The sequence below is a fragment of the Grammomys surdaster genome, unplaced genomic scaffold, assembly GCF_004785775.1.
Source record: "Grammomys surdaster isolate TR1022 unplaced genomic scaffold, NIH_TR_1.0 62, whole genome shotgun sequence".
NCBI lineage: Eukaryota > Metazoa > Chordata > Mammalia > Rodentia > Muridae > Grammomys > Grammomys surdaster.
Genome location: NW_021604564.1, coordinates 17,040,936 through 17,111,894, shown reverse-complemented (window position 1 = coordinate 17,111,894; position 70,959 = coordinate 17,040,936). Strand labels below are relative to the sequence as shown.

The following is a 70,959-nucleotide window of genomic DNA, read 5'->3' as shown; positions in this document are numbered from 1 at the left end:
ATTGGTGCACCTGTGAGTTGCTTCTCTGTAGCTGTCCTGGATGCAGATTTTGAGTAAACACCTGAACTTGGCAAGATGCTGAAGCATACATACCTTTTAGAAAATAAAGTTAAGTAGATTAAGCAGAAAAACATTTTTTTTCTTAGGTGTACATTTGGAACCTTTAGGCCCATGGTATTGGTAGGTGGGGGAAAGGAGTTCCAAAACCAGGGAGTGGGGAGGAATCCCACCCTCTGAAATAGGCGACTGGTGGGAAACTATGGCTGTTGATTGACACCGGTGTCTATCCAGATAGAGTCTGTTTGACCCATGAGAATGATTCTGAATGGGTTTCCTGAGGTTTACAAGAATCTTTTTAAGTTTACAATAATAATTTGTTAAAAGCATGAACACTCTTTAAGGTGAGCTCAGCGAAGACAAAAGCCTTCTGGGAAGTACGAGGGGTAAGAAGGACTTCTACCTTCTATTCTGAAGATTGGATGTACATAAATTTAGCATAATGAGAAACATCTTTAAGTCTATACTTAAAAGATAACCAAAGGAAACTTAAAATCTTGAACTTGTGGCTATGATAGCTAATTGTACAGTTTTACCAGTGTTAGACTAATAATTTATAAAAACCATTCATCAACGTTAGACCTCTGAACTTTCAAAGTCCTAATGTAACCATAGCATATCAAGGAGAGGAAATCCGAAACACTTTTGCTCCTTTTATAGATCTTAAATCACTGTCTTATCATCATTTAACCTTTCGTGTGCATCTGCCAACCTTAAAACACCTTCCTAGACCCTACGAGCCTTTCTTAGGAGAGAGGTGGGGCTAGGGAAGAAAGTGGTCCTTTTACATTCTGCTGTACCCATTCTGCTATACCTGGCTCATATCTGGTAGAAGTCAGCAATGGCAACAGATGATGAAGCAGGCTGTTTCCAGGTCCCTGGGAAGAGTATGGCAGAATCGCCTGTGAGCCAACAGAAACCTTTCCCAGCCTTGATATCAGGGTGTGTACCTAATCTTATGTTATGCTGTATTCAGTTAATATCCCTGGAAGGCCTTTTTTTTTTTTTAATAAATAAGGGAAATGGAGAGAGGAGTGGAGAATTGGGATTTGTAGACAGAGGAGAAACTGTGGTTGGGATGTAATGCATGTAAAAACTTAAAATTAATTTTTTCACACAATATGTTTTGATTATATTCTTTTCCCTCTCCTAACTCCTCCCAGGTTTTTACCACCTCCCTACCCACCCCTGTGGGTCCCCTGTTCCAGAGGGTATCCCACGACGATCTCCCGGCTGGGGACAGGGTGAGAGCCGGGAGGGTCCGCTACTGGCCTGGTGTAGGAGGTCCAGGCCAAAGGGCACAGAGTACTAGCAAGGAGGGGAGATTGCCTGCCTCCGCTGCTGCCTCTGCTCTGGCCTCTGCTCGCCGCCCGGTCACCCCCAGGTGCTGCACCTGTCTCTCTGTGCTGAATGGCCCCTGGCCGGGCCGATAAGAAGTTGGCTAGCTGGCAAGGAGGCAGCTTGGTGTCCCAGGCAGGTTCCAGGAGAGCAGATCTCTCACCAAATGTTAAAGCTCTTGTGACAGAAACTCTCGGACACCAGGATGGTTCTTGCACACCTTTTACTTCCCCTGAATAGAGCCCTTATATACAGTTTCGGGGTGGGCTAGGGTCTGGCAGCAGATAACACCTATTGGCTTGGTCTGAGAGCTTGGAGGCACCTCATCTACATGTGGGAGACCTTGAGGCACTGTTCCTCATGACTGATGGCCACAGACTTCTCTGTTGGAGGGTCTGTGGAGGGCTGAAGCTAAATGAAAAGAACCAGGGCCCGGGAGCAGAGCCAAACAACTGCTATCCAATAAAGATCTGGGGTTCAAGATCTATGCTCAACCAAGCACCAAGCTGCTTCTCACACCCCACCGCCCCACAACTCCAACATGGAGCTCTCACTCTCTCTGCAAAACAACAAAACAAAAAACCCAAAAAAACAAACACAAACAAACAAAAACAGTAAGACAAAAAAAATAGCCAAACAAAATGAAACAAAGACCCACAAATAAACAGGGAGTCTGTTCTGGGTTTGCCAAGTACTCCTGGGCGTGAGGCCTGCCTTGGAGTGTGTTTCATATACATTTCATTGGAGAAAACAGATCTCCCCTTTCCTGCAGGCATCGACTGCAGAGGGCTTCTAGGTCAGCTGTTGGGATAATATTTTTGTGCATTGTGTAAAGGTTGTCTTTCAAACATTGATTTCTGCACTAGCAGAGGGTTGAGTGCTGCTGGCCTTTGGTATTGTTATATTTATGGATCAACACCTGCCTCGGTATTTTGTAAACATACACCTCTCTCACTTTCTGATTAGTTTAATAAAGATCTGACTGACAATAGCAGAAGAGGAAAGGTGGGACTTTCAGGCAGAGGAAGGATCTCTGGGGAAGAATCAGAGGCAGGAATCACCAGGTGACATGATGAGAGAGCAGGTACCCAGAAAGAAGGTGGCTCATGTCTTTAATCCCAGCACTTGGGAGGCAGAGGCAGGTGGATTTCTGAGTTCGAGGCCAGCCTGGTCTACAGAGTGAGTTCCAGGACAGCAAGGGCTACACAGAGAAACCCTGTCTTGAAAAAAAAAAAAAAGAAAGAAAGAAAGAAAAAAGAAAAAAAAAGACTGTGTTCCTGTAGCAGAGTAATAACAGTGGGTTTTTTGGTTTTTTATATATTTTAGATACTAACACTTTAGCAGATTTATAATTGGTAAACATTTTTTTCCACTTTGTAAGCTACTTCTTTGTTATTGATGGTGTTCTTTTCTGTGTAGAAGTTCTTTAGCTTCATAAGGCCCTCTTTATTAATTGTTGATCTTAGTGTTATACTCAAGTCACAGGGACTCCAAAGACCACCGAGGAGTCAATTCCCAAGCAAACACATAAGAGCTTTTATTATGAGCTTGAAGTGAGATCCTTGAGTCTCAGGGTTGCAGGGTATTCATTGTAGTTATAGCAAGCTTGGGGAATTTCCATACTGGCTAGCAAGTTAATATTTTAAAAACTGCATTTCTGACATAATCTACAAGAACCAAAGATGGGGTCAAAATCACCTGACAAACCAGGATGGTTAGGTTATCTACTTTCTGCAGGATGTCTTAAGTTAGCTATATGTACCTTGACCCTGCTGTTGTAGTCTGACTGGCTGTTGCTAGGGGCTGGGAGGTTGCCATACAATGTTTGCTCAAGTGGACTTTGTGGTTTTCCTGCCCCTGGGGCTTCTCAAAAACAGAGTTGGTTGGGCCTTATATAAGCACCTGTGCTAACTGTTCCATTCAGAAAGTCCTCTCCTGTGCCAATGAGTTCAAACCTATCCCCTGCTTTCTTGATATTTTGGACCTTTTTTGAGGTCTTTGATCTCTCTGGAGTTGAGTTTTGTGCAAGGATCTGTTTGCATTCTTCTCCATGCAGCTATCCAGTTTGTTGACGATACTGTCTTTTCTCTCATGTGTACTTTTGCTTCTGTTAAAAATTAGATGTCCAGGCCGGGCAGTGGTGGCGCACGCCTTTAACCCCAGCACTTGGGAGGCAGAGGCAGGCGAATTTCTGAGTTCGAGGCCAGCCTGGTCTACAGAGTGAGTTCCAGGACAGCCAGGACTACACAGAGAAACCCTGTCTTGAAAAACCAAAAAGAAAAAAGAAAAATTAGATGTCCATAGGTGTGTGGACTTTTATCTGTGTCTTCAATTCAATTCCATTGATCACTGTGTCCATTTTTATCCCAACAGCATGCCATTGTTATTACTATAACTCTGATACAACTTGAGACTGGGGGTGATGATACCTCTAGCAGTTCTTTTATTGTTCAGTGTTGTTCTAGCTATCCTGGGTGTTCTGTGCCTTCATATGAAGCTGAAAATTATCTTTTTCAATTTGTCTGAAGAATTGTGTTAGAATTTTTGATGGGGATTGCATCAAATCTGTAGCTTGCTTGTGGTAGAATGGAAATGTTTTCACAGTATAACCGCTATGTTGATCCACGAGTGTGGTATATTTTTTTTTTGATGTCTTCTTCAATTTTTGTTTCTTCACTGTCTTCAAGTTTTTACTATACTACTCTTTCTTTTACTTAGAGTTACTTCAAGATCTTTTCACTGTTTGAGGCTATTGTGAAAGGTGCTGTTTCCCTGATCTCTTTTTCAGTCTGTTTGCCATTTGTACATAAGCAAGCTGATTTTTTAATATTACTGTAGGCTGTTACTTTACTGACCGTGTTTATTATCAGCAATAGATGTTTCCTGGTGGAATTCTTAGGGTCTTTCATGTATAAAATCATATTATTTGTAAATTAAAATACTTTGACATCTTCCTTTCCTATTTGCTTCCCCATAATCTCCTCCAGTTGTCTTATTGATCTAGCTAAGCTTTCAAACAGTATACTAAGTAGGTATAGAGAAAGCAGACATCCTTATCTTAGTCCTAACGTTAGTGGAAATACTTGTGTTTCTTGCCATTTGGGTTGATGTTGTCTGTGAGCTTGCTGTAAATTGCCTTTATTATGGTGAAGTATGTCCCTTTGTATACCTAATCTCTCCAGGGCTTTTTATCGTGAATGGATGTTGGATTGTAACAACGTCTTTTCTAAATCTAATGATATGACCCTGTGCTTTTGTCATTCAGGTTGCTTATGTGGGGCATGTCATTTATTGATATTCATATGTTGAGCCATCCCTGCATCTCTAAGATGAAGCCTACTTGATCATGGTGGATTATCTTTTTGATGTGTTCTTTGATTTGGTTTTCAAGTATTTATTAAGAATTTTTGCATCTATGTCCATAATGTTAAACTGATCTGTAATTTCTTTTATCTTTGTTGGGTCTCTGTGTGGTATACAGGGTAATTGTGGCCTCTTGAAAAGATTTAGGCAATATTTTTTCAGTTTCTACTTTGTGGGATAATTTAAGAAGTATTAGTATTAAATCTTCTTTGAAGGTCTGGAAGAATTCAATACTGAATTCAGTGGCCAGGGGTCTTATCTTTTCTTTTGATTGGGAGCTTTTTAATTAATACTTTTATTTCAATAGGAGATTATAGGTCTGTTTAAATTGTTTATTTCATCCTCACTTAATTTCGGTAAGTTGTATATATGAAGAAATTCAGCCATTTCTTTTAGGCTTTCCAATTTAGTGGAATACAGATTTCTTATGTATATCCTTATATATCTCTAAATTTCCTTGGTATTTTTCATAATGTCTCCCCTTTTATCTGTAATTTTATTAACATGGGTCTTCTCTCTGTGTCTTTTGATTAATTTGTCTAAAGCTTTACTGATTTTTTTTCTTACATTCTCAAAGAATCAACTTTCCATTGCATTGTTTTTTGTATTGTTCTTTGTTTCTATTTCTTTCATTAATTTCAGCCCCAAGTTTGATTATTACTTCCCATCTTTTTTTTTTTTTTGGCCATTATTTCTTGTCTTTCTAGATCTTTCAAGTATGCTGTTAAGTTATTAATATGCGATTTCTCCAGGTTTTAGTGGTGATGGTGGTGGTTTGGGTTTTTTGGTTTGGTTTGGTTTTGTAGTTGGTGGTGGTGGTGATGGTAGTTTGGGGTTTGGGCGGTTGAGGGTTTTTTTGTTTGTTTGGGGGATTTTTTGGTTGTTTTGTTTTGTTTTGTTTTGTTTTGTTTTGTTTTGTTTTAAGACAGAGCTTAGCTGTCCTGGAACTATCTATATAGACTAGGCTGGAACTCACAGAGATGCACCTGCCTCTACCTCTCAAACACTGGAATTAAAGTCATGCATGCACTGTCACCATCTGGCTTTTTTTTAATGTAAGTAGATGATGCTAATAACTTGCCTCTTAGAACTGCTTTCATTGTATCCCACAAGTTTGAGTTTGGTATGTTTTTGTTTCCATTCAGTTCTAAAAAGTTGTCAATTTCCTACTTGACCCAATTTTCTTTCAGTAGTGAGTTGCTCAGTTTCCATAATTTTGTATACTTTCTGTTGTTTATAACTAGCTTCACTCTATGGTGGTCAAATAGGATGCAGGGTGTTTTTCCAATTTTCTTAAATCTGTTAAGATTTGCTTTGTGTCCTCATATGTGGTCAAATTCATAGAAAGTCTCATGAGTTGCTGAGAAGGAAGTGTGTTCTTTAGTGTTTGTGTGAAATGTTCTGTACAGGCTGGCAAGTCAAGAATAGGTAAGATTCTGCACAGAGCTTTACCAAACTAAGACATAAGTGCATTGCTTTGGATAATGCATATTCCATGATGGGTAAAGAAGGCATTCTTGTCAGACCGACCTACGAAAGGCTCAAGTCTTGTCAATGAAATAAAAAAGGGGGAGAGGTGGAGAGTCTTTAGGGCTACTTGGCATGATTCTGAAATGGGCCAAGCACAAGGAAATGGGCTGATTGGCAGGAATATGACATTGGCCAAGGACAAGGAAGTAAGCTTCAGGCAGGAATCTGACATTAGGCTAAAACAAAGAAGTAATTTCAGGTAGGAATCTAAATCTTAGGCTAGAACAAAGAAGTAATTTCAGACAGGAATCTAAATTTTAGGCTAGAACAAGGAAGTAGGCTTCAGACATGAAAATGACTGTGGGCTAGGACAGGGAAGTAGGCTCAGGTATATTGGTCATCCCAATAAGCCCTTAGAAACAGTGATCATGGAAGTGTTCGAGTAATTGTGTTTTATGCCTTGCTTGTTCTTTGACTATTTGAGTTTATTGTCTTGCTTGTTCCTTGACTATTTGCATCTATTGTATTGCTAGTCCCTCAACCTAGAACTGACCTTAAGACCTACATGTAATTAAAATAATATAAAAGCAAAAGGGGGGTGGGATGGGGGTTCTAGGAAGGGGAAATGGGAAAAGGAGATGACATTTGAAATGTAAATAAATAAAATATCCAATAAAACAAAAACTAAAACTAAAACAAAAAGAAAGAAATGTTCTGTACATGTATGCTAGAGCCATTTGAGTTATGACATTTAACTCCAGCATTTCTCTGTTCGTCTAGATGACCTGTCTATTGGCAAGAGTAGAGTATTGAAGTCATCCACTATGAATGGTTCCCAGTTGGTGGCACTGTTTAGAAGGGATTAGGAGAGTTCCTCTCTGGTTGGAGAAGTTGTGTCACTGAGGGTAAGATTGAGGATTCCTTCTCCTTCTCTCCCTCTCCCTCTCCCTCTCCCTCTCCCTCTCCCTCTCCCTCTCCCTCTCCCTCTCCCTCTCCTCTTTCTCCCTCTCCTTCCTCCTCCCCCCACTCTCTCCCTCCTCTCCAACCCCCATCATCAGATGTAAACTCTCCAGTCTACCTGTCTGCCTGCTACCACATTCCCTGCCATGATGGTCATGAACACACCCTCTGAAACTGTAAACTCCCATTAAATGTTACTTTCTATGAGTTTTCTTGGTCATGATGTCTTTTCATGGAAACAGAAAAATAACTGAGACACTTTCCTTGAGTCAATGTATGATTTTAGCAGTAGCAGGGTTTCTTTTATGAATTTGTGTTTGTTGTTTTGTGTATGGTACATAAATGTTTAAAATTATAACATCTTCTTGGATTTTTTTCTTTAATGAATGTGTAATGTCCTTTCCTATCTCTTCTGATTAGTTTTGGTTTAAAGTCCATTTTGTCATACATTAAAAACTGCTCAATTCTTGGGTCCATTTGCTTGGAATATCTTTTACATCTTTTTACCCTGAAATGGTGTCTGTCCTTGATGGTGAGATGTGTTTACTGGATGTCACAGAAAGATGAATTCTGTTTTCTAATCCAATCTGTTAGTCTTTGTCATCTTATTGGGGAATTGATGTCATTGAGTTATTAATGAGCACTGTTTATTGATTTCTATTATTTAGTTGTGGTTGTGTGGAGTTTCCCCCCCTCTTTTGCTTAATTGTTCTGGGATTTTTATTCATTGCATCCTCTTGGGTGTAGATAGCCTTTTTAGACTGAAGTTTCTAGTATCTTCTATAGAGCTGTATTGGTGGATAGAAATTGCTTAAATTCCCTGTGACATGTGTTTCTTTTTCCATTCATTGTAATTGATGGTTTTGCTGGATATAGTAGTCTGGGTTGGCAACTGTTTAGAAGAAATTAGGAGAGTTTCTCTAATCTTTTAAAGTTTATAGAACATCACCCCTGGCCCTTTTGTATTGCAGAGTTGTTGAGGTCTGTTCTATTGCTATGTATTGTAATGCTAAATTCTGTACTTAAGACCTAGGAAATATGAGTGAATTCTTATGTTTAAAAGCTTTTGTTGTGCAAACTTTGTTCCTTATTTTTAAAGTATTGGTTAAATAAAATTGGCTACAGTCAATTACTGGAGGGATTAGAGGTAGGTGGGGTTTGAGTTACCTGGTTGGGAATGGAGGAGAGAGGGAGAGACCACAAGGAGAGGAGAAGGCACTGTGAGAGAAGATGTACCATGAGCACATAACCAGGGGAAACAGCAAGTATTTGGGAAATGCTGCTGGGAAGGTAGTCAGACCAGCAGTTAGAAAAGTAGATTAATAGTTACCACCCAGTAATTGTCAAAGACAAATAAAATAACCATAGTCAGAGTCTTGGTTATTTGTAAGTTAGTCTGGGATAAGCTTAAATTTGTTATATTACACAGAGTCTCCCCTAAAAAGTCAGACATTGCTCTAATGGCCCCACTTTTTATATATGACTAGTACTATTTCCCTTGCAGTTTTAAATATTCTTTCTACGTTCTGTACATTTAGTGTTTTGTTAATTATATGTTTGTCTTAGTTAGGGTCCTATTGCTTTGAAGAGATACCATGACCAAGGCAACTCTTATAAGGACAACATTTAATTGAGGCTCACTTACAGGTTCAGAGGTTCAGTCCATTATCATCAAGGTAGGAGCATGGCAGTGTCCAGACAGGAGATGCTGAGAGTTCCACATCTTCATCTAAAGGCCTCTAGGAGAAGGCTGACTTCCAAGCAGCTAGGATGAAGGTTTTAAAGCTCACACCCACAGTGGCATATCTACTGCAACAAGGCCACACCTCCATATAGTGCCTCTCCCTGGGCTAGGCATACTCAAACCATCATACCCTCTAACTTCTTAAATGGCACATTTTTATCACTGAAAAGTGTATTGTTGCTAGGAATAGTGGAGCACCACTCTTAGGAGGCACAGTTGGGCAGATCTCTGTGAATTCAAGGCCAGCCTGGTCTACAGAGTGGGTTCTAGGAGAGACAGAGCTACATAGTGGGACTCTGTCTCAAAACAACAACAAAAAGTATACTGTTCAATCTCCATATTTCTAATTTATTTCATTATTACCCGATAAGATACAAGAAATTATTTCATTTTTTATTTGTTAAGACTTTTATATAAAATACAATCTATTTTAGGGAAAGTTCTATCAGCTGTTAAGAAGACTATGTATTTCCAAGTGTTTGGTGGTATCTTTTGATAAATAATAATGTTTTTAACTGTTTTCAGGAATTCTCTTGAAAAATATGAAATGTGTATATGCGTGTGTGTGTGTGTGTGTGTGTGTGTGCATGCATGTACACACATGTCATGGCTCATATGTGAAGGTGAGAGGACCACTTGGGAAGCCAGTTCTCTCAAACCATGTTGGGTATGGGGACTGAACTCAGGCATTAGGCTTCTCAGTGCCTTCATACACCAAGACTTCTTGGTATCCCCTCTTTGTTAATGCTTTTCAATGTATGATCTATCTATGAAGAGAATAAGATGAAGTCACTCATTATTTTTATAATCAGACCTACCTATCCCCGTTTTTAAATTAAAGCTTTATTTTAATTATATGTATAACATGGTGCCCAGGGCCCATCCCTGGTGGTTCTTTCTTCTTGGCTCTCTCTTGAGGTAAGCTAAGGGGTAAGAGCATTGGTTGGGGCAAGCCTTGGTCTAGTGAGATATTTAGGATGGCCCCATGAACAAAGGTCACTTAGCTGGTCACTTAGCTGGCTGTCGAGTATATGAGCGATAGTCATTACCTTGATCATCTTTTTCTCATAGATTTAACCCCATTAATAAATCTACCAGTTCAAAACATGTTCATCACTTTTGATCAGCTCCCCCCATCCTCTGGGTCATGAGCCATGGAGGGATGTTACTTACTTGCTTACTTTCCCTGGCATGCTCAGCTTGCTTTCTTATAGAACCCAGGACCATCAGCCCAGGGATGGCGCCACTCACAAGGGACTGGGCCCTCCCCTCTTGATCACTAATTGAGAAAATGCCTTACAGCTGGATCTCATGGAGGCATTTTCTCAACTGCAGCTCCTTTCTCTGTGATAACTCCAGCGTGTTAGACGCTGATGTGGATGTCAGAAAGTCCATGCTGACAGGAGCCTGACATAGCTGTCTCCTTAGAGGTCTGCAAGAGCCTGACATATTCAGAGGCAGATGCTCACAGCTAACAATTTAACTGATCATGGGGTTCCCAGTGGAGGAGTTAGAGTGAAGACTGAAGGAGTTGAAAGGGTTTGCGACCCCATGAGGAGATCAACAATACCAACCAACCAGAGCTCCCAGGGTCTAAACCACCAGCCTGGGAGCACTTAGGGAGGGATCCACGGCTCCAGCTGTATATGCAAGGGAGGATGGTCCTATTTTCACTCATGATAAGAGATGTGGGGGTCTCTGCAGTCTCATGACACAGAGTGGTCTCTTCCTTCCTTCCTTCCTGTTTTATTTTGTTTTGTTTTTTGTTTTTTGAGACAGGCTATCTCTATGTAGCCCTGGTTGTTCTGCAACTCACTCTGTAGAGCAGGCTAGCCTCAACGATCAGCCTATCTTGTTTCACAGCTTTTGTAGGATCTGAAAGTGTCTTGTACTACTATTTATTTGCTTAGCTTCTCGTCCTTTATGTAAGCACTATGTTGGTTTGAATCCAAGTTGGTCTTGGTCATTGTTAGCTGTGGGATTGCGAAAGGGTATTCTGGTTCATGGCTGGGCAGGTGCCTAGAACCCTGAGACTCTGTGTGAGTACTAGCAGGAGTTCGGCGTACTCCCAGAATCCAGGGTCCTGAAAAGCAGTCTAGTCCCCAGAGATTTATAGCCCCTTCCAAAGTAAGCAGGAAGAGGGTGTGACTAGAGGCCTCAGGGCCTAGGGATTTACATACTAATGAAGGCCAGAGGGCAGAGCAAATTAAGCAAGCTTCCCCAGATCCTCCCCAGATCCTCCCCCAATCCTCCCCCTTTCTCCCTTCCTATTTAACTCAGGACTGGCCATCCAAATCCATCCACCATCCACCATGACAATAAACCCTTTTGGAACCAAGGACTTCCTCATGTTATTGGGGCCTGCCCCCACCAAAGCCTCCAGGCCACTGGAACCATAGACGTTCCTCCTGCATGTGGGACCAAGCCCCAGCAAGGAAACCCACTGGGACTCCACAGCTGCTGCCTGTAATTTTCCCCACAGTTAGCCAGTATTCCATTACGATAACGAAGTACCTAAGATAATCAATTTTAAAAGACAGATTTATTTTCACTCATGATAAGAGATGTGGGGTCTCTGCAGCCTTCACAGCAGACCGATAATTTGAGGAGGCAAGAAGGCAGTTCAGCACAACATGACTTAGCAGGCAGTATTGCTTTAAACTTCAGAAGTCTGACCCAGAGTGGTTTACTGTAGGCCTCTTTAAGCTCAGCATGATCTTAACTATTCTTGCGATGATTATCTCAATCCTGAATTCATAACAAAGCACACCTGGACTGGCTGGTTGTGCATCCACTTGACACACGCTGGAGTTATCACAGAGAAAGGAGCTGCAGTTGAGAAAATGCCTCCATGAGATCCAGCTGTAAGGCATTTTCTCAATTAGTGATCAAGAGGGGAGGGCCCAGTCCCTTGTGAGTGGCGCCATCCCTGGGCTGATGGTCCTGGGTTCTATAAGAAAGTAAGCTGAGCATGCCAGGGAAAGTAAGCAAGTAAGTAACATCCCTCCATGGTCTCCTGCTTCCTGACCTGCTTGAGTTCCAGTCCTGACTTCTTTTGTGGTCAACAGCAATATGGAAAGTATACACTGAATAAACCCTTTTAGCCCCATCTTGCTTCTTGGTCATGATGTTTGTACAGGAATAGAAACCCTAAGACAATACTCAAATCACTTTAAGGAGCAAATTAAACTAATACAGATCAGAAGTAACTAAATTGAAACTCTTCTTTAAAGTATACATGACACCTTCCATAAAGATAGTTCTATACACTGACTGAGAAAGACAAGCTTACAAAATACTCAAGGGAGCAAATATGGAGACAAAGTGTAGGACAGAAACTGAAGAAGGGGCCGTCTGCAGACCATTCCTGGGTATCCATTCCATGTGCAGTCACCAAAGGTAGACGCTGATGTGGATGTCAAGAAGTGCATGCTGACAGGAGCCTGACATAGCTGTCTCCTTAGAGGTCTGCAAGAGTCTGACATATTCAGAGGCAGATGCTCACAACTAGCCATTGAACTGATCATGGGGTTCCCAACGGAGGAGTTAAAGTGAAGACTGAAGGAGTTGAAAGGGTTTGCGACCCCATGAGGAAAGCAACAATACCAACCAATCAGAACCCCCAGGGTCTAAACCACCAGCCTGGGAGCACTTAGGGAGGGATCCACGGCTCCAGCTATATATGCAAGGGAGGATGGTCCTGTCAGGTATAGGTAGGAGAGTAGATCCTTGGTCCCATGAAGGCTGGATGCTGTGTGGGTGGGAACTTGAGGGTGGGGAGGTGGGAGTGAGGGGGGTAGGTGGGGGCACATCCTCATAGAAGCAGGAGGAGGGGGGATAGGTAGGGGGTTCCTGGGCAGGAGGCGGGGGAAGTGGGATAAGGGGAGAATATCTAAAATGTAAATAAAATATCCAATAAAAAGAAAAAAAAAAAAAAAAGAAGGGTCTGGAGGAGGATCCAGTACTGAAAAGTCTCCAGCTGCACAGACTGTGCAAAGGCTAGAAAGCATGTCCACTGCAGCCTCTTTTTGGGAAACAGGTTTTGCATTTCTTCCCTTGAAGGAAAAACTGTGTGTGTTTAACATCCTGCGTCCCCCTAGTGTATGTCTGTGAGCACATAGACTCCCCAGGCCCCATGTCCTGTTGCTTCTGGGCCTATCATAATCATGGGGTTGTCCGGTGGAAGCAGTTGTTCCCCTTATGGCAACAGGAAAATAAAAGAGAGGAAGAGGAGTGTCCCGCTCAGTGAGGCAGGCAAGCATAGGGAATAGCAGAGCATCCCAAGACTCTACTTGGTTTGGTATCTTATGGGCCCTCTTCTAACAATACACTTGGTAACCTAAGACCTTCACCCATGTAACACTCTTCTCTGAACAATGGATCTCGCTGTTAGCAATCCAGAACCCCCATCTGCACCAAGCTGCACATACCTACTTAAAATGACTAGAATAAACAATGGGTAAGTTTCACCTTGCCTTAGCAATCATCAAACGGTTTCTACTCAAGTGTATTTCCAATTCATTCATCTAAGAGGATACAAGGATTGATCTAGCTTCTACTGGTTTGGGTGCTTTAAGGCACATTGTCTGCTAAGTGAGCTTTTCAGAAGAATCTCCTATTTACCATCACACACATCTTATGCATAATTTGATATGCATATGGCTAAAATCAGATGCATCATGGGAAGGAACATGAACATTGATTGTGTTATATGTACAAATCTGTCCATCAAAATAAAGAACTAACCAAACTACACCCCGAGTCATTGCAATCGTTTGTCTCTGAACCCCATAGAAAGTAACCACAATGAGTACATCTAGCAAGCTGTCAGTCTCAACCGTGTATCTGACCTGAACTGTCACCTTGCTGTTTTGAAACCCTGGGTGTACCCTTAAGTCAAATAAGAGGCGGAGAACCTGGATACAGCCAGCCCAGACCTGGACGCTGGTAATGTGTTTGGCAAGCCAGCCAGGAGGCGAGAAACATTATTCCACCTTACAGATGAAATCTCACTGGAGTCCTTTTCCATGCCAATGTCTATGGCTGACAGTTGGCCCAACTAGCCAGCTTGTCAGAGAGCTGTCAGTCTATTTAAGTGTGCCATGTCAGTTCATGGGAATTGTTTTTTGTATTGTTTTGTGTCCTGAGAAGGAACTTGCATGACAATCATTAATGCCCTAAAAATAGACTATGTGCTGTTCTTGACATATGTCTGATTTTAAAGTCTCTCTCCCTCTCTCTCTCTCCCTTCCTCTCTCTCTCTATGTGTGTGTGTGTGTGTGTGTGTGTGTGCGCGCGTGCACGCCCACGTGCATGCACATATGTGTAAATATAAACATTTGGAGGAATTATTTTTCAAAATATATGTGTGTTTGAGTATATGATATGGCGCACACATAAAAGCTAGAAAACACTTTCAGGAGTCAGCTATCTCCTTCTGCGGTAAGATCCACAGATCAAACACAATCTGCTAGCACTTATCCTCTGAGATGTTTTGCCAGCCCAGGCATGATTTTGTTTTTAAGGTTGTTTTTTTTTTAACATTTGTGTGTGTGTGTGTGTGTGTGTGTGTGTGTGTGTGTGTGTGTATGTGTGTATGCACAAGTCACAGCATACATATGGAGGTCAGAAGACAATTTGCAGTTTGTTTTCTTCCACCACAAACCTGGGAGTGCTCATAAGTAAGCCTGAACTTGATCTGTCTGTCTAATCTATCATCTAATCTATTTTTACAGAGCTGAGAACTGGATGAAGGGCCTCACTATATCTTATTTTTTCAAAGTCTATCACTGGACCTGGAGCTTGATCACTGGCTAGAAGCTAGACTGGCTGATCAGTGTGCCACCAGGATCCTCTTGGCTCTGCCTCTCCACCAGTGCTGGGATTACAGACACTCCTCCAGCCTACTACTGATGCATGCCAGTGTTTAGATATGAAATAACAAGACCTACCTCACTGAACAACATTTGTACATCCAAAGGAGAGGCACTTACAAAACAGGCATGTCTCAGGCGCAGACAAGGTGCTTCCTTCCTAAGCCTAGCTGCTTTCTTACTGGTGCTGTGACTTATTTAACCTTTCAAAGCCTATTATCTTAAGTTTAAGGAAGCATAATTTGTGTGTGTGTGTATGTGTGTGTGTGTGTGTATAAGCATAGCTGTAAAGAGTTAAAATATTAAGTTCCTACCTGTTACACATTAGACTTAACAATTAATAGGATTGTGTTCTGTGCCAAGCCTTCTTCATATTAGAAGAACATAAGGAATGATATATTCCTCGTATCAGTAGAATGACAAAGGGAAATCTACAACTGGGAGGTGGTGGTGAGCTGAGGGGATTAGAGGGAGTGGAAACTATGCTCAGGATGAGAGAAAAAAGAAGAAACCACAGTCCACAAAAGAGAATGATATCTACAGATTCAACACGTCATGACCTGCTCCTTCTTTCCTATTCCTCCTACAAAATGGTTTGCATAAGCAGGGCTCAGATACCTTATGTCCTTCTCTCAATCTGTAGGCAGAATTGTGAGACTGTGTAGGGAAGCCTCAGGACAAAACTTTGGGGTAGTGGGGTGTGGCTGCCCCCCTTCTGGGAAAACATGGAGCTAGAAGCACTCCAGAATCTTGGAGGAGGTCAGGTGCAGGCAGCCTGACAGCGGGCCTATGGCCTTTCATTTCATCTATTCCTTTAGGTAGCAACAAACACCTGCCTATTGGGCCAAGGACAATACCTGGAAAACTGGTTCCAGGTTCTGCCTTTCCTCTCACGGTGTCTGGATGCTGCAGGCACACCTGATCAGAAAGGTGAAGTCTGGAATGGGTGGGGTCTGCAGTCAACCTCTTCTTTCTAGGGTATCAGTCACCAAGTCGAAAGGGGGTGAAGCGTAAACAGGGACAAATAGGGCTCACGGTACTTCAGACTGGTCAGGAATGCCAGAAGTGTTACAGCTCTTAGAAACGGAGTGAAGGAGTAAAGGGGTTGCAGCAGCCCATGTGGAGGGTACCCAGGGTCCTGGGCCCTGCAGCTGCTGTGGCAGAGATGGGAGCCCCTGACAGGCAGATGGGCCCAAAAGTCCAATGAGTGCTTCAGGGAGAGAGAGAAATTTCTCCCTCAAATGTTACAACACAGTAAAAATAGCCAATCTCAAAAGATCCTTAAAATAGCTTGTGTGCTTTATTCCATGTGGATAGGACTATATGAACCTTGGGATTTGGGGGGATTCTATTGGCTGATGCTAAGAGGCTGGTGATCATCTATTTGCCGGAGGAAGAATTCCGGGTGCTACGTCATGTGACTACTTGCTACCACCTGGTTGGGGTCTCTGGGTTACACACTCCAAGGCAGGTACGGAAACAGGGAAGGAGCTCATTCTATTCCTGCCAGTCTCAAGTTTTGAGATTTCCAGGGGTTTGAACTTGCTGTACCTTGGCGGTCTCGTGCTTATTCCTCTTGCAGCAAGGTCCACATGTCCGCATGCCCGACAGAAAACCATGACCTTGAACCTGCACAATCTGAGTTCACTTCACTGTCATGAAGAATGAGGAGCCGATGCAAAGAAAGGCTGTACTGAGTGAAAGATAACAAACACTGGAAATGAAAACTATTTCTGTAAACACTGAACACATCTGAAGTCTCTAGTCCTCACCTAAAAAGAGAGTAAGAGGACTTGATAGGAAACAGCCATGTTGGAAAGGAGTGAAAGAGCCAACGTTTGGAGCCATGCAAGCAGACAGTAAGGGCTTGACAAATGACAGGCATGAGTTAGCTTTGACTCAACCTCATGCAGTGCGGAGACCAGGGCTTCATGTGTGCCAACTCCTCAGCCCTACATCAGCATTCTAAAAGGATCTAAAAGTAAAAGCACAGCTGGAGAGTGCAGATGTGGCTCTGAGGTGACTATGTACTTAGCCAACTGAAGGTCCTAGGTTCAAACACTAGCACCAGTAAGAAAGCAGCCAGTCTTAGGAAGGAAGCACCTTCAGTGTTTACAAACAGTACTGTAAGGAAGTTTAGTTACTGTGTCTCAAGTGTTTGTGTCTGTGTTTGTGGTTTTAAAAAAGAATGACATGCAGCCCAAAAGTCACGAAACTACAGTATAAACTCTAAGACTAGTTTACTAAAATTTATTTATTCTGGTGCTGATAATTTTATATGGTTGGTTCAGTATTTCTTATGACCTTAAAATTCCAAGTAGTCCCAAATAACCCCCATCTGCAATGACAGACAACTGCAGTTCCTGAATATTCACAAGCCCTCCGCACCTTCTACCTACCAGACAAAGGCACTAACAGCTTTTCAATACTGTCACTTTAGGAATTGACAAATTCTCAGACCTCCAGCTTTTATTACTACCCTGTAAATCTCAACAGATGAAGCTGAAAGGCTACTTAGAACACATCACCTGAACCACATAAGAAACAGCCACAGAAGCTTGTGTGCATCAGAGTAAAAATACAGAGTATTTATTCATTTCTTCCCACCAGAGGAACACACTGTTCTTATACAAATGAATCATCAGTTGTCAGGAGTTGCTTTTGGAGAATGATCAATGAACTCCTTTTCAAGGGTTGGAAAGTGATACCAGGGTCCATCACCCCGGGAACGCATCAGTCTTCGAACTTCCAGCTCCTTTAACCTGTAACAAAGGGAATAATAACAGTGTGAATATGGACACATAAGCAGGTGCAACCACTATAGCAGTCAGCAGAGGTTCTTCAAATAACAAAATAGAACCACCATAGGACAAAGATGCCTTCACAACTCTACAGTTGCACTGCTCATGGGTCTAAGTTGGTACACTAGACATGTAGTTGACTATCCATGTTCCTGTGCATAATAGCCAAGATATAGAAGCAGCCTAGCTGTCCATCAACAGATGAATGAATAAAGAAAAGGTGGTACATGTACACAATGGAACACCATTCAGTCACAAAGAAAAATGAAATCATGCCATATGCAGAAAAATGCATTAATCTGGAAGGCACTGTGTCCTCTGCTATGTGGAATCCAGATCTCACAATACTGATATACAGATATACACAGGACACAAAAACAGATGGAGAACTACTGGGGGCAGAAAGGGACCAGTAGGAGGAAGGAGGACAAGAAGAGATCAGCAGGAAGGAGGAAAGGGTAGGAGAAGGTAAAGGCAAGTAAAGATGAGTAACGTACATCTTTATGAAGATGCCATCAGGAAAGCCATTATTTCATACACTAAAAAAATTAATGAAAGGGAAAACAATCACACAGTCCCAACGACAGAGTTAATCACTGTACACATGACAGTCTGGTCCAGCCAGGCACATGGAAGCAGACATCTGCTGTACATACAACTCGGGACTGGCGACTTTTACCATCTTGCTTATGTAGTCAAAGCATCACTTACATTGAACAATTGTCTCCACAGGCCCTGCTCTGTGGCTTAGTGACAAGCGTGCTCTGTCATCCCACCTTTTCAGTGCTAAAACAGCTGGCTACAGAATGACTACTAATGTGCCCATATGCAAGGGTCCCATGCTGTGAGGTGACATGCTGCTGTCTGCCTGGACTGCTGCTATCTTGTTAGGAAAGGGACTTTCTCTATAGGAAGTGGAGTCCCCCTCACCAGCATCACACTGAGTGACCTACATTAGATATTCAGTTGTTAAAAACTGAAGAGAAAAATCAGAGCCAAAAATACCATCAACCCACAGCCCCACACAACTGGCATCATACGTCTCTACTCTGGGTGATCTGTACAGCACAAAGATGCCTTCGCAACTCCACAGCGAAGGCTAACCTTTCTCCACAGGACCCTTGACCTTGCAAAGTACATGTACTAATCTTTCTATGACCAGAAATGTACAACTACATAATTCAATTCCTAAGCATTAGCCAGCTTTCTAACCTTGCTTATGAGATTATATACCTTTGTAACTGTGACTTAAAGAGTGTATTTATTCAACTTTTCAGAAAGGACTAAACACTTCCTTTTTCTACTCTTTTAAATAGAACTACACAAAATGTATAACTATCATAATTAAAGAGAAAGAATTCATCGATCTGAGAGAGTAGGGGACAGGGAGGAACTGGAGTGGGGAGAGGTAGAAACAATGTAAGTAATAGCACTCGTGTAGAAAGTTCTTATAGAAATAAAAAATTAGCCGGGTGGTGGTGGCGCACGCCTTTAATCCTAGCACTTGGGAGGCAGAGGCAGGTGGATTTCTGAGTTCGAGAGATCGAGGCTAGCCTGGTCTACAGAGTGAGTTCCAGGACAGCCAGGGCTATACAGAGAAACCCGGTCTTGAAAAACCAACCAAACAAAAAAATAAATAAATAAAAAAATAAAATAAAAAATTAAATATGAAAACAAATAATATCAACAACAAACAAGACACAGCCTATAGAAGGAGCTAAGGTGGGAGGAGTAAGGAGAGGAAGAGGAAAAGGAAGAGGAGGAGCTAGGGAGAGCAGAGATGTAGGCAGAGATGTAGGAGGATGAAGAGCCACGCAGGTATGGAGAGCAGTCCTGGGTAACAACTGATATTTAGGTTAGCTAATTGGGAAACAACTCTAATTGTATGGGCATATTGTTATTGAGCATTACCAAACATATAAAGCCTTTGATTAATATTTAAGCATTAGAGTCTCATTTCCTACCGGGGCCGTGTGGATGGCAGGATGGTCTGGGCACTGCCCAGCCTTGTAGAGATTGGCAGAGCCATCTCCCACGCTGGTGTCTCATTGGCGCCAGGGCTGGTGTTTCTGGCTGGCCATTTCTAGCTGCGGCACACACATGGCCTCTAGCCGGAACACCGTGGCTGAGCTAGGCAGAGCCTCCGTGGCTTGACCAGCAGCCGTTTTAAATAATTACCTCAACACAGCCAGAAAACCACAAAACCAAGGCTGAGGAAATGGCACAGTCAGTTTTGCTGGCCTTGACAGATATGAGTTCCGTCCCCAAACCCATGTAAAACCATCACATTCCAATGCTGAGGAGGTGGAAATGGATCTTGAAGCTTGCTAGCCAACAGCAAGCCTAGTTACTTAACAAGCTCCAGGTCAGTGAGAGACCCTGTCTCAAAATTTAAAAAACAAAACAGATGAATAGAGAGAGACTGAGGAACAATACCTGAGATTATTCTCTGGCTTCCATAGGCATACACACACCTGTATGTACACACACACACATCTGCACACAGACACACACCAAACAAACAAACCAAAACTAATAAGCACACTGTGGACCGAGAGAAACACAGTAGTCAAGACATACTCTTCTCAGGAAGTACGTTAACTGAAGGTTCAGGGCTAAGCAAGGTTCCTAAGAGGGCTGTATCTGCACTCATGTAACTTAATACTGATGACATTTTCTCTAGAAACAGGTACACAGAGTTACATATGGTTTCTAGTAGTTATAAGGGTAGTCTCTAATGATATGGGATGGAAGGAAATCGGGTTGTGGAGTGGGCTGTTGTGTGCACAGAGAAGCTTATTTAAGAATTTCTTTCCAGGTCGGGAGAGATGGTTCAGCAGTTAAGTGTACTTGCTGTATTCATGTCTGGTGGCTCACAGGCCTGTAACTCTAGCTTCAGGAGATCTGATGCCCTCTTGGCCTCTGTGGGCCTATACCCACAAGACAGATACATACACAGAGACATATACTCATAACCATTTGAAAGAAAAAAGGGAATGGGAAGAGAGAGAGAGGGAGAGAGAGAGAGAGAGGGAGAGAGAGAGAGAGAGAGAGAGAGAGAGAGAGAGAGAGAGAGAAGACGAGCACATTTCTTTCAGTATGAGCTATCACCTCCCCAGTCAGCAACAAAGTCCCCCCTTCTCCCAGGGGAGCCCCTCCATGTTTCACAGACATCCAGGTTCTGAATCTTCTTCCCACCCCATCCTCCTACCGTAAGTCAGCCTTTTCAGATTCGATCTGGAGGATAGCCAGGGTTTTTTCATAGTTCTTTTCAGGTCCATCATAGAAATTCCGGGCAATCCATCTTGATATTGGATGCTGAGAGAAAAGTTGTTTCAAATCAGTTACCTTCTGAAGGACTCTTCACTTTTCTGGTTGACTACTGTTTCAGATAACTAAAGCACTTACATGCCAACAACTCTGATGAGTTTTAAGTCACTCTGAGCACTGGGAACACGCTATTGTTGCCCACTTTTGACATAAGCACCTAAATGGCAGCGTCTGAGCGGTGTACCTTGGTTCTGAGCCTGTGTACGCCCTGCACTGAGGGACCACAGCTCAAGAGTGAGGTAGGAGACAAACCAAATTCTACTGATCCAAATCCAAAGATTTTTCTACTAGGTGTAGGAATCATATTTTATGATTACTTAATTTAACCTATAAAGCTTAACATGTTTTTAATGAAAAAAGTACCCTGAATTGTTATTTATTAAAAATACCGTGGGCTATAAAGATGGCTCTGCAGTTCAGATGACTCGTTGCTCTTGCAGAGGATCTGGATTCAGTTCTCAGCACCCACACAGTGGCTCGTGATCATTGATAATTCCAGTTCCAAGGCATCTGATACCCTCCTCTGGTCTCCACACATGTGGAGTAGCAAGCACACGTGAAGCACATTCATACACTTAAGCAAAACACCCAATCATATAAATAAATAAACCTAAAAGGGAATTAAGTTTTTAAAATGTATTATCTACTTGATGTGAAAAGCTGAATATATAAAGTATATCATAATTGCCTAATTAAGACATTTACCACAACATTAGCAGGATACCCAATAAAAATGTTAATATGTTGGGCAAACCTTGTAATACTCCCAGTGTTCTGGGATGTAGCCTTCTGGGATTTCTGCAAGTTCAGCTTCACCTAGAAGAGAAAATGTTCACAATGCTGTGTTACCACTGACAGCCAATGTCCCCAGCTCCACACCAGGTCTTCCACCCCACATTCAGAAGCCAGCTTCTCCATGATTCCTCTAGTGCTAAACTCACTGGGGAAGACCAGTCCCTCATGAGGGGTACTAGCCATCTTCAAGGTGTAAGATGGGACCTCAAGCATCTCAGCAGTTTCCCATTTTGTTCTTAGGTAACAAGACATAATGAAGGGCACACTGTTTTCTATTTTATTTTCTGTTCCCCTGTAAATCTACCAGACAAAATATTCTAAGATTCAAAAAAGTTCAGCATTTTAGAATCCTGTTCAGAAGACCTTGTGTGCATCCAATGCTTCTAGACCCTAAAATGAATTTTAATCCTCTGTCAGAGCCTGTCTTTCTGTGTGTCTGTGTGTGTCTCTCTGCCTCTCTCATTCTCTCTTCTAAACTCTACTGTTACTCTATTTTCCTCATTTAGTTTGTCAAAGCTGATTTTGGAAAAGGAGATATGGTGGTTTGAATAAGAATGGCCCCATAGGCTCATATATTTGAATGCTTAGTCACCACAGAGCAGAACTGTTTGAAAGGATTAGAAGGATTTATAGCTTCACTGGAGTAGGCGTAGTCTTGTTGGAGGAAGTGTGTCAACTGGGATGGACTTTGAGGTTTCTAAAGCCCCACCTCCTCTCTCTCTCTCTGCTTACAGACCAGGAGGTAGCTCTTGGCTACTGCTCTAGCACCATATGCACTGCCATGCTCCCACGATGATAATGGGCTAATCCTCTGAAAGCTCCCAATTAAATGCTTTCTTTTATAAGAGCTGCCTTGGTTAAGAGCTGCCTTGGTTATGGTGTCTCTTCACAATGAAAGATCGGGAACTAAGCCAGGGAAAAGGAAGATGAGGCTTTGAGAAGCCACCTCCTCTGTAGAAATGTCCTCCATAGGCTCACATACTATTTTAAAGGTCCCAGAGCTTTTAGGAGGTGGGAATGGAGGGAGAAAGTAGTAAGCAGAAGCAGCCTTTAAAAACGTCAAGCTCATCACCCTGTTTCCAGCAAAGCTTCTTTTATTCCTGGTACCCCTCCCACTTTTCATGGTAGACCAATGTCTCTCTCAAACCATGACAAAACAAACCTTTCTTCCTAAGAAGGTCTGTGTCTGGTGTTTGTTCACAACAATGCAAAAGTAAATAATGTAAATGCTCATTTCCTTTTTTAAAATGTGTGTATTTGTTTACAGATGCTATCATTTCATGGAGTGAGGGCTGGATGAGGGACTTACCAATAAATATGTTCACCAGTGTTATGCCAATTACAACTGGAATCCCAGTCAACAAAAGGTAGAATTTCTGTGAGGAAAAACATAAAGGTTTCTCTCATGGTCTTTCCTTCTTCTCCCCCGCCAAAAATTATCCTCATTTGACTTCCTTCTATCCTTACTGAGCAAACATGACAATTTTGGAATCAGAATCAAATCACTGATTTCTGTCACATTCCTCTGATTTAGTTTTTAGACACAACTATTTAGTAGAGTACAATATTTGTACAATGACTTTTGACTTCTTGGTTAAAGCAATGCGATAAAGAGAATTCTGAATTAAGAACAAATGTGAAAACAATAGTGTTTCAGCCACTGGATGTCACTGGAGTTGGTCCTGGTATGAAAAGAGGACACTCACTATGTGTGATAGCACACACTGGGAATCCAACATTCCATAGGTAGAGGCAGGAGGATCAGGAGTTTGAAGTCAGCCTTGGTCACATAGCAAGTTTGAGACCAGGCTGGGATAACAGGAGCTCCTCTGTTAAATTAAAAAAAAAAAAAAAAAAAGAGGGCTAAGGAGAGGCAGTATGCACAGTGGGGAGGAGAAGAGGGATGAGAGACAGTGCACACAGTGGGGAGGAGGGGGGAGGGCTAAGGAGAGGCAGTATGCACAGTGGGGAGGAGGAGGAGGGATGAGAGACAGTGCACACAGTGGGGAGGGGAGGGGATGAGACTGTACACAGTGAGGAGGAGGGGAAGCATCTCAGGGGGAAACAGCAGAGTCCAGACAAGCCTCCTTTTTAGATCATGAGATATAGATAAGCAGCATTCTAAACAAGTAGTACTATTTATGCTCCTGCTGAATTAAGAATATTGCCTTGAAATCAACATTCCCAGGTAGCATTAAAATATATATACGTATATCACATCCCAAAACAGAGCTGCTGCAGTAGAAGTCTTTCAGTGAGTCTTTTGCTAAAACTATCTTAGTTTGTTTTTTTTTTTCAAAACCTATCTTAGTGATACATATGACCCTGACAGTGGCTCAGTTTTTAAGGTCTGTTACTCTGCCGTTTTTTCATGGTACTGGGAGAGGACCACAGGGCCTGACACAGACATGCACTGTCCACCGAATCCTGCAGATTTATTTTTACATTTGAAGAGGAAACACACACTAGACTTCAAACTGCATGAGCCTGAGCAGAAGAAATGGCTGGCACTTGACTTGCAGGCCCAGTGAGTCCATGCTTTGAAAGAACAGTTCCAGCTAAAACTTACAAAGGTCAGTAGCAAATCAAACCTTACAACAATCTCAGTATCCTCTGGGGGAAAACAAACAATAATTTAAAAATGAAAGACATCTCCTAATTTCCTCCTAGACATACTATAGTTAAGAGCATTTCAACTCACCAATAATCTCAAGAAGCGAGCATCATAGTATAAAGAAGGCTTGATGACAAACAGTCTCTTGCCATGGTCCCCACTGTGCCGCACAGGAGCTAAAAATGAACAGGGTTCATGCGGGGGGTGGGGGGCGAGAAGACCACCAGATATACATGAGTAAATATACATCAGAGTGGGTAGGACGAGTTTTAGAGACTGACGGGCTGTTCTCAAGTATAGCTGCTGCTTTTATCTTACTTTTTGATAGTATGTGTGTTGAAGCCAGCCCTTACACATGCAGGTAAGTGTATAGCTACATAGCTCCTCACTTTAATCCACTGTAAGAGCAGCGAGCAATCACTTCAGTGTACCTTAGAGGCAGGCGGGGAGGGCAGAGGCTCCTGACCAGCTGCTCACCCCTGCTTCCTCTACAGAAAACAAACATGCTAAAGCTCCCTAAAAACAAAGGTCAACACAGCCTCCTAACACAGAAGGTGAAGGCAGAAAGCTGCTGAAACACAGATGGACAGGACAAGCAGTATCTACATCAATCTCTAGCAGGAATTTGACCATTACAGACTACAGTGAGTAAAACTCAGTGCCTTGTATATGCTAGCCAGGCATTCTACCACCAGACAATACCCCCATCCCTCACATCCAGCAATCAAGAGGCAGAGGCAGGTTGAATCTAGCCTGATCTACATAGGGACAAGCTCCAAGACAGCCAGGGCTACATAACGAGAGGATATCTAATAGAACAAGGCAAAGATCCCCAAGAAATGCCTCCTATCTCCCCGGTTTTCTTTCACCTGAATCAAGCCTATGCCATGGGTTCTTTGCCTGTCTGTCTCACATCTCACCCTTCGGAGCTATGTAGCATCTCCTTACATAGCTCTTTTCTGATTTCCCCAAATAGTGTTGGTCTCCTGCTTTTCCCTTGAGCAACGCTTGATAACTTCCTTTAATGCAAAGAATACTAACCCTAATAATCTGTTAATGCTCATGAGGTCAGGGGACAAGATATGCAGCTCAGTCAGTCTCTCCAGTAAGCTTCAGTGTCTGACATGTGGCAGGTGTTGTGGGAACATTGGTGTTGGTGTTTCAAACAATCCAAAACTGGTCATTCATTTTCTTTCTCTAAATTCTCAGTTAAAAGTACCATTTTAATTACCTGGGCCAAAAAGCTAAGTCTACTTCCTTGCATCTGCCAATCTCTCATCACTTATCAATGACAAACTCACTGATAATGATTCGAAGAAGGGCTAGTGAGGTGGGCTGGAAAGGAAGAGTATTTGTTGCCAGGTTTGACCCCCAGATCCCACAGTGGAAAGTGAGAGCTGATCCCCAAAAGCTGTCTTCTGGCCTCTATATGCACAGGCACTTTAGCTGTGTCATGGCCCTTCTCCACCCCAACTGGGTCCTGGTCACCTCCTTCCCCCTTCTCTGAACACTCAGGCATACCAGAAAGCCTACACACTACTTCTGCCAGTTTCCCATGTTAAGGTGATTCTCATATTCATTTTACATTGTATACTTCTCGTCTGAGTTCACAGCACTGTGTTCACTGTTGATCTACTCTCCTCTACCCTGAGAAATATTTGTGTATATTAGCTTTAGAACGGAAAGGGAGTCAGTGTTTTCTGCCCACGGCAAGCTGGAGGGTTTGCTGCTTTGGGCCTGCGGCAAAGCGTGATGGAAGTATGTGTTGGAACAAACTGCACACCTTCTAGTGGCTGGAAAGCAGAGAAAGAAAGAAGAGGGGCTGGTGCCCTTTAAGGGCCCCCCTTCAATGACCAGAAGATCTTGAATCAGAATTCCACCTCTCAGACACTCAATTACAACGTACCAGCTTCTTGGAAGACAGTGGCAGGAGCACTGAAGGCTCAAAGCCAGCCTGCAATACAGAGTCTATTCAAGATCAGCTTGGGCAACTCAGTGACACTCTGTCTCAAAATTTTAAAGAGTAAAGAAAAAAAGGAGGGCTAGGGATGCAGCTCAGAGGAAAGAACTCACCCAGCTAGAACATGCAAGCACTTGTATTTCATCAGCAGTACCAAAGAAACAAGCAAATAAAATAAAACGGTAAATTTAATGCTGTGTGTATTTTCTAATTCAGGTGCATGGTGCTAAAACTGTTCCCTACTCAAAACACTTCACAACTACTCTGTGAGACATCTCCACAATCAGATGGTCATCTTCCAGAAATGGAAATGAAGATCATGACCAAGTGCCTTCCACTTTAGCTTCCGGTAGGTGTTGACTCAAGGTCATAGAGCTTTTAAACTCTGCAGCCAAGATTTGAATCTTGGCAGTCTAGCTCTAGAAAAAAGAAGATGGAGAAGGGCCCAGCCATCTTGCTGGGATCCCCGAGGATCTGGTGGAAGAGAGGAAACCCTCCAGGGAGCAATGGCAGATGCAGTATACCCGTGAAAGCATGACATAGAAAAACAGTCACTCTTGGAACAAGCAGCTAGTAGGCCTTCCCTGTTCCCTCTGGAAAGGACATGGGCTCCCCGTGGTTTTCTCACTGCAAGAGGAGCCACGGTCTTCTCTCAGTTTAGCTAGACTACATTCAGCCCCTCTCGGGGAGGATTCAAGGATCTCTACTTGTGTATCTGAGGATATTTATAATAAAAAATGATATGCAAAGGATTTGATCAAGAAATGTCAGCACATGGAGTTTGTGGGCAGTTTAAATTCCTGCTGGGTATTTTAAAAGCACTAGTCCTTTCCAGCATGTTCCAGAAGATCCCTATGCATACTGCCTCAATATAGAGTCTGGCAAAATTAAAATTAAGTTGGGAAAAAAGGGGAAAATAGGACAAGATGTTTGGAGACTGCAGAGAATGTTTTTGGCTTTAGGGTAAATTTTTTCGTTTCTCTGTATTGGACAAGGCAAATTGTGTATCTCTAACCAAGAGGATTAAATGAACTGACTACTTGAAATAGTACCTGGCACTTAGCAGATGCCCAATAAACACTGCCACCATTATTGCTAACTTAGTAGAGTGGCACATTATTTTTAATATTAAAATGTATTAAATAAAATGTATTAAATATTAAATTGTAGAATGACAAAATAACATTGAATTTACTCTCCTAGTCTCCGAAGAGAAAAAAAAAAATAGATCGAATACTAAGCATGTAGTATTTTGCTATGTTTACTCTTCTGGAAAGCAGAGGGGTCCAGGGTCAGGATCCTAGGCCCTCACTCTGACTGTCCTGAGACCCTCAGCTCTTTACTCCTCTTAGGCTCCTAAGAGAGCAGTGGCTCTCAACCTTCCTAATGCTGCAACCTTTTAATGCAGTTCTTCACGTTGTGATCCCCCCCAACCATAAAATTATTTTCGTTGCTATTCCACAACTGTTATTTTGCTACTGTTATGAATCTTAATGTAAACATCTGTGTTTTCCTATGGTCTTAAAGGGGTCGCGACCCACCGGTTGAGAACCACTGCAATATATTAAAGCAGGACTTCATTAACATACAGCAGACAGATACAAACTGAGCTGAACTTAACATTACACATTCACTCGCTACAGTCTTTTTAAAAAACAAACATAAAATGTTTTCGTGGACTTCTAAGACGCCGTGAGGTCCACAGACACAGTTACTGCTGTCACCTGGAGCCTTTTTACATTCGTGCCTAGGAACATCATCATTACAGCCTTCGCTTCAGTGCGCTTCTCAGCAACTTCCTATCTACGGGTTAGAACCAGCTGCAGATGTCACCCATCCCGATTCTGCCCTGAGCCCAGCGACGTAGCGCAAGCCTGTAATCTCAGCCCTGGGAACCGGGGCAGGAGGAGACTCGGACCTCCGAGACCCTGTCTCAATAAAGAAGAGCGTGGAGTTGCCCCTGGAGACGCGGGCTGCAGCTCCATGCCTGTCTAGCCTGGCTGCGAGTGAGCAGCGCCCGGCATGGCGTGGCAACGCTCTTCGCAAACGCTGAGCTTAAACAAGGCCATCCGATTTCTGCAGCAGCTCTTCCCACAGCCAGCGCGGCGTCTCCTCTAGAGTCCCAGGCCGACTTTGTCCCCGCTCTCTCCCTCAGAGGTCCCCAAGGTCACCTGGAAACAGCCCTCCCACCTCTCACCCGCATCTCCAAGGCCGGCACCCACCGACAGTCTTCGGAAAGCTCCGTGTGAGAAAACTTCCGACTCCTAGTCTAGTGCCAGCGCGGCGACAAGACAGCGCTGTCAGCGCGGCGACCGAAGCCCGCTGCAGCAGGCTCATGGCCGCCATGGCTACACCGGCCACGGAAGGAAGTGGGGTGGGCAACCGGAGCCGGGAGGGACAATCTACCAGTAAGGGCGAACGCTAGAGGAAGCCATGTTGAGTGAGGGCAGCGACCAGTTCTTGCTAGCTTCATAGGCGGACAAAAGTGACGATATTGTAGGTGGGGCGGGCGAAGAGCGTTGCGTAAACTCTATGGCATACTGCGGATCCGAGTGAGAGCCGTGGGGCGGCCATCTTTAGTAAGGTCAAAGCCTGTTCCTGTTTGCTTCACTCGTCTCACACAGCCAGCGGAAGTGACCTCGTGGACACCGACCCAGTGGGCCTACACTAGAAACATGGCTGCGACCAGTCTAGTGGGTATGTGTAGAAGAGCCTCAGCGTTCCTGAAGTCTGCTTGTTCCCTAGTAAATACCAAGGCCCCTGCTCACTCTGGGTAAGTGACGAGAGAAGAAATGACTGCCTCCGCTTTTGGGCGCTTCTTGCAGAGTACAGCAGAGCTCCGAGACAGGCTACGGCGGAGGCAGAGAGCGTGACCTTGGGGTCGCCTACCCTGGCGCACCCCGTTCTTCCTCCAGCGTTCTGCTGCCGCGGGCGGTGGGAGTTTCAGACGTAGGTTGGGAGAGAGGTTTCCAAGGAATCTTGAGCTGTGGAACGGAAAGGCTTCCCCTGGTGTCTTTGTTCCGTCGGGTTCGGACACAGATTGTTCGCAGATACTAAGTGATGACAGTAGCTAAGGCAACGGTAGCGGTTTCTGCGAGTGTGAGAAAGACAGCTTACTCTTTAATGACATTTGCCAGCAGGGGAACGAGTTTTAGAAATACTTTGAGTGCAGACTAATTGAAGGAAGCAAACCATGTTCAGTTGAATACTCAGCCGTTGTGCATCTATTTTCTATATTATTAACACTGACTTTGGAAATTAGCTTTTTAAAAACTTGTAGGGTTGTAACTTGATCAAGGTGGCAAACTTGAATAAATTATGTCGTCTTTCATTTTTTTTTTCCTTAAAAAATGAACTAATCTGAGGCTGTAGAGATGGCACAGTTTAAGTGCCTGTGCTGTTCTTGCAGAAGACCCAAGTAAGGGCTCATGGTGGCTCACTAACGTCTTTAACTCCAGTTCCTGGTGATCGATCCTATTTCTTCCTTAACCTCTAAAGGCATCAGCCACACACATGGTGCACATATATGTAGGGAAAACATTCAAATACATAAACCTTAAATTTGTTAATGAAATAATTTCATTGTGGTTTTTTTATTTTAAAAAAATGAATACCTGTCACTCAGAAGAGAGGCAAAATATTTTGAAGACGGTAAAATCAGTTGTGTATTCCCAAATGAACACATTGCCATTTTTTCTTTAACTTTGCAAGTATACACTTTATTTACCATTGTTTCCCCCAGAACAATAGAAACATTATTAGAATAAAACAGTAACCATACACTCGTAGCCCATAGTAACCAGTCATTGGCACTTTGTCACACTTTTCAAGATTCCCATATTTATGCTCTTTTTTCTGGACTATTTGACAGAGGTCAAAATTCAAACATAGAACCAAGGACATTGCCTTTAAGTATGACCCTGTGATCACACTCAGGAATACCTGCTATTTAGCATATAATCCAAAATAAAAATAGAAATTGCCCTATTAATTCCTTTTTCTTTCTGTCTCATTGTCTCAGTCCCATTCTTCTCTTCAAGATCCAATGAAAGACCATTAATTGCAATAGTTGCCATTAATCCTATATTTCTTTCTTCCTTTGTCATGATACTGGCCATTTGTGTAGGATTTAGAAATTTTGGTTATTTCTTTTTTCTGTTTTTTGGGTTTTTTTGTTTGTTTTTTGTTTTTTCGAGACAGGGTTTCTCTGTGTAGTCCTGGCTGTCCTGGAACTCACTCTGTAGACCAGGCTGGCCTTGAACTCAGAAATCCGCCTGCCTCTGCCTCCCAAGTGCTGGGATTAAAGGCATGCGCCACCACCACCCGGCTGGTTATTTCATCATAATTAGTTTCAAGTCAAGAGTCATGGATGTAGCTCAGTGGTAGAGCAGAGCACTTACCTAACACACCTGAGGCCCTGAGCCCAATCCTCAGTACACAGGAAAACAAATATAAATTCCAGTCAAATGCTCTTGGTTTGGAAGACAGCACTTGTAAAACATTTCATATTTTTTAAGGTCATCTTATCAGCTCATTAACTATTTTAGAAACATAATTTCTAAATATGTATATAAATATGCATAAGATTTTCATTCACTTATACAGTGTTGCATGTTTATGTAACAACTCTTTAATACCACATTTAATGTCTTTGTGGATATCTTAATCAGTGAGCTCCTGTCTAGTGTGTTAAAAGTTTCTAGATACAGGATTACTGCATTAAAGGAGAAAACATTGTGCCTTTTGAATGTTGCTACATTGACTTTCAGAATGGTTTTGATCTGTTCATAAATTTACTTGCTACAGTGGAGGAAGCCCTCTAAAATATAAAAAAGTTACTCTAAAATATAATTGTGGGGCCAACAAGATGGCTCAGGAAGTAAAAAGTTCTTGTCACTCAAGCCTGTTGACCTCAATTTTATCTGAAGAACCTAAGTAGTAAGAATTGTGTGCAGTGGCAAACATCTCCAATCCCAGCATTCCTGGGCCTAGATAGGAGGTAGAGAAAGGGGAAGCACCCAAAATCTTTCAAACCTGCTAACCCAAGTAATCAGCACAGCAGCATAAAGGAGAAAGACTGTGCCTCAACGAGGTGGAAGAGAACCAACACTGGAGGTTATCTTCTGACCAGTACATGTGTGTCATGGCACATGAATGCACATACTCACACATATGTACTAACAGTAAATAAAAAGATAGATGTATATAATTGTGTACATATGTTGTATGAAATTATGGGGTGGCAATCTGTACAATAAAAATACTTTCTCATGCATTTGAAAAGCTTACTGCTACTGGGGTAAAAATCCTGTATAGAATTTTGACACTATAATAAAGAAATGCTTCTTGCTTATAAAGTCAGAACATTATAAACTTTACTCCTTTGTTCCTTATTTGTGTTCAGTTGCAGGTCTTCTCTTAGTTTGTCACATAAGAACACACCACATGCCACGTCTTTTCTCCAGTGTAAATTACTTCACACCACGTTGTCAAGGAAAGGACTAGAAGAATTTTTTGATGACCCAAAGAATTGGGGGGAAGAAAAAGTCAAATCTGGTGAGATATATAGAATGGTCTGTAGTAATCAATTGAGCCCTTTGTCAGCCTAGGATTTCCTTTTAAAATTCCCTTTGGATTTTAAAGGTCATTCTTGTAACTGAAGTTACAACTTCCTTGGCTGGTTGGTGGACTGCTTAGAAGAGGGGTGCTTTGAACGTGTTAAGTAACATGAGGCTTGAGTTTATTTTAGTTGGCTTTTTTTTTTTTAAGTAACAATTGTAGTGACATTAGGGAAGGAAAATGCATTTGACACAAATACCAGCAGTCTTTGCCAGTCATGTTATTGATATTTTCATGTTGGTATTTAATTGAATTCTAATCATATATAATATAATTCTGTTGCACCTTTTACAGATACAGAAACATTGAACTTTGAGAGTGAGTGCTCAGCCAGGACATAGAGCTAGAAGTGTCATTTAATGTCACACATTTCTCCTTCTCACAGGAGCCTCATGGACCTGCCAGCAGTTGAGGAACAAAAGTAACGAAGATTTACATAAGCTTTGGTGAGTGTTCTGCATATTGAGACATTACAGTTTAACAGCGGGGTCAGAACCTCCCCCACGTGAGAAAGCACTGGTCAAGTGATGTGTTTTCATGGGACAGTGGGTGATAGTGTGAGCTTGTTAAAATGTGGCAGAGGATTGCATTAAGACATATCTCACAGTTCAGAGGTAGTCGGAACTTTAGATTTTTGCTGTAAGTGCTATGATTCAGACCACTACCTTTACACCAGTAGTGTCAGGAAACAAGGTCAGAAATGACCCAGGGACTGGATGGTCACGGTTACACTGTCCTCCCTTTTCTTCCTTCCTCGTTAGCTATTGTTTAATGTAAATGATGACAGAAAGCAGATATTTATAGTCCAGTAGTTGACTTACCTTGTACTTGTTAGGATGAGCCCTGTTAGCTGCAGCTCATAGGAGCCCTAAACCCTAATTAGGAACGAGAGGCTTGGTTTCCCGGGTAATAAAGTAACAATTAAATAAAATTCGGGGTCTTTACTATTAACTCCATGCACGCAGAGAGGATTGAGAAAGAGGGCTGCAGTGCTCGCAGAGATCTGCAGACGTGGAGCCTGGGCTCACTGAGGTCCAAAGCTCTGTTGCCCTCAGTACGCCCCCTGTTTCTTTTCCCACCTCATTTGTTTGGAAGACTGTTTAAAAACTGGGAATGTTGAACAGAAGCAAGGGTACATCCCATTTCAAGCAGGGTTCTTTTTCCCTGTTCTAAACAAACATTCAGAAGATGTCTCTAACTGAAGTCTCACCACTGACCAGATGTTAAGGAGTCATTGTTAAGGCAGTGGTAGTTGTCACAACTCCTGCCTTTCTTTTCACTCCCCGTTACATGACCTGAATAGCATAGCATTTACAAAACCCATCCATACTGCACTTGTTATAGAAAAATAAATTTTAGTAAAGCACTGTTCTTATGAGTTATTGATAAAGGTCAACTTAAGACCGTCTCATCACTCACTGTGCTAAAACCAACATCTGCCACTCCTCCCTCCAGGACTGTCTCCATCTGAGTCTAAGGCTCCCGGTTCCTTTGTCTCGCTTGCACTGCCCTCCACAGTTACTGCAGTAATTCTGAAGCTGAGGTGCTCACGACACCCCTTTATCCAACTTAGCCAGGTCAGTGCTTCAGAGTTCAGCTTCCTTGTCACCTTACATCTTAAAGCCCAAACCAGGAAGTCTTCCCTGGTCACCTTAGCTCTAGAGAAGGTGCCTCATGTTCACACCTTAACTGTTCGAATCCATGTCATCTACCTAACCCAGTAAGCCACATTGGAAGTAGCGTGGCAGGCTAGAGGTAGAATTTACACAGAAGTCTGAGATATGAACCCAGAATTTGCTGTGTGACCCATGGTCATAGTCCCTGACTACTCTGAGCTGTCTTCATTAGAGAGAGGGAACTAGTGCCAACCTCGAGCGTGTGAAGCATGCTCTGCACTTGGGTGTGCAGGAGCTGCACAGTAGTACTCTTCACCTTCCTTCCCCGTGGGATGGAGAGACTGTGCCTGACGCTTTTGTGATCCTCTGGCACTCCGCACAGGACGCATCACTGAGTAAGCTGGAGGGTGGCTCTTGGTGCTGGTACTATGTGAGCTTTCTGAAGGACTTCAGGACTCTCACGGCTTGTAATTTTGAAGTAAGAAAGCACTATTGAATAGCATCACAGCTTTGTGTTTGGTACAGGTATGTCCTTCTGAAGGAAAGAAACATGCTTCTAACTCTAGAGCAGGAGGCCAAGCGACAGAGACTGCCAATGCCAAGTCCAGAGCGGTTAGAAAAGGTAGGCTTGTGCGAGCTAAGACCCTCGCATGGGGTTAAAGCTAAAGGGAAGACAGTCGCGCTCCTTACATTTCTGTCCAACACATTCCAACAGTTTCACATGAGAGCATGTTGTCACAGGTGTTAAGAACCTTTGCTGTCCCCTCATTCTCAGTTGCTACTTACAGATGGGTATTCATTTTTCTCTTGAGCAGCTACCTGGGAGTAAAATTGCCAGGCCATACGCTGTCTCTGGGGAGCTGCTTTCTGAGACAGCCATGTATGGCAGGCTCCTGCCGTGGAGCCCACGTTCAGTCTCCAGTATCCCAGACATAAAGTGGCCATGGCATTCTAGCTCAATCTGGCCATTCTCCAGGAGCTCAGACCACGTTTTATTTGGAGGTTCTGTTGTGTTTCACCCTTAGATTGTTTTAGAGCTCAGCACGTGATTTCTGTCCTGTGTAGCCAGTGAGACCAGAGCCGAGCTTCAGACCAGCTGTGGTACTGAGCTCCCCTCGGCTCACTTGCCTTCCCTGCTCCATTCCATTCATAAGCACTCTCACAGACTGCCTGCAGATGAAAGGCCACATGTGACACAAGTGTGACAGTGTGTCTGCCAAGCCCAAGTGTGCACTTGGCTTGGAAAAGGCAGTGGTAGTTGTCACTTCTCATTAGCTCGCTGCACTTTGAAACTTGAGTGCTAGTGCCATGTGCACTCAGAAGCAAGCATTAAGAAAGGAAAAGACAGGGGCTAGAGAGAGCTGGCTCAGAGGTTGAGAGCACAGACTTTTCTTCAAGAAGTCCTGAGTTCAATTCCCAGCAACCACATGGTGGTTCACAACCATCTGTAATGGGGTCTGATGCCCTCTTCTGGTGTCTGAGGACAGCTATAGTGTACTTATATAAATAAATTTTTTTTTTTTAAAGGAAAAGATAAAACTTCAAGCAGGTTACAGAAAATCATTCTGTAGACACCCCTGAACCCACCTGTCAAAAGGGCTACTTACAAAGTACTATAGAGGGTGGTTTCTAAATAAAAATACAAGTCCCCCTACTTTGTAGATCTTCTTGTTCTTCTGGAATGCAGTTCCAAGTAATGGCTAAAGTTAGCTGTCTTTTTCTCGCCTCAGGTTGTTGATTCCATGGATGCTTTAGATAAAGTTGTCCAGGAGAGAGAAGATGCTTTAAGGCTTCTTCAGACTGGTCAAGAAAAACCCAGACCTGGCGCTTGGAGAAGGGACATCTTTGGACGAATCATCTGGTACATGATTATACTGACTTCTAAGAATGGAGATTGGTGACCTGGTTTCCCCTTTCAATACCTTTAAAACTCCTCTCCTATGGATATATTAGCATCTTATGTAAAGAGAGGTCCCAATCCCCTAGACCACAAAACATGTTTTGTCTTGTAAAACAAATTCCAGACCAGACAACTCATCCTGTGGGTTCTTGTCTTGCGTGAATCATAGATTCTTTCAAGAGTTTCATGAATTATTCTGACAGGAAAATCAGCCTATATAGATTCTAAAACTCCAAAGGCTAATTTCAGATACGCCTCTGCCCACCTTGTGCACTAAGAACCTGGGAAGGTTCTTGAGAGTTCTGAGCAACAAGGCCAGTTTGTTTGTTTCACTGGCATCAGGATAAGCTCTGGGCCAAGTAATGAACAGCTTACCTCCTTCCAGGGAAGGATCTGAGATTTAGCTTAGACACTGAGGAATAAAAGACCCAGGGGATCCAGGACACACTAACTCAGGGACATGGAGTGTCTTAAACATGAGTCAGCAAGTAGAGAAGCTTGAGGTGTCTAGACATCCTCTGAACCCAGCATTGTATACCACCTCACCTGATGCGGAATTTCAACCATCCTGTCAGGAACCATCTAATCCAAGCAGAAAGAAATTGCCAAAACCTCACTTAAAAACTCTTCCAAAGAGGCAGTGGTGGCACACACCTTTAACCTCAGCATTCTGGAGGCAGAGGCAAATGGACCTCTGAGTTCAACACCAGACTGTGGTCTACAAAGTGAGTTCCAGGACAGCCAGGGCTACACAGAGAAACCCTATCTCAAATAAAATTTTCCAAGGATTTAGGGATGTAGCTCTGGTTGAAAATCTCCAGCATGCAATTTTAGCTGCATTTTCTGATAATTTTATTTTAAACTACATTTTTAAAAAAATTATTACTTTTCTTGTTTGTGAGTTTGTATGTGCTGTGGTGTGTATGTGGTCAGAGGGAACTTGCTTAGCTATCTCACTGGCCCTATTATCTAACAATTTTTATTTGGCTTAATTTATTTGCGGCCAATTAGAAAACAGTGAAATATTGAAGTAAAAATTATCAAATATTTCATGTAAAGCAATAACTTAACTTTTTTGGCAGGCACAAATTCAAGCAGTGGCCTATACCTTGGTACCTAAATAAGAGATACAACAGGAAGCGGTTCTTCGCCATGCCTTACGTGGATCAATTTATCAGGTGAGCAATGTCCTCATGAGGAAGCAGCCTCCTTAGTCCAGATGGCGTGCGATCTGAGTTTCCTTTACACCTTGGTCTCTACTACATAAAGAATATGCTTTCATTACTTTAAAAAAGAAATAGCACTAGGTTGAAAAAAGGAGAAAATTGATGCCATATATCTAAAACCTTATGTGCATAAAGTCACTACACCAACAGCGTGGATCCTTTTGAAAGTTGTATGGCTTCTGTATGTCTGAAAACAAGAAAATTCTACAGTACCATGTGGTAGCACTTTGTAGGGCTAGTGGAGAGGGGAGGTGTCTGCCGCATTGTATCTGAGATACTGCTGGGCTGCAGGCTGCTGCCTCAGTGTTTCCTGTGCTGTGACAGAGTCTACATTCAGTTTAGATGAGGCAAGGAGAATGTGGTGCTTCTCTTACAGAACTGTAGTTGACAATAAGCAACAGCTAGGTGATTCTTAAGAAACTAGGTAAGATTCTGCTTTTTTTTTTTAAAGATTTATTTTGTGTATATGAAATACACTGTAGCTGTCTTCAGACACACTAGAAGAAGGTATCAGATCCCATTAGATGGTTATCAGCCACCATGTGGTTGCTGGGAATTGAACTCAAGACCTTTGGAAGAACAGTCAATGCTCTTAACCTCTGAGCCATCTCTCCAGCCCAAAGCTACTTAGAACCCCAAAAGCAGACAAGCCAAGACTGTGTACTTATCATACTGCAGTTAGAAGGGAGGCAGAGAGACACAAGATTGTAGTGTCATACTGAAGGGTGACATGCACCCTTTAGCTGCTCTGCTGGCACACCTGTGACCCAGCACTGAGGAGGCTGAGGAAGACTGTGTACAAGAGCCCTGTTAAGTCCTGTTATAAACAAACAACCTGCCAGGGATTCTTTCTGCTCTCAACAGGCTCTTCACAAATTGGTTTCTACCCCAAAACTTAATCCATAGGAAAAGTAAAAGAGATTTAGACTTAGTTTGCCCATGTGTGTGCACACACACACACTGCCCTAGGTGATGATTGTGTCTAAGTTTGCCCATGTGTGTGCACACACACACTGTCCTAGGTGATGATTGTGTGTGGAGGTTAGGGGACAACGTGCAGGAAGTACTTCTCGCCTATAATCCAGGTTCAAGGAATCAAAAGTGCCTTCACTGCTGATCACATCACCTGCCATTTTAGTTTTTAGACTGAGCATTAAAATGTTTAGTATAGTTATCAACCAACCAACCTTGCATCTTTCTCTCTGAACCAGCCCCGTTCCTTGGTTTTGATTGGGTCTGTATGAGCCAAGCACCTGCTGTAGGCCAGGCCAGCCTAGAGCTCTGCCAGCTGGGATTAAAGGTGCACTAACATACCCAACTTCATTTCTGTCCATAGTGTACCTGTGCAGTGATGCCCCTAACACTGCCTGTTTTTTGAGAACCAGCCTCGGGTTCAGTCTGTCCTTCATTCAGATGGCTCCTGCACTGCATCCAATCTTCCTTCTTCCATGTCTACTCTAGGATAGCCCCTTGCTAAGCGTGATCCTAGCTCTGGTCTATGCCTCATGACTTTCAAGGCTTTTATCAGTTTCAAAACTGTGCAGTACTTCCACATCTCTAGAACAGCACGGCCTGCTCCCCTCACTCTAGTTAGGTACATCCTTCATCAGTGACAATACTCACTGTCTCCTGACACCTTGCTCATCCTACCTCTGGTGAAATCTCTCCACATTTAAGACCTGGTTATGGTGCTACATTGCGTCTGTTCAGTTTCTGCTGGCACAGTACTGAGAGGTTTTACTTCCATCATCTTGTGTGTTTGTGGTGATCACTTTTAAAGCTTCATTTATATACACCAAGTGCTGCCAACATGACTGAGGCTCTCAGAGTTGGCTAGGACATGTTTTGCAAAAGGGAGAATGGTTTTGTCTAAGTTGATGTTACGTTTTTGTTCTAGACTGAGACTCGAGAAACACGTCCGCGCTGAAGCAAGAAAGAGAAGTTTACAGAAAAAGAAAGAAAAAATTCTCCAGGCAAAGTTCCCACATCTCTCTCAAGACCAGAAATCAAGTACTGTCTAAAATGAGAGCCATTCCATTGTTCTTAAAGCCTGTGTCCTGATGTGAATATGTGTTGAGCAGTTTATAAAGAAATGTTCTTGTCAAGTGACATGAGTTGTTCTTCTAAGTAACCCGGCATCTTCATTAGCTCTACAAGTAGTTAGTAGTCCTCCTACCAAAACCAGGCAGTGTAGGTTCAGCTTCCACCGAACAGGTCCTGACGTTTCAGCAGCTTAATGTCACCTGATAGCTTGGTATAAATGGAATGCTTGTTGCCAATTCAATGCCAGCAGCAAAGTCGGTTTGGAAATGCTGTGTTCACCAGTAGTGTGAACCTGTGATGGCGAAGGAGCTGGAGAGGGCTCAGAGCTCAAGAGCACTTGTTGCTCTTCCAGAGAACTCATCACATATATGGAAGCTTAAAACCATCTGCAACTCCATTCGTAGGGAAACAGCACCGTCCTCTGTCTTGTGAGGACCCCAGGCACTAACTAGTGTGGCGCAGATTTACATGCAGCTGATATACCCATGCATAATTTTGTTAGCATGAAAGGGATGTGGACACTGGTAGTGAAACAGCGATTGCTTTCCCCCTTATCAAGGAATGGTAAAAGCAGCACTGACAGCAGCAAGTCACAACAGACAAATCCAGAACCCTTCTAGGACAGTAGTGATTTTTTATTTAGTTTTGTAAGCCTAAGGTAAAAAGCATAGGCAGTAACTTTTACTAGTCAATAAAGAGTAATTCCACCAACTCAAAGGAGAGCTGGAAAGTACTTCCTGAAAGCAAAATATTTAGAGAAAATAGACATTCATACAAAATTATAAAATGCCTGTAATAAGAATAAGTGCATTTCAAGAAAAGCACAAACTCATTTAATTTATAGAGCCAGTTAAAGCCTTAAAAAATTTAAGTGGAAATTGAAATATGCAAACATGTATAAACATTCTACAAAAGATGGTCATCTTTTCCTGAGTGTTCTAAAGCTACAGACGTGAGGTGACGGGCAGCAGGCAGGTGGAGCCCTCAAGGGCATTTTCTTTCTACACACTGCTTCCCTCCTTCTTCATATTCCTGTTTGGAAATCCACATCTGTTGAAAGGTGCCCTGTAGATGGAAAGAAGCACTGCATAATTATGCCTCAGTTTTTATGAGAACGGGGTGCTTTTTACTCATAATGTCCTTAACTCTGCTAAACTATTAAACTCCCTCCACCAAAAATAGTACTGCCCCGTATTCCTTCTGCCTTCCTCTGAGACAGCCCAGACATTGTTTAGGCTGGCCTTACAGGTCTAAAAGAACACCAAGCCCCTCTATCCCTGTTACATCAAAAAGAAATTAGAAAATGGCTGGCAAAGGCACAAGGAAGGCTCGTTAAGGCAGTAGTGGAACCTCTTAGTGGGCACACGCCAGTTACTTCAGGTCCTCTGAGGGGAAAATGGAAACCCTGTATCTCACACACTCCCAATTCAAGGTAGACTCCTGGTTAGACTAAGCACAGTGATCTCACTGGCCCTGATTACACAGCCAGCTCCTGACAGCCTTACCAGAAGTTGGGAAACAACTGAACTCAAGAAGAAATGACTCATCAATAAATGTAGTGCAAGCCTGCCCAGGGCCAAGACGTATTAACAAACAGAACAGCTCCCACTGAAGGGAAAGTCAGTGGCGAGTGACAATGCATCTGATGATGCATCTGATGTATCCGACAGAGCCAACTGCAATGGTGCGGACCTACTGTCCCAGCACTCGAGGCTGAGGCAAGAAGACTCCAAGGTGGAGCCAACCTGAGGTTGCTGGAGTTGGGAGTAGGGTTGGGAGTCATTTTTATAGGTAAATGGTTTTAAGCAGATATTCCTACTAGGTCCCCACTCATCTGTCAGTTTTAAATGCAAAGATCAATGAAGCACTGAAATCATTCTTAATATTTTTACTAACTAGTATTTTCAATGCTATATTTAGGCCAAATGAGAATCTTTTGTTTTTAAGTTAAAATTTCTGCTTATACTGAAAGTTTATACGACTCAAAATTGTAATAGTCAACCATTACCAGAAAACCCAGAGTGATGTTCTAGAGGGAAAAAAAATAATAATTGGGGAGAGTTACTTGTAGTACTAAAGAGATTTTTTTTTTCAGTACAGAATAAATATTAAAAGCATTCTTGAGCCCCAACAAAAAGAACCAGAAACGATGTAATAAATTATTCAGAGAAAAATAGTGCACTGTCGTATGATAAAACGTTCTTTATAAACTGCTGCACACAATCTCATTCTCAACAGCTCCTCTCTCAAACCAGAGTCTGTGTCAGTGGAATCTCTCTACTAACCAAAGATGCTAGGATGGAGCCACCAATCCATGAGCTGAACCTCCGTTCCACCGTTGTGTTGTTGGCAATCAATTTCAACCGCATACTCTACAACAGACAAAGCAGGATATTGGGATAGCCACAACTTCCAACCTGGGAATTCAGTACTGAAAACCCTCTATTGCCACAGTAGAACATGTACTTGGGACACAGATAGGCAGATCTCTTAGTTCCAAGCCAGTGTGTTCTACATAGTGAGTTAGGTCAGATAGGGCTACAACAGCATCCATATCTCATACTCACCCTGTCTTTCTCACACACGTAACACACAGAAAAAAAGTTTCACATGGTGTCAAGTAGCTAAGCTAATAGTTGGCATAAGTTAGGCTACGTTTCAGGAAAGGTCTTAGCGAATATAGGGTAAGAAAATAAACTATATGACTCAGAGAACTGGATAAATACAAGCAACACCACACCAGGTAGGAAGGCACACTGGACTGGAAATCCTGAAACCCATGCTCTAACTTTTGCTGTCAGCAAACATGTTCAATATCCTCAGCATGATACTCCCCTCAAAGTTTTCATTCCTGCAGCAGTAGAGACATTACACAGAGCTTGGAGTATCCTGCACTAACAGCTCTATTAAACATGTTTTATGATGTTCTTTGAGTCACTAACACTTACTTTGTAATCTCATTTACAGACAGAATTTATATGTGTACATAATTTCTTACACAACCGTTAAATATAACAAATTAACAAAGCAACAAAAACTTGAAAACTTGCATAGTACAAGGACAGCACTTAAATTCATGCACATACTTCCGAAGGCACCACCCTAGGTGCTTCATCCATTTTCATTTAAGTGTCCCACCCCCCAACCCCCAGAGGTCCCACCATCGCAACTCTTCCCAATCTAAATGCCAGACCACAGGTGACTTTTGATTCATACTGCCTGTCATCCAAATTCGTACTTCTGCTCAGCAGAGTGGCTCATGTCTACAACCCCAGAACCCAGGCTAAAGTAGGCAGAATGCTGAGTAAACTAGCCTGGTCTACAATGGGACAACATATGCCCCATCTCAAGAAACTAAAACCTTAGTGCCTCTGGCCCTGAACTTGGGATCTTCCTGCCTCAGCCTCCCGGTACCTGGGATAACAGGTTTGTACCATACCTGGGCTCAATACTATATTCATGTCACTTTCTTTATTTAGGGTCTTTTCCCTTCTTCCTTATGAATCTGCCTCTGGGAATCATTTTCAAGGTGTCCAAACAGGCACTCTATACAACATAAATGTAGACTACCTTCACAGTGCATTAACGTGTGGGGACATACAGCCCAGAACCAGAGAAGTGCTAATATGGGTGTCTGTTCTAGAAAGGAACTTTTCTCAAGACAGTTTTCTTAATTTGAATTACTCCCTAAAGGACAAAAGTTTCTAAATTACTCTTGGGGGGGGAGCTTAAGAATTTTAATTATGTATATGTATATGCCTGTGTGAGCCTATGTGCACATGAGTGCAGGTGCCTCAAGCAGCCAGAGAGGGCACTGGAGCCCATGGAACTGTAGTTACAGGGGGTATGACCAGCCCAATGTAGGTTCTAGAACTCAGGTCCCCTACAAGAACAGTTCATGCAGGGAAGGCTGCTTAATGCCAGCCCCTAATTCCTCAGCAGACCTTGGACCATTCAAGCCTGTAGTTCTATTTGTCGGGTTTCTATGAAGTCCAATGGCCAGAACTTCTACTGCAGGTTCTCCTACACCAGTGGTTCTAACCTCCTTGAATCCTTCGGGGAGTTGAATGATGCTTTCACAGGGGTCACATTTAGATATCCTTTGTATCAGGTACTTACATTATGATTCATAATAGCAAAATTATAGCTATGAATTCTGTGGTGGTCACAACATGAGGAATTGTATTAAAGGGTCACAGCATTAGGAAGGCTGAGAACCACTGTCCCAGACTATCATCTCCAACTGTGCAGTATACTGTCAATCATGGAAGTGTATCAACACCCAAATAGCACTTCTAACTATAAACATACAGTGTATGTAACATCAGCAGCCAAAACAGACAGTTTCTACAGAAACACTTAGCACCCTTTACACATATTATATCTGGTATTATTAATACAAATGTAAATTACCCCTCCAGATTTTCTTCTCCTTTAAAAATTAGCACCATATGCCCTGTGAGTGTATATGTGTGTTCATGTATGCACACTTATATGTGAATGTGTATATGGAAAATAATCTGGAGAGAGATAAAAGATACCTAATTTGACCTCTGGCCTCCAGATAGATGTATATGGGTTAATGTACACAGCACACACAAACATTTAAAAGATTCAAGTAACAGAAGAGGAACCAATAAGTGTTATGTAGGACAAATAGATTATTAATAGATAATACTCATATTGTAAAGGCACACAATTCTCTATTAAATTCTAGTCGGTGAGAATGGACTCAACTAAATAACACAAAAACAGAAAAACTTACTGGCGGAGTTTTCTGAGAAAGCTCTCTATTTAACCTGTCAGTGAAACTCTGTATTAGTGTGTTTCCTCCTGCTACGATCACACTGCCATAGAGACCCTAGGAGAGAAACAGAATCATTTCCAGATGTTTCCAACAACCCTATAGTATCGTTAGGTGCTGGGAATTGGATCCAGCTACTAACTTCATTGTTTTTCCATTTATTTATTTTGTGTGTATGTAAGCATGCCACAGCTTATGTGTGGAAATCAGAAGTCACTTTTGAGAGTTGATTCTTTTTCCAGCATGTGGATTCTGGGAATCTAATTCAGGTTATCAGGCTGAATGCAATCTCCTGGCCATCTTGCCAGCCCAGAGCCACTAATGTAAAACAATTACTGTTAAACTCATAATTCTTATTGGCAGACAGCTACTAATATTAGAGGTACATTTTATATTGATATTTATCTTTGTTCATCTGAAAGTCATAATATTTTAAATTAGACAAAACTGTTTTATGATCATGACAGATATTGATACTCTTTGGAAACATTCCTGAACAAAATGCTTTCTCTTTTGTAGGAATATTGCAACTTTTTTAGAACACAGGCTGAACCTCCCAAATAAAAACAACTTCATACTCATAGGGAATGTATTTACTTCTACTTTGCATGTATCTATCAAAATGTCAATGTCAGTCTGCCTGTTTAACTGGCTATGTTCTTCGTTTTAAAACCTACCCCAAGCATCTAAGTCATCTACATTTCAAAACAGAAAATGCAAAAATTGGGCCCCATCTGCTAACATTAAAGAAATAGAAAATGATCTCAATAAAAAGTCCCACTCTGCAAATGTATTTAATTCTCTGCCCTTAAGTGACCTTGCACAAAAAAAAAGAAATACCAACACTTAGAGCAGAGAATTAGCTCGGTGGGCTACAGGTGCTCGGTACGTACATTTTGACATGAGTTTGATCCCTGGAATCCACGTAAAGGTATAATGACACTCAACTCCACAAAATTGTGCCTCCATATACAAAACACACATGCACGCACACACACCAAAAAAAAAAAAAAAAAGAAAGAAAAAGGTAAAAGACACTATCACTCCCACTGTCCTAGAAGTGGTACAGGCTGCTAAGTGACTTGAAGGAAACCGTTCTCACGGTCACCCGACAGCCTCGTGTGAGTATGGTGTTTATACACTCGCATCTATTCACACCATACTTTAAACAAATTAACTCGAAAACCAAGATAGTATGTGGGTTGTAAACTAAGTGGATTATGAAATAAATCTACAGCTTAATAAATTATAATACAGATGACTATATTATGTAATCAAGTCTATATAGTATCGACAGTTCAAAATTTGACATAGCAGAACAAACACAAAAATCATCTAATATAAGTCATGTAGAAGCTGCACATTTAAGCCACATTTTTCTACAAACCACAAGTCAAGAAAAATCACCAATTTCTATGAATCTTGACTTTCTACATTTTAGGAAATCTGGAGTAGCAATGACAGTAACAAGTAGACTGGCACTTACTGGTCTGATGTCAATGTCACACATTCCAACACTGGTTGTGACAACATGACTGACTCCCAGCATTGTGTTCCCAGATAGCCCCTAGAACAAGAATGTAAGTGTTCACATGGAAAATCCCCATTGGCAAGTTTAGTCTTATTTAGGCTTTTTAATCCCATAAATTCTCTACACAGGAAAAGCCACACCAATTCTGAAATTAGCTTTCACACCTTTACATTGGAAGGGTCAAATAATCCTTCAGGAATTTTCAGCCGCTCTGCACCAAAATCACAGTTGTAACCATTGGGGAATTCGTAGTGAACAGTTGGCATCTGTGCAGCCACTCTACAAACATAAACAGTATTTCACAGAAAGCAAAACAACCCTGTTCAAAATTATAATCCACTTAAAACAGCTACCAATCTCTGAGAAATTAGAGTACAAATACCTAAGGGCAGTATTCAAAATATACTTTATGTTTTCAAGCTAACACATTCCACAACCCTTTAATATTTAAACAAACAAAAGTCCTGACTTCTGAAGTACAGTTAGAGAGAAAACATACTGTTCGTCATAGGTGGAGTCTGACACCTGAAGAACGGAAGCTTGAAAATCTTGGATGACACACTGTGGACAGAGAGAAGTTAAGAATCAGGTTGGAATCTGCCTCTGTAATGTGCACCTTATGTGACAGTCTAGAGAATGACATCAGAGCACTTTCTCATGGTTGAATCATTTGAAGAGGGTAACTCTTCTAAAGACTGGGCATCAACATACCTAATTCTATAGTGGGAATTTACAATTTATAGCATAAATTAAATTCAGTTTTACGCAAGTTATTTCAGTTACACTACTTTTGGGACAATAACAAGAGATTAAAAACAACCAGGAACCTGCACCACTCCCCAACCAGTTTCAGAACATCATTCTTTTCCTTAAAAGTAAGCTGATTTATTACCTATCTATCTTTGATTTTTACCTATCTTTTGTTTTTATCTATCTATCCATCTATCTTTGGTATCTATGTATCTATGTATCTATGTATCTATCTATCTATCTATCTATCTTTGGTTTTTTGATTCAGGGTTTCTCTATGTATCCCTGGCTGTCCTAGAACTCACACTGTAGACCAAGCTAACCTCCAACTCAGACATCCAAATGCTTCTACCTCCTAAGCTCTGGGATTGAAGGTGTGTGCCACCACCACCCAGTAACTTGATTTTCTCACCTGAATATGACATGCAGACATGTCATCTCATAGAAATTTCTAGTGACTGCTGTGAAATGAACATGGGCTGCAGGTTGATGTGGGAAAACCTTTTCTGGTATCTATATAGACTCATTAATCCAAGTATTTTCCATGTTCTAACACACACAACTTTGAGTGCAACATGCTCTCAGGATACACTAAGTCAAGTATGTCTTTCATATCCTTTTACTATTAGAAATTAGTATGTATCTATGAGATGGCAATGTACTGACCTCTCACCTACATAGGTCTACACAGTCAGACAGACTTTCCCCAGAGTCTCACTGGCCCATTGCTAGAGCAGTCACACACATTTTCATGTCTGATAAATGCTAGGGAAGAAATCACACCTAAGCTATACTAAGTTCTACACAAACTGAAACCATTTTCTCAACAACAACAGTATAAAATAAAATAAAATAAATAAAATAGCATGCTTGCTTCTATCCTAAAGCCAAAGCCTCCACCACGTCTTCACCCTGCTCTGTAGCAGTTTATGTGTAGGCACTGTTTCAATAGTATGGAAAGTGCTCCCCACCCCTAAGCTATTTGTCAGATACTTAAAAAAAATAATAAATAAATAAATAACATGGCTGTTTCTGCCCAATCCAGAGGCAGCCCAATTGTCCCTCCAGGGTAATAAATCTCTGTGTTGTTAAAACAAAACAAAACAAAACAAATCCCTGGACTCAACACTTTAAGACAGTAAGGATTACTTACATTGCACATGTAATTGTGCCAAGACCTTGTAACCTGGGGCAGTTTCTCTTTTCTTTTCCAGTTGGCTGGAGAGCCTTCTCGAACAGCCTCCTGAGAACATCAAGAGCACATCTAAGAGACTTCACAACACACGAGAGGAGGCAAAGGCAGGCCCATCCCCATCACATGCTGCTTACTTTTGATGCAATCATGTAAGGAGGAATGAGCTCTATGTTCATCTCCTGGAAGAGTTCTCTGCACTGCATGGTAATGAAGTCTCCAGCCAGAGGGGATTTCACAATGCCTGAGAACCAAAGCAAACAAGGCTGAAGGAGCCCACAGTCTCAATTCTTTGGAACTGTGAATATATTTACACAGGAATAGGTTTCTTTTAGTAGATAAAGTAAACTATCATTCCAAAGAGGAAAGCCATGCATTTGAAACATATTACTTGGGAACAGATGTGCTCCAATAAAATTCCTGGTCTGTCTTCACTATCTGTGTCCTCAAGACCCAGAAAGTCACCATGTGCCCCCATTAAGCAGTTACCTTGTTGAAGGACATAGCCATCATGGACTGGAATCGCAGTGGTGTGGGTAGCTCCACTGTCCAAAATCAGCCCAGTAGAACGCCCATTAGCAAATCTAGTTTAAAGCATTAAGGAAAATAAACTATCAACGCTCCTTGGATAGTAGTGATTATGAAAGGCTGCTGGCTCTTGTAATGTTTAAGCCAGTTTATTAACCATATGTTATCATTTACATGTGTCAAAGCATGTCTATGGATAAAAACTGGTGTCAATAATTACTCTGTCTTGAAAAAACCTTACACAGGTAGGAATCCCAGAACGGTTTCTACACAGAACCCTTCTGTAATTAAGCTGCTTAAAATGAGCGTATCGAACCCCTCTACAATTGATCAAAAAGCTTACAATCAATTGAGACATTTTTAACAACATTTATAAAAACTTGACAAGGGAGGCTGTGACACCTCAGGTGGAGAGTTCTGGTGGACCACTGCAGGCATGGCAGCTAGGTGGCAGTTCCTGCCCCTACCCCAGTACGCCAGACAAGCAACTCCAGGTGGATCAATAGCTGGTGACAGAGCAGCTCCTACTTCCCTCAGCTGCATGCTACAGGCCTATATGTAAGCTCACTGAGCTGTTCACCGGTAGCTCAATTACCTGCTGAACATTTATGATGTCCCAAGTCTGGCACATACTCACATTTCAAAAGAGGTAAAGTACAGAGAAATGGGCGGGGAGAAGGACATAACAAAGCTGCCACTGACATTCCTTAAAAGTAGAAGACACACACAAGCCATCTCTACCCTGAAGGGTATCTTGTTTAGAAAAACAGAGGTCAGTTTATCTGCAAAAAGAAAAGCTTGGGATGTCCTGGAAAGATAAGAAAAGCCCATCCACCCAACCTGTTCCTGGCCCCCAGGTTCCTCCAACAAAAACCCGGGGAGAATGTGGACGGACGAGGAACAAGCAGGAAATATAAGAAGCACAAGAACATGGTAAGCCACAACTACAGACAATCAACAGAGCTCCACGTAGGGCAGAGAAGGGTCACAGAGAACCATGCTGACTCAACACAGAATGACTTTACAAAGATTTCACAAGTGCCAGTGACCTGCAGAAAGGGGAGAATCTGCTAGCTACACGTCAGACAAAGGATTACTATTTAGAATACTTATCTAACTCAGAAAACTAGACTAAAAAGAAAAGCAACCCAATCAAAATATAGCCCAATGAAATAAATACATAGCTCTTAAAAGATGAATTACCAATGGCCAATAAACATGAGAAAAGGCTCAACACCTTTAAAGCTATCATGAAAATACAAATTAAAACCACAATGAGATTTCATCTTACCCTAATCAGATTGGCTGTCCACCAAAAGAACAGACAACAGAAGCCAGTGAGACCTCACTGCTGGTGGTCATGGAAATCAGTCCAGCTACTATGAAATCAGTAAAAAGGATCCTCAAAAAATTAAACTTAGTACTCAGGATCCAGTCAGACCTACTAAATCTATGGCAAAAGAAGGAAGTCAGTGCAGCCCAGGCAACGCCTGCACACCATGCTCATCACAGCACTGCTTGTAACAGTCAAGTCACAAAGTCAGCCCAAGGGTCATTCACATCTGGGGAGAGAATGTGGTGCACTCGCACACTGCCGTTCTGCTTAGCTAGAAGGAAGAAATAATGTTGCCTACTCAGAAACTGCAGATCAAATTAGTGACACGGGAAAACAAACACTGCATGCACAGTATCATCTGCAAATCCAAGAATTTCTTAGATACATTAAAAACGCAGGCATCTGAACACGTGTAGCACTCCCAACCCCAGCCCCCACCACAAAACTGGAAGGCACAGTGGGAGACAGGAAAGAGAGGAGAGTGTATCAGGAGGGGCAAGTGAATCTAAGCACAGGAAGTGGGTGAATATGGTCCAGGTCCGTGATATACTTGAAGAAGACTGTCTTTATGAAACCCAACACTGCACACAATGATTACACACCAAGAACAGAGGGAAAAAAGCTTAAAAAATACTCAAAGAAAGATAAAAAGCTAGAAAACACTTCACTAATGTCTTACACACACTGAGAAAAGCTGTCTCACAGTTTAAGGATACGCCGTCAAAACTGCAGTTTTGCAAAGGAAGAATGCAGGGATGCTGTAGTGCTCAAACATCAACTCTGTCAGCTTCTCTCTCTTTGCCCTGGTGTTCCACTGGAGAAGGGAGAAGGACCCAGGTTATTCGCTGACAGTAATTACAGCATTGACTCATTTCATACTACATTACTGAGGCGTGTTGGCAAAGGAAGCAAGGAAGGAAAGAAGGCAGGAACTTAGTTAACAAGTTCCTTTTTAAAAAAGAATCATAAATTAAACTCTATCATTCAACAGGTAAAAGTGTTAGCTACTATGAATTCTAGAAATAAAGACTTTTCAGACAACAGGAAAATTAAGATTTTAAAAACAAAAGTATTTTTAAATATTAAATCTGGTAACCAAAATCCTAAATATGAGTTTTAAAACACCCAATCATTCCACTTGTAACTGGTATTCACAAAGCCAATTATTTCATTTGCTGAAATGTTATAACTATAATCAAAATTAATCTTTCCCCAAATTTCCAAACTCAAAATATAAATTTAATGACTCTTTAAAAGAAAACAAAGGGTCAGCAAGGTGACTCAGCAGATAAATTCTGCCTTGTCCCCAATGCTGACAACCTTAGTTAGAGCCCTGGGATCCACATGGTGGAGAGGTCTAACACCTTCAAGCTGTTGTCTGACCTCTACATGTGTGCCTGGCATAGGAGGACCTACGTGTGTGTATATACACACATGATAAATTAATAGTAAGTGTATTTTTTTCTAAAAAGAAAATCTTCAAATAAGTGGAAAATAAAGGAGGAAAAAGAACACACACTAGAGACACTAATAAAGAGGTCTCACCGGTGCTTCCGACATAAGAACAGGATGCAGGCTGGCTTCGGATTTGACATGCATCTTGTATGTATGATCCAAAATGGCCTGGAAACTATCCCAGTCTTCAACTAGAACGAAAGAGTCAGAGTCTGAAACAAGGCTTAGCTGATGAATGAATGAATGAGCATCGTCTTAAGACAGAGACTGTTTCTATGACTTACAATTAATATCTCAATATACAGAATCTACTTTGTAACACAGCACTTTACCAAAGATGCCAGTATCATTTTCTGTATATAGAATCTCATTTTGGTTCTTCCAGGTGAGCCTCAGATCTGCCCCAAATATAAGTGGGGTATTTAACAGACACCTAATTCTTGCTAGAGGCCAGGTGGGTGATCAGAAAGGGAAAGAGGACACTAAAAAGCAGCTCATAGGCTAAACACAATTATATCTGGAGCTCATTTCCAGCAGACACTTTCTCCTCTTCTATTACTATCCTGTCTCCAGTGCATCCTCCAGCAGATCCTATACTGTCAGTGAGTCTTTCAGAGGGGCAAAGATGAGCGAGCACACTGCGCCTTATTTCATTTCCCTAGGCCAGCTTTCAGGGACTATTTCAGTGTGCTCCAAAGGAAGACAGCATTCTCTGCCTACCTTTCCTGCAACTGACCTAACCTGCACAATGCTACAGCCATATCTGTAAAGCACTTCAAAGCTATTTCCCTCAGAACTCCCATCTTGTCACACAAGCTGGTGTTTTTCTGCTTTTCTCAGTCTTTTTGGCCAGTTGAATTCCTATCCATGGCTCAAGATTCAGCAGCTACCTCCTTTATGAACTCCCTAATTCCATAGTTTCCACACCCACATAGCTCTTAACCCTGTGCACAGCATACAGTTTTCTGTACATATGCCAAACTCTCCTGACTGAGTTTAAGGGAAAGAAACACTTCTTATACATTTTTGTATTCTCACTAACCAAAATATTACTTTATGGAATTAAAACAAATACTTGCTCCTCTTGTAAGAAGTTGCTATTTGTAGCAAATTCATACCCATGCCGTTCTTGAGTGGTGAAATGGCCTCCATGTTCTCCCTGGGCACTCGGAGGGCATTGGTGTCTATGTAGTAGGTGGGCCCACCCTGCTTGCCTTTGTCACCATCTATCTCCATCATCGTGCTTCCGTCATCTCTCTCCAGCACCACACCAATAGCCGTGGGGAAATCAACCTGGGACGTTAAAACATGTGCTCTCATTAGAGGTTGTTTCCCATGTCATTTTTGCTTTGAGTCTCTACTGGAATTTAACTTTGCACAGATGACCCTTGCCTACCCACGTACTTCTCAGCACTGTTCTTACCTTAGGGCAGTCCTCCCCAGCATAGCCGGCCCTCACTGTATACGATCCAATGTCGAAAACAAGAGCGCCAACTTCATCTGAAGAAATTAAAAGAGAATCCCAGTAAGGGAGACAGAGGCAGACAGGTCTCTGAGTTCCAGGCCAGACTCCTCTACAGAGCTAATTCTGGGAGAGCCAGAACTACACAGAAAAACTCTTGTCTCAACAAAGTAAAGGAAATATTTTATGGATATACAACGAGAATATTTAAAATTTTGTAAAAATCCATTACATTCACACATCATTAGCTAGAATCTAGTTTTTACCATTGTTATTTTGAGACAGGGTCTCTCTATGCAATCTTACTTGTCACAGAATTCACAAAATTCCTGTCTCTGACTCTTAGGTGGATTAAAAGTATGTACCACTATGTCTGACTCGAACCTAGTATTAAACACACCTTCAAGATTTATTAAAATATGGCAAATCATACACTGTTTATCAGTGGAGGTTTAATCAGGAAAGACATGGTACACTGACAGCAGGTAGTAGTTTCCTTACTAAAGGGACTAGTTATAAACATCTATAGTTGAGGTACAGAATGACAAACAAAGGGATGTGCCCTTGTAATCTTTGGAACTAAAGAAATAACAAACTGTTAACAACGTAGAGAGAAGGGTTTTTGTGGGGATAACTGTTGGGAGCTGTGGCATCAGCTGAAATGATGCAGAGAGCTACAGCTGCCTATTCAGGGAGGGAGGACCAAGCTCACAGACTCCAACTTCCAGGAAGACTATAAGCCAGCATCCAAATTAGGACACTTTTAACTTGGGTGAGGAGCACCAGCTTTTAATGATTATACTAGAACAAAAAGCACAGGCAAGAAGTAGTTATTCTATCATCACCAAATCAAAGTTCAAAGCTCAAATCAGAGAGCGAGAAAGCCCAGAGGCCATCTCCACAGGCACAGGAAGGGTGCAGATGGCAGCAAAGAGATCAGGTAGCACAAAACAAAAGAAAACAAACAAACAAAAGGAAAAAAAACACCCAAAACATCTGAGTACCATTTCATCAATTACGAAAAATTATGTTTTGTTTCATGAAATGAAGAAACTCAGCAAAAACACGAGAACTGGAGAGCATGGAGAATCAGAGCATAGAGTGTCATTTACTCTATGTTACTTTATTTACTCTATGTTACTTACTCTAGTGTCATCTACAGGCCAAGTAGAAAGCACTTAATGAAGGTGTCACTTAAATTACATGTTCCAGACATTAGGATATAGTTTAGTGGTGAGAAAAAAAGTTGGCAATCTTTTTCAGTCTAATTCAGAGAAAGGTCGCCATTTATATTTTCAAGTACTTCACCCCAAACAGCAGGCCTCCTAGGATAACGGACTTTGGTTTCTCAGTGCTGGTTTGTCAATGGGGGTCCCCCCCCACCTGAAATTGAAAACATCCTACTTACCTACATTACTCAACTGCTAAGGCCTTAAGAAAAGTTCCTCTATTTCTCTAGTTAAAGCTATATATCACCATAGCCACTCTATGTAGTTTAGTGCTGGCTACAAAGAGGCACCCAAAGAATCAGAGCTATTTAGTTTATACATACTCAGTTTGGAGAAATAAATATTTTAAAAGGAGATGCATATGCAACTGCTTGAATGAAAATGTCTCCTATAGACCCTGATATTTAAACACCTGGGCCCCAGTTGGTGCTGTTTGTGGAGAGCCTTGATGTAGGAAGCTGTCACTGGGGACAGGCTTGGAGTGCAAAGTCCCCGCCATTTCCAGTTTGCTCTCTGCTTCATGTTTGAGGTTGGATATGTGAGCCCAGATTCCTGCTCCTGCCACCATGCCTGCTGCAAGCTGCCATGCCTCCCCATACAGGACGCGTACCCCTCTGGAATCATAAGCTAAAGTAAACTCTTCCTTCTAGAAGTTGCCTTGGTCATTTTTTTTTTTTCACCACAGCAACAGAATGGTGACTAATACACTACGTGAAATGGGTAATTTGCTAACTTCTCTGCCCCAGTTTAATCCGTAAAATGTATTTAAGATTTACCTCATAGGATACTATAACTAAACGCCTTCAATGTTTTAATGTATAAAAGTACTTAGAATAATGCTGACATAGAATAAGAACGAGAAATATTAGCTAATTGTAATTATTACTGTCACACTTCTTGCCAGGAAACATTATAGTTCCTAGAGAAACTGCTACAGTTCATTCTTACAAAACCCTACACATCAGTTAAAACGAGTGGGCACAGATTTACTGACTCAACTACAGATACAAATTTGTCGTGTGAGGATACTATTTAACTCACTATGGGTGCGTGTTACCGGCATACGGCAGAGAAAGGAATGCCTTTGCCTCATCCCAGAAGCTATTTGCTCCCAATTTACAAACAAAGTCTTTAAACTTACAGCTGGTTGTTAAACTCTTCCCAATATTTTCTTCTTCGTTAAAGTGGGAGATAGCAACACCATCTCCTGTCAGTATCCACCCCAGAAAAGGGAAAGAGTCTTTAACTAGTTAACTACTCTTTAAAAAAAAAAAAAGTGCTTGGAAGGCTTGATGTTGTTATCGCCTATCTATAAAAGGCTCCAGCCCAACTGGACAGGGAACAGCAGCCTGTACCTCAACGTTCCGCTCATCTAGGGACCAGGCACACCTAGAACGATGTCCAGTCTGTAGCAGCGGCTGCAGGACCCAGAGCAGAAGCCGCAACACCGGACGCGACTCGCACCCAGGGCCCACCCAAAGAGCCCGAAACCTCTGCGAGCTGCCTGGGACTAACGCGCGGCGGAACCGGTACAGCAAGGGGCCCGGCGTTTGCCATCAGAGTCCAGCCGATCCTGGAGCCCCAGGGGTAAGACACGGCAAGGCCCTTCCTTGAGGCCATCTCGGAACAACAGGACAAGCCGGAAACCTATTGCGCGCGGGCCCTGGCTCCGAAGAGAAGAGGCCGGGGCCCATACGGGGACCGGAAGCACCGGCCAAAGACCGGAAGGGCACGCCGAGGACCGGAGGGAAACGGAAGCGACCAGGGACCGGGCCGGTCGTTCCGGCCCGCACGCCCCGAGGCGCCACTGCGCTCACTCACCTCCGCCGTACACGCCGCCGCTCATGGCTACTGTCGGGCGGGGACTGGCCGAAGACTACTGGGCGGAAGATAACAGCGGCGCGACTCCTCTCGCCGAGAACGCCAGCACCGCAAGCCTGCAACTTCCAACGCCGCCCCCTCCGGCAACAAAGCAGCGGCCGCACGCCCGCTGTACAGCCACTCTTGCTGGTTTCTCTTGTCAACCAATGACAAGGGGCCCGTCTTAGTCTTTAGCCAATCAGAATGTAGCGCTGCTGCATCCCCGCGCGGTTTAGCCGTCTTAGCCAATGGAAGGCAGCCGTGGGGGCGGGGAGAGGGAGAAGCGACGGAAGAAGGGAAGGTGTTGGGGTACGGGCAGGAGGGGGCGGAGCTTCGCGAGCCGGTGAAGTGGGTGGGGCTTCTCGAGCGGGCGATAGGGTGGACTGAGCTTTCACAAGCAGACGGGAGAGTGGGTGGAGCTGCTTCGCGGGAGGATCTGAACTATGCTTCGCGCGCGAATAGAGTAGGAGGAGTTTTAGGTGGGCGGGCGAGTGGGAGGAGCTTCGGGCAGGAATGGGCAGGGTTTCCAGAGTGAGTTAATTAGGTACTGGGAATTAAGAGGCTTGCCTTGGGCCATCAACCGCTCTGGTCCTGAAGTATGGCTGCTTCGCAGGAGCCGTGCGAATTTAGACAGAGAAAGGAGAGTGTCTGCAAGGAATCTGGAATTTGAGTTACCTCCTAGAGATCCCTGGCCTTGGATTGTAATGAATTCGGATTTTTTTTTTAAGCAGAAAAAACTTCAACTAACATTTATACTTGAAAAACAAATGTGTACTACACTTTGAATTAATCAGCAAATCAGATATAATAGGATCCAGCAGTTTTAAAAATGGCTATTTATAATTAGAGATAGTATTTTTTTTCAGCTAGATTCAGATAGCATTTAAAAGTCATGACTTCAGTTTCTTTCATGTCTGTGAAAATCATTCACCAAGCAAGCGGAGCGCCATTCAAGGAAGGACCCGTTTGTAAATATATCCCCAATCTGTGTCTACTGTTCTTAGTCTGCATTTCTATCAGTGTTGTCCAGAACACTGTCTTGTCTTCCCAGAATTACGGCAACAATTTGTCCCTCTGCTTCTCTGGGCTTTAGATAGTTTGGTCCATATAGCAAAAGGCCCAAACCAGTTGTGCACTTCCAAAGCTGAAGTGTAATGTATCTCTAACTGGTAGCAGTACTTAAATTGAAGTGTCTAGGGTCTAGGCACATAGTGGCTACTTGTAACCGTAGGAGAGTTGAATAAAATCTCATCCATTTCTAAGCCACCAAGGTGGCAGAAATTGACCTGTCATAGGATCGGGAATAAGACTAGTAAGAAAACACTTTCCTATTCACTTGACATTATGTACTGTGAGCTAATGATGAAGGTTTGGGTTTGGATTTTTTAGACAAGGTCTCACTGTGTAGGCCAGGCTAGTCTTCAAGCTGTAACCCTCCTGCCTCTGCCTCCTGAGTACTGCAATTATAGGCACATGCCACCTTGTGTATTATGACATTTTAAATAATTTTAAAACATTTTTAAGAATGCTATGACACTCCCATGTCAAGAACCTTAGCTATGTTTTTTATTGGAGCATAGTCCAGCTTATTCACAGCTGTGACTGTGGTTATGTGTTTGGTTAAGCTGTAGAGCTTGTTACTGCCAAGTGCCCTGCTGGGAGGGATTGCTTACTTCTCAGACAATGTATGCAGCATCTAACACAGCCTACCTGAGTGCTATGTGCTGTGGTCCCCATGATCAGTGCTCACTACGGATCAGCACCCCAAAATGATTATATTCCCAGTCATGTTTTCATGTTTGACTAAATAAAACTGATGAGTTATAATGGACTGTGAGTCCAAGTCAGGCATTGTGGCACACAATTTTAATCCTAGAATTCAAGAAGTGGAGGCAGGTGGATTTCTGTGAGTTTGAAATTAGCCTGGTCTACATAGTGAGTTCTAGGCCAGTGAGAGCTGCATAGTAGCTACATAGCAAGACCCTGCCTCAAATATATGAATACATGATAAATACATAAATACTATGATTCCAATAATGAAATATTGAAGAGACATTATTTTTGCTTTAATATATAGTAATATAGTTAAACCATTATCATTTAAATACCTAGCAATTCATTTACAAGTTTGATGGATTTACAGATTGATATCCTTTACCAATACCATCCGTAACATCTCTCATGGATATAAGAGAATAAACTCTAGAATTAAAAATACCTCTTTGGGCTTAAGAAGGATCAAGTATTTGTTCCACTAGTCCAGAGTTCAACAGAAATCAGAGCTGTTCGGCAGGGTTGATTACACCGACTTGAGCTCACTGCTCCTAACCCATAGAATTTAGAAATCTAAGAGCAAACAATGTTGAAAAGCTGTGCTTAGGTGTTTTTAATAGAGTAAGAAATAAATCATAGATCATTCATAATTTCAGTTCAGCTCGGTCTCTTGATATACCACTGGAATAAAGACTTCTTTTGATGAACCAATTGGGTGAAGTTTATAGGAAATTAATTTTTTCTTTCACAGTATGCCTGATGTGTCAGGGCTAACCACATGTTAAATACATGAAAACACACATTTAAGCCTTTGAGGATATTTTTATTTTGAAACAAGACTGTGTAACACCCAGGCTGGCCTTAAACTCACCATGTAGCTGAAGATGGCCTTGACTTTCTGATCCTCCTGCCTCCACCTTCGGAGTGCTGCTGTTATAGGCACCACCACACCTACACCTGGCTTTACACTACGCAGAGGATCAGACTCAGGGCTTCATTCATGTCTGAGAAGCACTCCAATACCTTAGCTAATTTTAAAAAAATACAACAAGATGCTAAAATTATTGACCCTAAAGTATTGAATTGCTAGAAGAATCTCTTAAAGGGAAACTGCAGCCCAAGAGAGCACTCTGCAATCATGACATTGCTTCCTTTGAAGTAAGATCTAAAGTGTGGCAGTTTGTGTGTGTGGTCGGTCGGTCAGTCGGTCGTTCAGTCTATCGTTTGCTCAGTTTTGATATTTGGAGATACAGAGTTTCTCTGTGTAGCCCTGTCTGCCTTGGAACTTGCACTATAGATCAGGCTGGCCTCGAACTGACAGATTTGCCTCCCCTGCCCCTGCCCCCGCCCCCGCCCCCGCCCCCGCCCCCGCCCCCGCCCCTGCCCCAAGAACTGGGATTAAAGGCATATGCCACCATTCCCAGCTGTTGTTTGTAGTTTTAAAATTCTTAAATATTAGAAAACTTGGGGTCTGAAGAACTGAATCCATAGTTAAGAGCACTTGTTGCTCTTGTAGAAGACCCAGGTACAATTCCCAGCACCTATATAATAACTCATGGTCATCCAGACTCCAGAGCCTAGGAATCTGACGCACCTTTTTTTCTGATCTCCCCAAACACTGCACATATGTGATGCACAGACATACATGCAGGCAAAACATCCGTACACATAAAATATGTCTTTAAAATTTAGAAAACTACTACATAATACATTAAAAATAAAAATCCTGGGCCTGATGCCCAGCATAGCACTAGGGACGGTGCTATATGGCATGGACACTGTCTGAGGCTGCGCCATGTTTCTGCATGACTATTTCTCCCCTGAAGCCTGCTGTCTACGGTCTATACGAGCCTGGGCCTCCGTCAATGTTACTAATACTACTAGGATTAAAGAGTAAGAAAACCCAAGACTATTGGCCATCTCTTCCCTTCTCACTGGCACCCCGCATCAAAGCTGGAAGCGCCTGGCATGGGAGAACAGCTCAGTGGCAGAGGGCATGACTAGCATGTGAGAGGCTCTGAGATGATTCCTCAGCACTGCAAGGACAAAGCAATCCAGTTGTCTGTATCCACACTTGGAGCATTTCTTCCTAAACCCAGACACTAGGTCAATAAACAATGAAGTCCCACAGTAAAGTCAGCCGACCCAACAGTGGGTGCTCAGAGACTGACTCTGAGTCCAAATCGATAGACATTGTGCTTCCAAAAGCCTGGTACTATCCACGCATAAAGAATTTTCTGTATTCCTACTACAGCTACTAGCTTCGCCTCAAGGGGGAGCTGGTCTCCTGTTCTTGTGGTACCACACCAGATCTCCTCAGGCCTAGCCTATCAAAACACTTTAAGGAATTCAGTGGTCAGTACATAACCATAAGGATCTCTACCTCTGATTTTATTAAATTCACTGTTGAAAAAGCTTCAACTGTTATATACAATGATAGCAAACAAATTTGGAAGACTATTTCCATCCAAAAAAAAAAAATTCTCTTAATAAAGAAAAATAGGTATACCTAGAATTATTCCATACTGTAAAATACATGAAGTGAGTGAGTATAAAAGGCAAATGTCAATGTGGACATTTTCGTGTGGATACATGTGTGAACTGGGAGTGATAGGAAGCACTAGCTTATGTTTACTGACATTTCTGTGCAAGTGCTGCTGACAAAACAGGTAACTGGAATCTGGGCTTCTCAGCCACAGAAACTGGAGTGGTGGTTTGCATAAGAATGGCCTGCAAAGGCTCAGATACTTGAGTGCTTGGTCGGTAGGGAGTGGCACTACTTGACAAGGACTAGGTGGTGTGACCTTGTTGAAGTAGGTGTGGCTTGTTGAAGTAGGTGTGGCTTGTTGAAGTAGGTGTGGCTTCCTGAAAGAAGTTTGTCACTGGGAGTGGTCTTTGGGGTTTCAAAGGCTGACACCAGGCCTAGAGTTTCTTTCTTCTTGTTGCCTTCCCATCTGGTTGTATACTTCTCAGGTACCACATCTGCCTATGTGCCTCCATGCCCCCCACGGTGTGAATAATGGACTAAGCCTGTAAGCGAGCCCCAATTAGATGCTTTCTTTTGTAAGAGTTGTCTTGGTCGTGGTGTCTCTTCACAGCAATAGAATATTGGCTGTGTCAGATTCACACATGAACTGAGTCAGATTCACACATGTCTTGCCATTAGGATAAGAAGACCTCTGCTAACCATTTTGCTAACAGATCAGGGATTACGAAGAAACAAATGATATTTTTGAGGAACCAGCTTGACTCCATTTTCTTTCTTTCTTTTTTCCTCTTTTCTTTCTTTCTTTTTTTTCCCTCCAAGACAAGGTTTCACTGTGTAGCCCTGGCTGTCCTGGAACTCACTCTGTAGACCAGGCTGGCCTTGAACTCAGAAATCTGCCTTTGACTCCATTTTCAAGGCAGAAGTCATAATGCTGTATTATTTTTTTTTTAAGTTTTTATTTACTGTAAGTGCTGAGTTGCTGTTTTTAAAGTCTGTTTTCTGGAGCCATGATCCTGACTTATTTTTGAGGACACCCCGATTCTCCTTAACCTCCCTAACGTTCCCTAATCACATGGTGACCACATGGTGATTTTTTGAGACTTTTTTTTCTATATTTCCTTTTGCCCCATTGTCTTTCTTCTATAAACCTGATTTGAAACTGATTTTACCACTCTCTCTAGCCTAGCTTAAGAGATAGTCTCCGATGGCCAGCTCTTGGGTACACCCCAATAAAATCAAGCTTGCTTTCATTTTGGCTCAAAACTGTGGTAGTGGTCTTACTCTCAGCTGATGGGACTAACAGTTTGGTAATGGTGGGCTCCTTCACAATACACCAGTTGGATCCTGGAATGGAGACAGTGGAATCCTCAAAAGACAGCGCCGGCACTGAAAAACATGTTTGAAATAACATGAACGTTTGTGTATTTGCTCTCTCATCACAAAAACAAAACACCAAAGCCTTTGTTCATTTGCTGCAGCTCCTGGGACACATTAGAAGATAAGCATGGAGAGAGCAAGGTGACTGTTTAATCAATGGATGCTACAAAGCAACACCTTGGACCACTCTGACATACCGCTGATATGAGTCAGTTGTAACGTCGGTTCAGGAGCTGTTCCACATCCCAGAGCTCTATTCCAATCCTGTCCAGGGTCTAGCACAATCCTTTTCGTAGAATCCAAGACCCCAGAGAACAGCTCTGATGCACCTAACTTAGGCTGCGGAGAGTACCTTAAAGTACCACAGATGGGAACTTCAGGATGAAAATATTCATCGAAGCCTGGGCCCTGGCTGTCCTAACTATGTCATTGGCTGCTTATCCCAATGTTTTTCCATGTCTGTGTCCAAACTTCCTCTTCTACAATATTGTGTTAGGAGCCACCCTGAAGACCACAGCAGAACATCACTTAAAACATTATCGCCACATCTAGCCTCACTTGGGGTACTGGGATTATGACTTGAACATATGGGGTCAATTCAGGTGATATCACCACCCATGTAATGTGAGTGCAGGTACCCTCAGAGGATAGAAGAGGGTGTTGGAACTCTAGTGCTAGAATTATAGGCAGTTATGAACTGAATCACATGGGTGCTGGAAACTGAATCTGAGTCCTCTGAAAGAGCAGTATGCACTCTTTACTGTGGTGTCATCTCTCTGGCTCCTCTCAGATAGACTCTGTATCACCCAAAGTGTCCCCTGGCCACTCCCTGAGCCTTTCTGCTGTAGCTTTACACAGCACTATATGATCTCGGCACTCCAATGCCTGCACATCTAAGGAAAATCTGCTTTTCTGAAAATAGCCCAGGCCCCACCTCTTCCTGAAATCCTCCAGATGGATAGAATGGCTCTCTCTTAAGAACTCAAACAGCACTAGAAATGCCTCGAAAATTCTACTTATTTCTGTGTCCATTTCATCTTCTCCAACAAATTATTAAAAAGTTACTTAACAAGTAATTTTGGGGTGCTACATATCTAAAAGGATTACCACATGCAGCTTGGGACAGATCACAGCAGGCCAAGATGGTTCTACGAGGGGAGGTTTATTAAGAGAGTGGGAAGGGGGGAGAGAGAGTAGAGTAGAGAGGATAGAGGCCAGCCATGACCACGTGGAGAGAGGGGGAAAGGAAAGGAGAGGGGAGAGGACAACCTGCAGGTGCTGGGTCGAGAGGGCAAGAGAGAGAGGAGGAGCCAAGCAGCCCTTTTATAGTGGGCAGGGTTACCTGCCTGTTGCCAGGTAACTGTGGGGAGGAGCGTACCTGGCTGTTGCTAGGTGACTGTGGAGGTGGAATTTAACAGATTACTAACAATATCTATTACCAATAGTTGCATTCTAGCACCTGCATGCACGCACACGTGCACACACACACACACACACAGGTTCTGGTAAAGTACCTCATCCAATACAAGTATTCAATTCATATTTCAAATCCTTCTGTACAAACTCAACACAAATACATGCTCTTTGTGGATCATTAAAATGATGTCACTGTGTCCTTGTCTGAATACGTTTCACATGCCAGCCTTGATCTTTTATGTTGTACCACTGCCTCCCATAAACTCAAAACAAATCTGTTGTAAAACCTAACCCTAAGAGCTATTGGCACAGGCTGGTGTCTCTTGGGACCTCGGAGGAGGCAGGGACTGAGACAAGAAGATCCATTGTCTTGCTCTTACAAAGCTGTGAGCTCTTTGGGTAAGACTCATCTTATGCAACAATAAAAAGTACAATCAGCCACCAACGATGGAACCAGGTCCCAGCAGCTTATGGGTCACTCAGAGAGCAGAAAATGCAAGCCACACTTGGCCTCCTCCAGAGTTCTACCAAAGTCCATTCATATGCTGATTAAGCCAGAAGCTGCAATGGCCTCTGCCTTGAGCCCTGTTTGTGGCCACAGTGTCATGCGAATTACTCAAGAGCTTCAGGTCACAGCACCTGCAACAGAAGTTGTCATGGCTCTGCCTCCACTGCCCACTTTCATCCCCGGCTCCTCAAGCTACTGCTATTGCTTGAACTCTTGCTTCTGATCCCAGCGCCATGTCCTCAAACTGTATCCTGGGACTCAATGGGTGGCCAAGGGGAAAGGGTTCTGTAAGCCATTGCCACACATACATCATATCCTCTCTGTATGTTTGTGTTGTGTGTTGTATGTGTGTGTGTTGGGGGGGTGCTGCTTTGCTTTGGTCTTGGTTTTTTGCTTGCTTTGGGGTATGTGCGTGTCTGTGTGATACAATCTGACATAGCCCAGGCTGGTCTCAGAGTTGCTATGTAGTTTAGCATACCTTTGGACTTCTGATCATATTGTTTTCATCTCCTAATAGTTAGTAGCAAAGGTGTGTATCATTACACCTGGCTTATACAGTGTAGCTACTTTTTTTTTAATTTATTATTTTTACACTCCAGATTTTATTCCATGCCCCACTACTGCCCACCCTCCAATTGTTCCACATCCCATACCTCCTCCCCACCCCACTGTCTCCACGAGGATGTCCCCACCACCCAAACCCCAACCCTACCAGACCTCTAAACTCCCTGGGGCCTCCAAGCTCTTGAGGGTTAGGTACATCTTCTTGGATTGAACCCAGACCCAGCAATCCTCTGCTGTATATGTGTTGGGAAGACTCATATTAGCTTGTGTATGAAGCCTGGTTGGTGGTCCAGTGTCTGAGAGATTTCAGGGGTCCAGGTTAATTGAGACTGCTGGTCCTCCTACAGGGTCGCCCTCCTCCTAAGCTTCTTCCAGCTTTTCCCTAATTCAACCACAGGGGTCAGCAGCTTCTGTTCATTGGTTGGGTGCAAATATCTGCATCTGACTCTTTCAGCTGCTTGTTGGGTCTTTTGGAGGGCAGTCATGATAGGTCTCCCTCCCCTTTTTTTGAGTACTCCATAGTCTCAGTAATAGTGTCAGGTCTTGAGACCTCCCCTTGAGCTAGATCCCACTTTGGGCCTGTCGCTGGCCTTCTTTTCCTCAGGCTCCTCTCCATTTCCATCCCTGCAGTTCTTTCAGACAGGAACAAATATGGGTCAGAGTTTTAACTGTGGGATGGCAACCCCCTCCCTCACTTGATGCCCTATCTTCCTGCTGGAGGTGGGCTCTATACGTTCTCTCTCCCTACTGTTGGATATTTCATTTAAGGTCCCTCCCTTTGAGTCCTGAGAGTCTCTCATCTCCCAGGTCTCCCCGATGGTCCCCCCCAACCTCCTACCTCCCCGAGGTTGCCTGTTTTCATTCTTTCTGCTGACCCTCAGGGCTTCAGTCCTTTTCCCCTCACCCAATACCAGATCAGGTTCCCCTCTACCCCCACCCCCCTATCCACTTTCCCTCCCAGGTCCTTCCCTCCCTTCCCACAGTGTAGCTTCTTGAAGATTATTTTTTCCTCAAAGATCAGAGGCGAGGGATGTATGGAGAAATGGAAGTTAGTAATTGGCTGAGTAAGGAAATGCGAAGGAATTAAATGTTGAGACAAATGCTGATGTTCACACGTTGCCGTGCTGGGTTCAGGACTGAAGAGCCGGCTCAGTGGTTAAGAGTACACATTGCTTTTGTAATGAACTGGAATTTGTTCTCAGCACCGGCAGTACACTCATGTGTAATGAGTCTCACCCACACAACAATTTAAAATAAAATAAGAAGCATTTACAATGCAGAATTCAAATGAAGCTTTGGGAAATGAAACTCATTTTTTTCCTGGGTGTAGGTCATTCAAACTACCTGGAGAACACACAGACCTTTGTTTGAGGACAAGAGAAAGGAAAGGGTTTTGATAAAAGGAAAATGTTTGCAAAATGTGGCTGGTTGAATAAACCAGAAAAGTATAACACAGCTTATCCAGGCATTGGTCATACTGAATATTGACTCCTGGGTCAGAAAATGTGGGCTTGGAATCACGTGTAACACGTAGGCGTGGTATCACCCATTTGTAACTCCAGCACAGGTAGAGAAGGAAGGAGTTTAAGACCATCCCCTGCTATCTTAGTGTTTGGGACCAACATGTGCTACCGGAGATCTTGTCTCACTAAGGAAAAAGGAGAAGAGAAAGAATCAGCCGTGAAAGCAGCTTTGTCTTTACAATAGATTTTAAAATAATAAGATACACACTGGTGGCTGGTGGATAAGTAAAGCTGATACTAGCATACTTGGCATTAAATGGTTCCAGAGAACAGTTTTCTTTCTTTCTTTTAAAAAAATTCATACAATATATTTTCAGCTATCAGAACACCATAAAGAATGAAATCATATGAGGAAAATTCTGAGGGCTTGTGAGATCACTCCAAGAAAACAAGACAAGTGTCTTAGTTAGGGTTTCTACTGCTGAGATGAAAGTCCATGGACAAAAAACAAGTTGGGAAGGAAAAGGTTTATTCAGCTTACACTTCCACATTGCAGTCCATCACCAAAGGAAGTCGGGACAAGAATTCACCCAGCGGAGGAACCTGGAGGCAGGAGCTGGCCATGGAGGGGTGCTGCTTACTGGCTTGTTCTTCAAGGCTTGTTCAGACAGCTTTCTTACAAACCTCTGGACCACCAACTTTGGGATGGCAAAACCCACAATGGGCAGGGCCCACCCCCATTGATCACTAATAAGGAAAATGCCCTATAGCTGGATCTTATGGAGGCATTTTCTCAGTTAAGTTTTCTTCCTTTCAGATACCTCTAGTTTGTGTGTCATGCGACAAAAGACTAGCCAGCACAACAAAAGACTTGTAACCTCAGATCCTTGAAAACATGTAATAATTCTTGGAATGTGTTTTTGTACTCCTTCCAATTGTAGCAGGTAGGAGTGAGTTTACTTCAGATTATTCATTACAACTGGCTGTTGTTATTTGTTTATATGCCTGTATGGAAAACATGTTTTTCCCATGTGCAGCCTACTCACCACGTGCGGTTTGTCTTTGTGATTGTACACATATGTGGCTCAGAGTATAAATTGTCTGATGCTCTGATAAACTTGGCTGTTGCATGAGACTTTAGTCTGACTCACTTATTAGCTCCATTCCCCCAGGTCCCAGCGACTCCAGAGCAATAAACAAGTGGCCCCATGAACAGGGCCCTGAAGTCAGCTATGAGAGTGCGGACCCTCACAGAGGAGGTGAGGGAGAACAATCGGACAGAAACCAGGGAAGGCTTTGCCTTAGGGAAAGCTTGCACAGCATTTTTTAAAGAAAAGGGGGGGCACAAGCATAACCCCTCATTTCCAGAAGAAGGAACTTCAGATGAAGAAGTAGGGGATAGAGTCCAAAAGCATATTGAAAAGGCATATAAACGAGAGGAAAAGATCCCCATTCAATTTTAGGTCACGTGGGCATTGATTTGGACTGTTATCAAAAGGCTTAAGGAAGATGAGGATATTAATCATGAGGAAGAGACAGCTAATTTCTTGAATTAATATAAAATGGATGATCAAAACTTACAATCAGCAAATGAGACAAAGATTTTCCCACTTCAGGCAACATTTGAAAACAAAGTAAAAGCGCCACCACCAGTGACTATACCAGTGACAACTCCCTGCGCTCCGACTGGAGCTTCCTTTAAATACATGTATCCTCCACTGCCGGAGAGCGACCCTGAAGCATGGTGTGCTGGGTTTGATGATCAATCTAATCCTAAATTCTCTCCACTTTTTGATGAGGATTTAGGAGAGTCTATGAAAATGCTAACTTCACCTCCTAGGCCGGCTAAGGCACAGCTGGAGAAGGGAATTAGTTCCTCCCTAGCTGCATAAGCTGAACTTGGGTTTTCCAATGCACTAACCAGTCACCCTTTTCAAACTCTAATAGGAAACTCAGCATTGGACAGTCCTCACATATTATCTGAGAGGCAAGAAAAGAACTACAGTTATTTAAATCCAGTCTAAAAAAGCATTTGTGTATTGTGTGGAAACTGCACTGCCTTTAAACTTATTTTTTCTGCTAAACTGTCTCCTACAGACACTAGAGGATAAACCTTTGGGATGTATCTATTTATACAATAAGGACATAGAATACTAACTGCTTACGTTACTCTTCTTGCTCAATTGATAAATCAAGGGAAGACCTGATGTCAACAATTACATGGATTTGATCCTTGCTCTATTATATTTCCCTTAACTAAGAATCAGTTTTTAAGAATGCCGCAGAACTCTATGGATTTTCAAATTTCATTTGTGGATTACCATGGAAGAACAGGAAATCATTATTCAGCTGCTAAGCTGTGGGGTTTTTCTCATATAAACTGAATTTGTGATTAAAAAAATTGTCCAATCTTCTCCCATTCTACAGACAGATACTTATTTTATTGATGGTTCATCTAATGGGAGAGGAGGAATTCATGGTCCAGATATTCAATAATCTATTAATATTTGTCTTTTCCTCAGCTCAACAGGCAGAACTGGCTGTTTTGATTCACCAGCCAGTATTATGGTTAATTCATAAATGCTTAAATATATTGTTTCAGAGTCTGCTTAAACTGGTTCAATTTCATCTTCACACTCTGTTATACTTCTGTAACTACAGAAACTACAACATCTGGGTAAAACCTGGATACATCCTCTGTTTATTCCTCCATATGCATACATACTCTAGCCCCACTGGTTGCAGAAGGAAATAAGCAACCTGGTGCATTAACTTGCCCTGTTTTTTACTTTTCCAGAAGGAAATTGGTAAGGGATCTGCATTTGTTATTTTGGATGAATCCATTGAAACATAGACTTCTCTTTAGCCTCTTAAGCCCTGGGCCATTAAGAACACAGTAGAGGATGAGGAGACAGTGGAAGTCACCAGGAAGATAGCAAACCTCCAGCTAAAAGGCAAAAGGAGATATTTTGTTTTATTTTGGTGTTTTTGAAACAGGGATTTATCTGTGTAGCTCTGGCTGTCCTGGAACTTGCTCTGTAGACCAGACTGTCCTCAAGTTTACAGAGATGCCTGCCTCTGCCTCAGAGTGCTGGGATTATAAGCATGTACCACCACCACCCAGCTCCAAAAAAAAATATTGGCCATATTATCAGAAGTCAAGCCTGCCTTCCTGGGGCCAAGTTAAGGCCCCATGTACCAAGGGAGAAGTTGTTCTACAAAACACACAGAGCTCCATGTCACTAAGAATCCTTTTCTGGCTATGCTGGCTGCTTTGACCTGTGCATCTGTGGACAGTGCCTCTGAGCACACGTATTGATTGGTCTTATGTTCCTCATTATCCTTTGCTAAAACTTGTAGCGTGAATCCAGCCCCTGTTATCTTTACTAGTGACTGTGTTTATGCCTGGACTCTGAGATTTGCATTAGATCCCCCAGGCTACAATAGCAGGATCAAGGTACAGATAGATAACTTAAGACATCCTGCAGAGAATAGATAATTTAGCCATCCTGTTTGTCAGGTGGTTCAGTTCCTGCAGATTACGCCAGAAATGCAGTTTTTAAAATATTAACTTGCTGACCCGAATGGAAATACCCCAAGCTTGCTGTAACTACAATAAATACCCTGCACCTCTGTACTCAGAGCTTTCCTTCTGCCCACTGCAACTGGATGGTGAGAGACCTTGCTCTGGACCTCCTAATAAAGACCCTTATGTGTTTCCATTGGAATTGGCTCCTCGGTGGTCTTTGGGGTACCTACAATTTGGGCATTACAAGTCTAAGATTGAAGTTTTTCAAGACTTCTTAGTGCTTGTAAGAAAACTCAAAAAAAAAAAAAAAGACAAGAGTCTTGTGAACCAGTTTTCTTCAAAACACGCAGTTACTCTTGGAATGTGTTTTTGTCTTCCTTCCAGGTGCAATAGATAGGCATGAATGAGTTTACTTCAAATTATTCATTATGAATAGCTATTGTTATTTGTTTATATGCCTCGATGGAAAACGTGTTTTTGCCACGTGCAGCTGGTGCACCACATGTGGCTTGTCCTTGTAATTGTACACATTCCTCATGGGGCTGTTGTTAATCCCCAGAGTATAAATCGTCTGATCTGAATGAAGTTGGTTCCTGCATGAGACTTTAGTTCGACTCTTTTATTGGCTCCATGTTCTCAGGTCCCACTGCCTTTAGATTGCTAAACACCGGTCATGATTTCTCCTTCCCCAACTCTTCCCAGATCCTCCCCATCCCCCACTTCCCCAACTCCACACCTTTCTTTCTCTTTAGAAAACAAACAGGCAAATAAAAGGACAAGCCACAATTTAAAAAGAAAAAGAAGGACAAGAAACACAGACACATACACACACACAGGCACATACACAGACACATGCATAGACATGTACACACAGACACACACACAGAGACACATACGCACACAACTCCATAAAAACAGAACATTGAAAACCATAATATACAAGCAAAAGACTGGTAAGATAAAAAATGCTCAAATAAAGCAATATGAAAAAAAATTTAAATCTACAAAAATATCATTGAGTTTGTTTTTTTCTTTGCAAATGGGTAGCAATTGGAGACAGTGTCTTGTTTAGGGGTGGGAACTCATGTCCATTCACCAATCTCGGTGCTGGGACCCCATCTGTCTTGGACTTGTGCAAGCCCTATGCGTTCATATGTGCATCAGTCCTGTTGTGCCTGTAAGAGACTGCCTTCTTGGTATTATCCATCCCCTCTGGCACTTACAATCTTTCTACTCCCTCTTCTATACAGCTCCCTGAGCCCTGAAGGAAGGGTTTGATGAAGACACCTCATTTAGGACTGAGTGTTCCAAGGATTCTCACTTTCTGCACATTGTCCAGACACAGGTCTCTGTTAGTTTTCATGCATGCAGAAGGAAGCTTCTCTGATGATTGCTGAGTAAGACACCTATCTATAAGTTTAGTAGAATGTTATGAGGGGTCATTTCATTGCTATGTTCTTTAACCAGACAATAGTATCTGGATTTCCCTGTGAGTCCCGCTGCGGAAACACAGGGAAGCTTTCCACGACTGCAGGCCCTAATGATACGAAGTCCGTGGGTTTTCAAAGCTTTACTGTTCGCGTGTGATAGATGGTCTAGACGTGCACCCCGGTTTAGGCTAGGGTAGGCCTGACTTAAATAGGGAGGGGGGAAAGAGGAGGGACTGGGAAAAGGAATAACTTAATTAGCTATGCCCTCTGGCCTTTAGATAACTCATTAATATGGACTACAGGCTGAAGCCTGTAGTCACATCCTCCACCTGTAGCCCTACGTGACGGCAAGGCGCAGATCAAATGGAGATCATAGACCGCGTGTCAGGAGCCTGGGTTCTAGGGAAGTGGCCAAACACCTGCCATTTCCCCATCAGGGTCAGGGTTCTAGGCCTGTGCGCATCCAAGAACCAGGCTCCTTTCACGGCCCGACATTTCCCCTAGACCTATGGCCTACCTAGTCTCTGGTTCTCCGCCACACATGTCAGACATGGGTTCCATCTTGTGGAGGGGCCTTGAATCCAAACAGAGGATGGTTGCTTACTCCTACATGTTTGTTACTATCGCACGAGTGTGTTACTTAGAAGGTCATCTTTTTAGTTCACTGGGTTTGTAACTAGTTTAGTGGTTACCTTTTTCCTCTGAGAGCATGCAAAGTAACTTTCCGAACCAGGAACGCTAGTCAATAGGGTGAAGGCCCTAGTTAGGCACCAGCTGAACTCTCCATATTCAATGAGGTATGGGAATGTTTTTTAGCAGTAAGCCTTACCTTTAGTTGGTGGAGAACAACCAATAGCCTTGACAATAGCATGGATTATTTGGGGCTTTCCACGGGGCCAGTGACTCAGTTAGTTGTAACCTATTCCTGGCACTGGAGGTTTCACTTGATGAAAATTGTCTTCCTTGTAATTTGGTGTTCCATTTAGATTTCTTTCATACATGGATATATCTTAAGAAGCTTCTACAAGAATAAGTTTTCATATGACCTCTCAACTGGCCCTTGCTGATGGTCTCCCCTTCTGTCTCTTACTACCTGTTCTCTGTTTAATCCTCTCACTCCAATATCCTCTCCCTATCTCTCCATAACTATATATTCTATTCCCCCTTCCTTTGGGTGATCCTTCCCTCTCATCAGGCCCTCGTTGATACCATAACTTCTATGATTATGTGAATTGTAGCATGCCTATCAAAGGCTTAAGAACTAACATCCACATTTAAGAGAAAATATACATTTGTCTTTTTTGGGGTCTGGGTTATCTCTCTCAGGATGATTTTTCTTCTAGCTGTCACAACCTTGGTTGAAATAGCAGAAATACATTGTTTTGCAGATCTAGTCTAAAAACTTGCAGCCAAACTCGCAGCCCTAGGATTGAAAAAAATACCATCTCTCTGGAAACCACTGGAGGGGGATCTTTCCTGCCTGTCAACAACTTGGCAGCTGGGTCAGCTTCTGATGGCTGTCCTAGACTCCCTGCCTGTAAAGTCCTCAAGTGAC

General features: G+C 42.6%; 3 protein-coding genes across 5 annotated transcripts; 1 reads left to right on the top strand and 2 right to left on the bottom strand.

The window, feature by feature from the left end:
• Positions 1-17,368: 17,368 nt before the first annotated feature.
• Ndufb5 (NADH:ubiquinone oxidoreductase subunit B5) lies at positions 17,369-28,719 on the bottom strand. Its single transcript, XM_028764448.1, has 6 exons — positions 28,528-28,719; positions 24,433-24,521; positions 23,041-23,107; positions 21,691-21,752; positions 20,818-20,924; positions 17,369-17,567 (listed from the first exon to the last, which is right to left on the bottom strand). Exons 1-6 carry the CDS (start codon positions 28,649-28,651, stop codon positions 17,447-17,449), a joined length of 570 nt encoding a protein of 189 aa, XP_028620281.1. The 5' UTR covers positions 28,652-28,719; the 3' UTR covers positions 17,369-17,446.
• Positions 28,720-28,959: 240 nt separating this feature from the next.
• On the top strand, positions 28,960-38,775 carry Mrpl47 (mitochondrial ribosomal protein L47). Of its 2 annotated transcripts, none has more exons than XM_028763115.1 (7): positions 28,960-29,078; positions 31,710-31,861; positions 32,310-32,370; positions 34,066-34,162; positions 35,271-35,401; positions 36,523-36,618; positions 38,564-38,775. In XM_028763115.1, exons 1-7 carry the CDS (start codon positions 28,981-28,983, stop codon positions 38,685-38,687), a joined length of 759 nt encoding a protein of 252 aa, XP_028618948.1. In that variant the 5' UTR covers positions 28,960-28,980; the 3' UTR covers positions 38,688-38,775. The 2 variants fall into 2 exon arrangements, with proteins under 2 accessions (XP_028618948.1, XP_028618957.1); XM_028763124.1 differs by lacking the exon at positions 28,960-29,078 and adding an exon at positions 33,380-33,501 and having other exon boundaries at positions 31,838-31,861.
• A 548-nt stretch (positions 38,776-39,323) lies between these two features.
• Positions 39,324-55,152, bottom strand: Actl6a (actin like 6A). 2 transcript variants are annotated; one of them, XM_028763103.1, is made up of 14 exons: positions 54,818-55,152; positions 51,729-51,805; positions 51,424-51,598; positions 50,396-50,496; positions 49,567-49,664; positions 47,476-47,570; positions 47,124-47,230; positions 46,948-47,037; positions 45,544-45,605; positions 45,209-45,323; positions 45,000-45,080; positions 43,475-43,570; positions 40,995-41,081; positions 39,324-39,774 (listed from the first exon to the last, which is right to left on the bottom strand). In XM_028763103.1, the coding sequence occupies exons 1-14, from the start codon at positions 54,840-54,842 to the stop codon at positions 39,694-39,696; spliced, it is 1,290 nt and encodes a 429-aa protein (XP_028618936.1). In that variant the 5' UTR covers positions 54,843-55,152; the 3' UTR covers positions 39,324-39,693. The 2 variants fall into 2 exon arrangements, with proteins under 2 accessions (XP_028618936.1, XP_028618939.1); XM_028763106.1 differs by lacking the exon at positions 54,818-55,152 and adding an exon at positions 54,352-54,392.
• Between the last annotated feature and the right edge of the window lie 15,807 nt (positions 55,153-70,959).

Bases quoted from the DNA above. Each gene is read 5' to 3' on its own strand.
- Ndufb5 (XM_028764448.1), bottom strand. From the start codon at position 28,651: ATGGCGGCCATGAGCCTGCTGCAGCGGGCTTCGGTCGCCGCGCTGACA. The intron at 23,108-24,432 runs GTGAGTTGAAAT...TTTTCCTCACAG, and splicing joins CTCGCTTCTTGAGATTATTG to AAATTCTACCTTTTGTTGAC. The intron at 20,925-21,690 runs GTTTGCCCAACA...CTTTTCTCTCAG, and splicing joins AACACTGGGAGTATTACAAG to CATCCAATATCAAGATGGAT.
- Mrpl47 (XM_028763115.1), top strand. From the start codon at position 28,981: ATGGCTGCGACCAGTCTAGTGGGTATGTGTAGAAGAGCCTCAGCGTTC. The intron at 32,371-34,065 runs GTGAGTGTTCTG...TGTTTGGTACAG, and splicing joins GAAGATTTACATAAGCTTTG to GTATGTCCTTCTGAAGGAAA. The intron at 34,163-35,270 runs GTAGGCTTGTGC...TTCTCGCCTCAG, and splicing joins GTCCAGAGCGGTTAGAAAAG to GTTGTTGATTCCATGGATGC.
- Actl6a (XM_028763103.1), bottom strand. From the start codon at position 54,842: ATGAGCGGCGGCGTGTACGGCGGAG. The intron at 51,806-54,817 runs GTGAGTGAGCGC...TAATTTCTTCAG, and splicing joins CGGCGGCGTGTACGGCGGAG to ATGAAGTTGGCGCTCTTGTT. The intron at 45,324-45,543 runs GTATGTTTTCTC...TTATGTTTGTAG, and splicing joins GACTCCACCTATGACGAACA to AGTGGCTGCACAGATGCCAA.